The 72089-nt window shown below is 37.0% G+C and overlaps 2 protein-coding genes and 2 pseudogenes across 2 annotated transcripts; 3 read left to right on the top strand and 1 right to left on the bottom strand.

The window, feature by feature from the left end:
- The first annotated feature begins 32171 nt into the window (after nt 1–32171).
- On the top strand, nt 32172–32794 carry LOC121807601 (annotated as a pseudogene).
- Nucleotides 32775–40223, top strand: LOC121808989 (annotated as a pseudogene).
- Nucleotides 40224–41358: 1135 nt separating this feature from the next.
- Nucleotides 41359–42706, top strand: LOC121806341. Its single transcript, XM_042206341.1, has one exon. The coding sequence runs from the start codon at nt 41740–41742 to the stop codon at nt 42694–42696; it is 957 nt and encodes a 318-aa protein (XP_042062275.1). The 5' UTR covers nt 41359–41739; the 3' UTR covers nt 42697–42706.
- Nucleotides 42707–48486: 5780 nt separating this feature from the next.
- On the bottom strand, nt 48487–48885 carry LOC121808988. Its single transcript, XM_042209542.1, has one exon. It carries the CDS (start codon nt 48883–48885, stop codon nt 48487–48489), a length of 399 nt encoding a protein of 132 aa, XP_042065476.1.
- Nucleotides 48886–72089: the final 23204 nt, after the last annotated feature.

Genomic DNA, 72089 nt, shown 5'->3' with positions numbered 1-72089 from the left:
ATTTCTTGGAATGACGCGAACTGTTGGAGCAAGCTTAATGCGTGAAACATGTATCAATTGATGGTCTATTGGGGTTGAAGTATGAAGTATATCACGAAATTATTGGTGGGAGTGAAATATGACGCTATGAACTTTGTATGTTAACATAGAGTGCCTAAGAAATATGTTAGATTGAATGATATCGAATTTAGTTGTTGACAACTGCAATGTCACTTTTCCGAGTGATAGGACAAATGGAAATATGTGGTGTGAACTCGAACTTTATTGAATGATTACAAATTCAGTATTGTTTTTCCCTGAATGACAAGAACAAGGAGAATGCGAAAAGACGTAGTATATGATAAAGAGTTTAAGAAAAGAAGAAGTGCAAATTGAAGAGATGTTCCAAACGAGAAAATGTTCGAGGCAAGAAGAGATGCGAAATGAGGTAACCCTACAACGGAGGTAGAGATCATAATGTTCGAGGCAATAAGATAAATCCAATCATATGTCAAAAGTGGCGATGCGACGAAAACGACCGTTATAGCATGTTGAGAGCGCGAGTATAACCACAACGTTTTAAGAGAATGACTGTTATCACGTGCAAAGAATATTATGAAGATATGGCTTTCGACTACTGTTATTAGTTGTAACGACCCGATGAATTTCAACTTGGAGTCCAAGGTTTCTTAGAACAATGTTACCATGTTCAGGCTCGCGAAAAATGGACTAAGGAGTGCGACCTTCGTAGCTAGAATGAATGATTTTAAATCAACAGTACTTACTTGGATTCTAAACTCTTTTCGATATATACTGAATAACCTGAGCCCTTGTCTATTTAAACACCTTGGTTGACTCATGCTTTGCGAGTAATGCCCGTTATTTTTTTTTCCTATATCGAGTCATGACTCCCTTGCAGTTCTTGAAAATTAGTGCTTGCCTTTGTAACTTTGGACATCTTGATTAGTAGTCTTCCTTGATTCATCTTTCGTAACGATAATATTTTGACCTTATGAGCTTCCGTCATTGAACTTCATTCCTAAGTTGTTTGCAGTTATAACCTTCAGTATGATCACATCTCCCATATATGTATCTTCAAAGGGTGGAACATTCTTCTTGTAACTTTTGTACACCTTTTTATTTCGTAACTATGCATGCGGCAAGTTCTTTCCTGCAGAAGTGGAATTCTTTTTAGCTCAGTTTCACTACATATATTGTTTCATGCTCAATGATTTTTCTTTCTGCAACACCAAGTTAAGGCTATCGTGTTCTCTTTTTCCTTAACGTGTTTGATCTATCTGAGTTTCCTAAAAGTTCACTTCACGTTGGTTGCAAACCTGTGAATCCATTGATGTGATATCATTATTCCATATTTTGATCTTCGTTGAACCATGATTAGTGTTGCTTCGTGGAAACTGCCTACATTTCAAAATCCTCATGCAACTGATCATTTCTGCCCATGACATGTTTGGGACATTATCCATTGCTGTATGGACCTTTCAAAATTGATCGGACAACTGAATTATCTCTTTTTGGTAGCCTACTACGGGAATTGAGATCTATTTCAATCTCATCCTATTTTCATGACCTATCTTATGTTCTTTCAAGCTTTGTTGGGATAATCCAAACCAATTGTTGCGAGTTAGTATGGAGATTCAAAGCAAAAGAGCTGAAATTGTAATTCTTGATTCCTTGAGTGATTTCTAAACTCTTCCAATTGAAAGACGTTTTAGCAGTCTTGTTATAATTTGAAATCAGTCCATATCCAAGTTAAGACTGTTTGATTGAATTTTGAGTTCTTGATGCATATTCAGAGTTCTTGATGCAACATTGTTGGGAAAGGCAAAAGCTTGATCTTTTAAGATACACATGGGAAATAAGTTTTATAGACAGACACGCGCTGAAATGATATACCAACCAGAAGTGTAGACATGACCAATAGAACGAGACGAGGAATATTTCGCATTTACGAACCGCTTGTAACGAGCTGGAAATTGAATGTCGTGTTATGTACATAGATATTGAGTAAAAAAAACTAGTTATGAAAATTATAGGCACTTGGGCCTGATCGTCTTGTACGATGTAAAGATATAGGTGAAAATAGTTGATCGATCGATACGAGGATGATAATAAAACTAAATGAGCAACGAGGAATGGAGTATTTAAAGATCACTGCTACAATACGACAATTGCCGAGAAAATAAGAGTATGTTAACAAAATGACACCATCAACAAAGAGTGAAACGCCATAGTCAAGATATGTCGAGTAGGGAAGGAATCGAAAAAAAGAACGCGTGGTATCCCCACCAGCTCCTCAACCAAAGTAGAGAATTAGGAACATTATAATAAGAATTTTCACATAGGAAGAAAATGGAGGGAATGTTGGAAGAGGTTTCGGTGATATGTTCACATCCTGATGAAGTAGACCGAAAGTAAAAATGACGAAATAAGTTTGTCCTTATTATAGACATGAGATTAAGATTGTTAAGAAAAGTCATGTTGGATTACCTTTCCTGACAAATTGACAGTCGTAGTTTACAATTGACTTGGAGCCATGATCAACCCTATATATCTAGGACAATATACAAAATGATGACTAAGGAGTTGAAAGAACTCAAGATGCAACTGCAGGAACTGTAAAACCTGGGTTTCATCAAATTCAGTGTGTCACCTCTGGGTGCACCAATACTATTTTTGAAGGATGACGGAACGCTAAGAATGTGCATAAATTATCGAGAGCAGAACTAGATGACACTTTAGAACATGTTTCCACTAACAAGAATAGAAGATTGGTTTGATCAGCTTCGAGGAGTTGGTGTCTTTGTGAAAATGGATTTGACATTTAAATACCATCAACTGGAGTCCGACAAAATGTACCCAAGACGGCTTTCCGAACTAGATATGGTCATTATGAGTTTATAGTGATGCCCTTCGGATTGACAAATTCCCCGGATGTATTTATGGACCTTATGAATCGTGTGTTTCATCCATACTTGGACAAGTTCGTCTTAGTCTGCATAGACGATGTCCTTATCTACACAAAGATCGAGGAGGAACATGAAGAACATTTGAGGACTACCTTGGAGACGTTAAGGGCCGAGAAACTCTACGCCAAGTTCAGTAAGTGTGAGTTTTGACTCAAAGAAGTGAATTTCCTTGGGCACATAGCGAGCGCAGATGGAATTCGAGTAGACCCCGCAAAGATGGAAGTTGTACAGAAATGGAAAACACCAACCACACCTAACGAAATTCGGAGTTTCCTAGGGCTGGCAGGATATTATCGGAGATTCATCGAGGGATTTTTTAAGATAGCAAGGCCAATGACTCAACAACTCAAGAAGGGGGTAAAAGTCAATTGGACTCTAGAATGTGAGGCATGTTTTCGACTGTTGAAGGAAAAGCTAACTATTGCAACGATTCTAGCTGTGCCAGAACCTGGAGTGAACTACGTGGTATACACTGACGTTTCGAAGGTGGGACTTGGATGTGTGTTGATGCAGAACAACAAAGTGATTGCTTATGCATCATGACAATTGAGGCCACACGAGTTGAACTATCCAACCCTCGACTTGGAGTTCGCAGCGATAGTACACGCCTTAAAGATTTGGAGACATCACCTCTACGGAGTTCGATGTGAGATCTTTATGGATCACAAAAGCCTGAAGTATTTCTTCGAGCATAAAGATTTGAGCATGTGGCAACGAATATGGCTCGAGTTGGTGAAAGACTACGCTTGTGGCATCAACTACCACTCCGGAAAGGATAAAAGAAGCTCAATACAAACAGAAATCATACGCGGATGTCCGACGAACCGACTTACAATTCCAAATTGGCGACAAAGTTTTTCCTGAAAGTATCCCCGTCGAAAGGGATAACACGATTTGGCGTCAAGGGCAAATTGAAGCCGCGATTTATTGGGCTTTATGAAATTCTTGAAGGAATGGGCCCCGTTGCATATCGACTGGCGCTACCACCAAGCCTTGAAAATATGCACAACGTTTTCCATGTGTCGCGGTTACGAAAATACGTGTTCGACCCGAAGCACGTGATCCATTACGAAGAAGTCGCCTTGAATCCAGACTTGAGCTACGAGGAGAAACCCCAATCCATTCTGGAACGAAAGATCCAGAATGTGAGAAATAAACGCGTTGCTTGTGTGAAAGTACTATGGGAAAATCATGGGCATGAAGAAGCCACGTGGGAGAATGAGGACAAGATGATGGAATTGTACCCAGAACTCTTTACTTGAGGGTAACAAATTTCGGAACGAAATTTCTGTTAAGGTTGGTGGGATGTAACGCCCCGTTTTTCTAAACCTAATTTGTGAACCCTAAAGTACTTGTATTTAATGCAATTGATATTGCGAGGTCCGTGAATTAATTGTTGAGTGGAGGGGTTGCTGGACTAGAGGTTTGTGAAATAAATTACTACGCGAATTTAAAATAATTCCTTTCCGCGAGGAATAAATATATTGGACTCAATCCACGAGTTGGATCGGATTAATTGAATAAATGATATAAAAATCCAGTCCGTGATAAATAAATTATGGAATGCACAATTTAAAATAAAATACAAAAGGAATGTGAATTAAACTAAACTAATTTAATAGTTTCCCTATTGACTTGGTCAGCAATCGGCATTAATTAAATTTTTTAATTAAAGATTCTGTAGAGATTATCCTCCTCCGTGATGAGATATTCCTCATCCGTGATCTGCAAATAAATACCAAACAAATCCAAATTTATCCAAAATATATAAAAAAAAGGAGGAATTCGAATTTCCACCCCTCAACCCATGATTAAAACTGTTCCTCTCTCCCCACTCCCTAAATCTCTCCCACACCCAAACCTAATCATCTCCCCCTATAATATACCTCTCACAAACAATTTTTCTCATATAAATCACGGTTTTCTACCCAAATCTCCCACCGCCGCTCCCACAATCCCTTCACAAATCTTAAGCACTTCTTTGTTTATTTTGAGTGGAAAACGGCAGAGAAGTGACGGATAAGAAGGAAGTAGGAAGATTTTTCACCAGCCTTTCGTACTCAAGTTGTTCTCTCTTTCATCGAGGTAAATCCCAAATTTCTTTCTGCCTCAACACACTCCATTTTGTTTTTTTTATCATCACACTTCAGAAATCTTAATGACAGAAATATAGTGATAGAACTGGAGCCACACCAACTGTTTGATAAAACAACTACAAATCGCCCCAATCACAAAGGTATCAATTCTTCCAACACCCAACTTCTTTCCTTCACCAATTGCATATCACACATGAACCGTAACTCAAAGTGCATAATAAATCGAACACCTCCAAATTTTAAGATTGGAACTTTAGAACAAAAAGGATTAACTTTGGGGAATGGGGAAAAACGAAGACGAGACTGCCGAGCCTTGGAGCATCGGGCAACGACTGCCCGAACGGGACCGGACACCAGCACCAGCGGCTGCGTTATGGTTGCGACAGCAGCTGCGACGGACAACAGCGGCAACGGTACAACGGTGTGCGATGAAGGGACGAACTGACGGTGGCGCGGGAGTGAGCACGGATAGTGCCTCTGGTCGGAGACGCCAGAACCACGACGAAATCGAAACTGACGGAGGCGACGAGGATCGGAGAAGTCCTTCAATTGTGTCGAGAGAGAGATAGAAAGATAGAGAGAGAGAGTTGTCGACCAAGATGGAGGAAGTAAGGGGTATTTTTGTTGACTATTTCTTCTTGGACCTTAGTTGAGCTTTACTTAATTTGCTTTGGGCTTAAAACTTTGATTTTAGATATAAAGTGGAGAATTTGAGATTTGTGAATAAATCTTTAGGGTTGATAATTAAACAAATTGTGTGGAATTGCTTAATTAAATTTCAGGATGTTGCCAAGGCCGAGATGAATATAATTACGGTGGGAAATTATTACGATAAGTTAATTATGGGATTAAATAATTTTGAGGAGTTACTTAATTAGTTTTGAAACTTTTCAAAAAAGAAACGAAGAATTTTATCCGAAGTCCGAAATAAATATACTTTCAAGGGGAAATAATTTCGATGAATGATTTATGCGCTTAATTAAATCTTAGGTTTTAATTCGATATCATTAAGAAAAATACGAGGAGCCAACGGAGGAATTATGGGCGAAAGCGGCCGACCGGCGTCTCAGGCGACGCCTTGGGCGGCCGACGAATAACCGAAAATCAAGAAAAACGAGATAAATAACTTTAACTAGGATGCATGCATTTTTTTTTAATTTAAAAAGTGTGTTGATTTATGTACTATCTACATGTTAAAGGTGAATCATCGCAAGTGAACCGTGATACCAAGGGGAAGAAAGTATTTGAGAATTAAGCAGTCGAGGTGGGCTTTCTTTTACTAAACTCTTTTACGCTTTCAAAAGTATATTATGGTGGAATAAGGGTGGTTTAAATTGTTATGTCATGCCATGTTTGTTTTGATGATGAGATTGTCGCCAGATGCCTAGTTTGTGAGTTCGCTCCATTAGGCTATAGGGCTATGTTGAGATTGTTGCATGATGCCTAGTTTGTGAGTTCGTTCCATTAGGCTATAGGGCTATGATAAATGAATTCGGGTCTGAGTAGGGCCGCAAACCCTATCAGGCTAGTGTACACAGGTGGGATCGTGAGCCGTCCTTGCTAGTCGGCCGGTCACGTGGGCGAATAGTGTGGCCACACTTTCGTCGCACTATGGAAAGAGGATGTGATTGATTGATTGTTGAGAAAGTGGGGAGATTGTTTTGACTGGCCAGTCTATGAAATTGTTTTGTGATACTCGATGATATATCATTTCTAAATGTAAAACTCGAGTTCACTATGGTATGGATGATATAACACATCTTTCATCAAATATTTTCGGCATAAGCCACTGAGTATATTAAGTACTCAGCCCTGCATGTGTTTTCTCTATGTGCAGGTTGAGCGGCGACGAGCAATTGGTGGTGTTAAGCAATTTAAAATTGAAGCATGATTTGGTTAGTTGTGTACTACGGGTGTCGTTGTGTCTCCACACATGACGTCACTCTTTCTCTTGAACGCTTCCGCTGAGACATTGTTTTTGCTCATCAATCTTTTAGCTTTGAACCTAATTATTTGGATAATGTCAATCTCTTGGCCCCTTTTTATTAAATATTAATTATTGTTCAAACTCTTTATTGAAACCCTAGTTTCCTTCGTCTGTTTATTAAGTTCTTTTAATCACAATCGTCCGTATTTATTAACCCTAAAGGGCGGTCGTGACACTCTGCCTCTGCCTCCACTCTTTAGCAGCTCCACTTCCACTTTTCGCCACTCTTCACTGTAGTTCGTTTCATCAAATCAGTGCGGAGGTACGAAATTCTAATGAGAAGGATTTGAATTTGAATTTATTGCTTTAAACTTGCATAGTTATGTTCTTGGAGATGTGAAAACACATTTCATTAATAATCATCATTAAATTATTACAAAAAATGGAGTAATGTATTATTGTTAAAGCAATTGCTCATTGGAATTAAAGAAGTAATCAATACTACGTATGAGTGGAAATTTTGTACAGTATCAGATAAAATGTGTATCTGTATAATTGATATCTCATATCTTAGTAGAAATTTTATCAGCATATACATATATGCATACGGTGGGAGAAACAATTGATGTTTGTATTGGGAGCAGATATATAATTGATGTTTGCAGTGGGCTAAGGTGAAAATAATAAAGTGGGAGCACATTTAAATTGGGTTAAAGGATAGTTTGGTCAATTTGTAATTATTGGAAGAGAAAGAGTAAATGCCAAAATTGGTCCTGAACATATACACATTTTACGATTTTGGTCTTATACTTTATCTTTTGAATTTTTGCATCGTGAACATTTCAATTCGGATCACAATTGGTCATACATTAACTGTTCCGTTAGTTTTTAACGGTCAACGGGTTTAATCCCGATTTTGACCAAATTAAACTGTTAATTATGATTTTTATTCCCTAATTATATCCTTAATCATTTATCATAAATATATAAAATGAATTTTAAGATTAGGGTTCCTTAATTATGATTAGGGTTACAAAACGATTTAATTTGGAAAAAATAGAAGAAAGGAAAAACAGGCCGACGGCACCAATGTGCAATTTATCGACCTCATAGACAGTGGCGTGAAGATCTCCGTGGAGTAGCATCTATGCTATCTTCGATCGATCTTTTCAGATTATTGATCTTTGCTTCTTCTTAATTTCTATTTCTTCTCAAGCTTGGAGATTTCGCATGTGATTTATATTCAAGATAAGGGTGCGAGAGGGAGAGAGATAAAAGGGTGGGAGAGAGATAGGAAAGAGGAATTAAGTTCAACAAGTTGATCTCGTTTGTGGGGTCATCTTCTAATGCTTATAGCATCATAATCCAAAATCAAGACCAAATCTCCACCATTAGATTTCAAAATGAGTGAATGAGATTAAATCTTACGAATTTCAATAAATAGTACACAAAATATCAACAAAAGGGTAAAATCATCATTCTATTATCATATCATAATTTTCGTGTTTTTTTATATCAACATAGTGTATTACAAATATCAACACAATGACATGAGTATTTGAACACAAGTACACGAAAATATCAACACAATTTTATTGAGATTTTACATGCATTAATGTTGAGATTTTTCATGCATTATATTGAGATTTTACATGCATTATGTTGTGATTTTTTGATATATTTGTTGATAAAAATCTGCTTATCAGCATGTACGAAAACTGAAATAAAAATCATCAAATTTCATCACCCGAACGTCATCAGAACATATGCAATTGAGATCTCGTTTTGATATATTTTTAAATATTATTAGTGGAGAATGGCTCCCATTAATTAGAGAAGGGAGTTTTCAAAATTAGAATGTTCATACATTTTGAGAACGAACAGAAAAGGAAATAGTGTATATTCTTTAGGGAATGATAGAATAAATTCTTTTTTATTTTACTTTGTGCCTTAAAAGGATTAGTATTCAATTAGATATTGGGCCAATTTTTGTGTTTGGAATGACGTTGGCATAAAGAGTAAAATAACTCAGCTAGTAAATATAATAGTTTTGGGCTGGAGTCATATTTATTTCTTCTAGGGCTACTTCTTTTAAATCTTTGGCATTGGGCTGAACTTATTTTATTCTTTGGGCCAAGGAGTGGATTAAATGAGTGTACTACTTATTATTTTTTATTATTGTTGGGCGAGAGTTAAATTAATTTGTCTTATGAATCCATTCCGAAGAAGAATGAAGAATTCCAAGAACTATGGCACGAGTTCTTTGGAGACGCCTTTGTCGGCCGCAATTGATCGAAAGAATTAAATTATTATATATGTTCGCTCAATTGGATTTGATGATTTATTTGAGTTTCAAATCCGATAATTCCTACGATCGATAAAATTAATCAAAGCCTTAGGATGCATGCATCTTTAACTCCTTGGGTTGATCTATGTATTATTTAAATTATAAAGGTATTTCATCACAAGCGAGTCGTGATCGCCGAATTGGATTTGATGATTTATTTGAGTTTCAAATCCGACAATTCCTATGATCGATAAAATTAATCAAAGCCTTAGGATGCATGCATCTTTAATTCTTTGGGTTGATCTATGTATTATTTAAATTATAAAGGTATTTCATCGCAAGCGAGTCGTGATCGTAAAGGAAAGAAAGTTATAGAAGAATAAGCACTCGAGGTGGGCTTTCTTTTTAAATAAGGACTATCTCCTAAATATATTTTGATGTTGAAGATGAGGTGGAGTTTATTTATCATGTTGTATTTGTTAGGTTTAGTATACTGAAAAACTTGTTTCGAGCGAGTTCGCACGAATAGAATCTTTCTTGTGTACGGAAAAACTCTACAATCCAATTTTGACCCGATTCAGTATTATTCGAGCATTTTGCACAAATAGAATCAGTATATTATCACATTGTGTTTGCTTGTGCGTTTATAAGATGTTTTATAAACATTTAAATGCATAAGAAGTAAACAAAGCCTAAGTCTTTTGCTTAGTAGACTGGTTGTGGGCGTCGTCCACTTTAAGGTAACTACAGTCGGTTCTATGCAATGCTTTACAAAACAAAAAGAAGAATTTCACAACCTAGATAGGCTTTGGCTACCTATCGTGAAAGGTTGCAATGTCAGTCCGATTATTTCTAAGCCTTATTGAAATAAGATGACGTTGGTGTGGTTTAGCACTGAATGGATCTAACAACAAGACGAGTCTTTATGCTATCTACTGAAAGACGAGGTCTTGATAATTAATTTCTTAATCTACATACGTTAACATTGAGCATACGATATTGAGTATCTACTACTTTGACTTACCAAAGGTGTGAGTTTTTCGTCACCCAACGATCCAGGTATATTGGGTAGTGGTGATCATTATCTAGTGGTGCTAGGATTGCTATTATGTTGAATCGTGCACGAGGTGAGTCTCGTTTGATAATGTCCTCAAGAGGAGCTTGAACAAGGTTTTATTATTCGGAAACTGGCCAGTTGAAGTTTTATTACTCTATGAATAATAAATAAGTGTTTCTTGCTAAGTCTACTCTTGGAATTAATAAGATATTAATTAATTAAGTCCATAGCAGACTTTAATTAATTAATGGGCATTTATATCTTAAGCGCGGGAAATAAATAATAAACAAAATGGAAACCCGGAATACTTATAATTTCGGATTTGGATGGGGAGTTCAATATTACTTCTGTAGTGGCTGCTCGTAATATTCCAATATAAGCTTGTATTAAATTGTGAGTTCAATTTAATTAGGAAAAAGCTAATTGGGTGAGCCCATATCCAAAGCCTTCCATAGATCCCTAACTGGGCCCAATATGAACTATTATAAATAGGAGAATAAATGAGACAGAAATGATTGTTAATTTCATTGTGAAATTTCGCCCACCCTCATATTTTGAGGGAGGAACGATTTTCTTGAAGAATTCTCCTCCGTGAGTTCTTCAGCTCCTTCTCCGTGAGAAAGTTCTGTCTTCTTTATTCGAGTCCTAGTGTTTCGATAAGATCAGCCCACCCTGATGTCGAGATACAGTTCGGGACACCAGTCAGAAGATCCATGGTCTAGTATTGAAGATCATCGTGGAGAAGGCGCAAGCAATCGACGATTCTTTGGAGAATCAACGAGGTAAATTGGCTAACTTCGTAGTATGCATGTTTTAGGATTTATTTGTTCTAAAGCATGTATTTAATTCAAGTTATGAGCATGATACATGTGATAATTACGCGAATAGATTTTGTCTAAATAATCTACTAAATAGATTCCGTATTATGTGATCCGTTAGAACGCACGCTTCCGCTACCAACCCCTTCAATTGGTATCAGAGCCAGTCTTTGGCTCTGATTATTTGGATTTAAATTTCGCGATATTCATGTATGCATGCGTTAATTGATTGCGAAGCATGTTCTTGGTGTTTTGTTTAATTTTTATGCATGATGAACTCAAGAACTATCGAATCAAGGAACTTGAATTTTTCAATCGTACGAGACGTGCGATCTGTCAGCTTTCGCGCCGAGGCGGATCGCACCACGCGCTATCGAAGTAGGGATGTCGAGACAGTGGGAGCAGGGGAGCTATGATCACGGGGCGACGCGCAGACGAGTGAGGGCTCGTGCGCGCCGCCGGTCGAGACCGCACCCCAGATGAACCCGCATCGAGATCGAAACGGATGCTGGCACGGTGCGGCGGTTCGACCGAGAACTGGCCGAGACACCGAGGCGCCGAGAGCCCAAACCCTAGGCGGAAGGACCGAGACGAAGCTCCGAGCCACTGGTCGAGACGTGCGCGCCGACTGGCGCGACGTTTGCCGCATGAGTGGGAGCATCGAGGCTCGGGAGAGCCGAGACTGCGACAAGCTGCTGGCCGAGAGGAGCTGCGCCACCGCGCAAGCTCCTGGCCGAGAGCACGCGTCGCCCGACGAGCCAGATAGGCCGAGACGGGTAGCGAGGCGCTGGCCGAGAGCCAGCGCCATCCGTTGAGACGCCTGGCTAGATACGTCGGCACCCGATGGTCGAGACGGCCGAGTGCATGCGCCCCCTACGCACAGCAGACTGCGACGCCGTGTGCGTCGTGATCCAACGACGAACTCGTCGGATTTTCGTCGTTCATCGTTCGTGAGAACCTCGTGCGATGAGATAACGATGAAGAATTATTTTAATGATTATTTAATTATTTTATTAAAAGATATCATTAAAATATTATTATTTAAGGGAAATAAAATCTTTATGGAAGATTTGCCTAGATTTTAGGAATATTTTTGTTATTATCTATATCTATGGAAATAAATAATATTATTTTATTCCTAGATGATATGGATGAGAATAATTTAATAATTTCCTAATATTCATCTAGATTCAAGATAAATATGGAAATAAGATTGGAATATATCTTTTGTGGATTTTATGTATTATATAACATTTGATTTTGTATCAAATCATGAATTAATTAGATTCTTTCCTTATTAAATGGATTTATATGGATTTTATTCCTAGATGAATCCTAGTAATATTTGGAAAATAATAATCTAATTTTATCTATGTCTTATGGATTTAAATGGATTTATTCCTAGATGAATCATAGTTGGATTTAGATAATGATAATATTATTTTATTCTTATCCTATGAATTTATATGAATTTATTCATAGATAAATTCTAGATGGATTTGGATAGGAATAATATAATATTTTATTCTTATCTTATAGATTTATATGGATTTGTTCCTAGATAAATCTCAGATAGATTTGAATAATTATAATATAATGTTATCTTATTCTATGGATTTATATGGATTTACTCCAAGATAAATCCTAGATGAATTATGATAAAGATTTATATTAATTTATTTTATCCTATGGATTTGAATAGATTTAATTCTATTAAGACAAATCTTAGATGGATTAAAATAAGTATTAATCCAAGATTATCCTTATCTGTTGGATTTATATCCTAGATAGATTAGGATAAAGATAATATATAAGAAAATCCTTATTTAATTGGATTTAGATAAACATATTTATCTAAGAAATCCTAAGTAATGTATGATATATTCTAGATATCTATTCTAAATAGAATTAAGATTTGTATAAATCTTGGTTGGTTGGATTTTATTTATCGTATGGATTATGATGGAATCGTTTATGTCTAGTAATATCCTAGAACGATTTAAATAATGATAATCCTATATCAACGTTATCTTGAATTGAAGGATTTGATTTTATCGAAATAAAATCTAGAATGATCCTAAAAGGATTTAGATAGTTAACACTATCTTGATAAATCCTAAATGATTAAGGATAATAATTATCCAAGATAAAACATAATTATTTAATTGATTCTCCCTTGACCAGATTAAATAATTTTCGTTAATTATCCAGCGTGTTTAAATGCCATGCATTAAATGGAATTATCTGTTTATTTGGTGTTTATCTATTTTAAGTGGATTATATGTCTTATCTGCTTATGTGATAATTATGCAAAAACCATATAAAATATCTAAGCGATAATTACAACAAGTGCGTTGTATATTGTCTCCATCAATTGGTCTGCAATTTATGAAGCTTTTTTCTAATATTATCGCCACCTGCTCTGTGGGGACAATAATCCTAAGAAATAGTGAGTTCATGAGGGCGGACTTCTCAAAAATAAATAGTATGAACTAGAATGTGGTTTCTAATATTATCGCCACCTGCTCTGTGGGGACAATAATCCTAAGAAACTGCGAGATTCAGAAGTTCACACGGGATTTATGAGATAGCTTGATCTTGTTAGCAGCACATGAGCATTGTTATGGGAGTGTGTTGTAGAAATGAGACTCTATAATGCTAAATTCGGTGGTCTTGCTTAGGCAACATTAGGCGGCCATGCCACTCTGTGGTCTCTGGACTATTCGTCGGTGTTGTGACCAGTAAAATTGTAAGATTTTAATGCGTATTGACTTCCTCTGGAGGGTACAAAATTTTAATTTTACAGTTGCAAGATACATAATTGTTTTGTGGTTATTTGCGATTATGTATTGAGCATAAGTATGTGATAATAAGTTTATATGCCAAATCTTCATTATGTCATTCATATTTTGTCTGCGATCTTAATGGAATAAACTCGAATGCCAAAATTATGTGGACTGGAAATGTAAATGGATAAGATTCTATTCGCTAAAACTGGGAGTTTATACTCAATAATTCATGTCCTCCATTTCCTCGACATAATTATACGAAGATTGTTCGAGAATGGTTTTTGCATGTACTTGACAAGTTCTTTGAGGAATAAGGTCAGGCTATTTTCTTTTAAGTAGCACGACAAGTCTTGGTTAGTGACGATGAAAGTTGGATATCAATAGAATCTGTCAAGATGATTCTATTGGAATATCCTAGAGGGACAGAATGTTTTGAGGAATCTTTTGATCACTCAAATAGTTTTCTGACTCAAGTCATCGCCTAAAGTAATAAGAAATGACTACAAGAATGTTTAACTGAAAAGTAGAAAACCTTCAGAATATTAGTCGTTATATTACTGTTAGAGGAAAGTAACATGATAGATGACGAATTCATGAAGGCTGTATTTTTTTTCTAAGTCCTAGTTCATTTGAACAAAAGACTAGATGTGGAAATGGAAGAGTCTGATTAGTCATCATGTTTGTTTAAAGCGAGTGAAGATGCTTTGTAAGTTGGATTGACCGCTTTTAAAGAAGGACAATGACTTACATGACAATGCAACTTCTAAGTAAGAGATCTTGATCCAGTTAGGCTTTTGTTGCAGTGGGAGCTTATAATGCTCAATTATTATTTTATGGTTGATGATTAAGGCATCATAGTATTGAAACAATATAAGTGCAACAAGATTGAGTATGAAATAACACATCAACTTCTTAAACAATGACTGATAAAGTATTTATGGCTCTTAGTCTTAAGGCCAAGAAAATACTTAGCTATTGTTCAAACTGATCTAGACTATCAAGATTTTAACAATTTGTTTGTTAAATAGCTTGAAAGTCGAGAATGTCTATTCGATGCACTATGAGTTAGAATCATTTGATTCAGAATAATTATAGAAGTGCAACGTAGAAAGACTAGCAAGTCTCAATGGTTTACACCAATAAGAAGACGAGCAAAGCTTTATGATCAGTAGTGGGAGTCTAATCTCCAGTAACGAATCCAAGCATTCTTTCAAAGAATGGGATAGTTATGTAAGAAGGAATCGAAGTCTTTCTAAGACAAGTTTGATCAAGCGATGAGTTGTACTCTTGAAAATCTTATCATTGATGGGATAAGAGTTAGATATAACGAGATACACCTTAAAGAAACTACCATCATCAGTACCTTCTACACAACACGAGTTGTGGACTAGAGTGACTCTATTCTAGCACATCTCAAGGTGTAATGTTGTTCCAACGCATGTTGGAAAGGTATCCAAGTAATTGGAGTTGAGTACTGAGGTATGTTTTAAGGTTGTCCCAAATGATGTAAGATTAAAAGTTCTGTAATCTTCAAAGATATAATTCCTGTATGAACATCAAGAATGGAACTAAAAGCCTAACAACGTGATAACTCTCAGGACATAGAGAGATATCAGATTTTCCATATTACCAAAGAGTCATACCATTAGAAACTTTTGCACTAATAAAATCAACTTCAACACCTAAGATTGTTAGAACCATATCGTAGTGGGAGCGTTCCCAGGAACATGACAAGTTCATTGGTCTAAGAGTGTCGAAAGACTCGGTCTTAGATTAACTTGAACATAATCCCTTTAACTACAATGTATAATTGATTTATTTGGATATTCATCCTTGGAAAGGTGATAGATTCCAAACTATAATCTTAGATAGACAACATGTTTTACAAGACTTGCAATACTGCCTACAGGTTGTGTCAGTCAGTGGGAGCTAGTACATTTGCAAGTGTAAATATGGATCTCAAATGGCTAGACAATGACAATGGGCTATGCCCAAAGAGAAATATCATCTTCTCGCTGTCGTTGTGCCAAGATTTGTTCGATCCTATTGTCTATCAGCACTTACATAATTAGAATGTATGTATCATGATTGTGAATACAGCTTTCTATTAATAGAAGTCTTGAAGAAATCATCTACATGGAACATCCTAATAGGTATGTAATAGAGGGCAAGAAACACATGATTAGAAGCTTATGAAGACCGTTGTGGTCTTAGGCAAGCATCTATATCAGAAATAAGTGTTTTGTCGAGATTGTCAAATGTTTGGAATTTGACATGTGTTCTTTAAGTGTGTAGTAAGGCACAAGGAAGTTGAAAGTGCATTAAATATGGTATTATTGGTACTCTACGATGATGAAATCTACAAAAGTTGCAAACAACTAAGATTGGCATCTAGCGTAGGAAACTGGTTGTCTACCCAGTTTAAGATAAAGGATTATAGAGAAACTAATTACATTCTAAGCATCTAAAGTCTTTAAGATTGCTAGAAAGAATGTTGAGATTCTCTTAGGAATCTTATATCTACACATAGCTTGGAACATTTTAGCATTAGAATTTCCATGCAAAGGTTTCTACCTTTCAAGATGGAATTGTCTTGTCTCTAATCAAGTGTCGTTTGACGCTTTGTGAGAACAAGAATTATGAGACTAGTTCTGCAGATAGATGTCTCATGTATGCTATGTTGTGTACTAAGTTTGATATTAGTTGTGCTTTTGCATAACAAGTATATATCATATTAACCATGACAAAGGACTTTGATTAATGAATATATCATAGTACTTGAGAAAGACTAATCGCTATATTCTAGTTTACCAGTCATTCATGTAATGTCCTTAGGGTTACACTGACTAAGTCTTATGACTAATCAGTGATCGAGTAAGTCATCCTCAGTTTATGTGTTTACTTAGGAGTATACTCCTAGTAGCTTTGATCGTAAGTTTGAGTATACCTATGAGTATTTTTACTCTAGCAAAGGCTAACTCAAGAGGAACACGAAATCATAAGCTAAACAATCACATAGAGAGATGAAATTAATTAAAGATCAAGTACGCAGCAAAGACATAGTGACGCAAAAGATATTATCAGAGAACAACCAAGCAGATTTTTCACAGAAAAATGCCTTTGTGGCAACATGTTTCAAACATGATGTGAAATGAATGGTAGTTTGATATATCTAGCTCCAATACCTGCTTTGTATATAAGTGGGAGAGTTTTTGGCAGTGGGTATACTCGAAAGCATGTTTTGAGTATAAGTGGGAGATTGTTAGGTTTACTTTACTGAAAAGCATGTTTCGAGCGAGTTCGCACGAATAGAATCTTGCTTGTGTACGGAAAAACTCTACAATCCACTTTTAACCCGATTCAGTATTATTCGAGCATTTCGCACGAATAGAATCAGTATATTATCACATTGTGTTTGCTTGTGCGTTTATAAGATGTTTTATAAACATTTAAGTGCATAAGAAGTAAACAAAGCCTAAGTCTTTTGCTTAGTAGACTGGTTGTGGGCGTCGTCCACTTTAAGGTAACTACAGTCGATTCTATGCAATGCTTTGCAAAAGAAAAAGAAGAATTTCACAACCTAGATAGGCTTTGGCTACCTATCGTGAAAGGTTGCAATGTCAGTCCGATTATTTCTAAGCCTTATTGAAATAAGATGACGTTGGTGTGGTATAACACTGAATGGATCTAACAACAAGACGAGTCTTTATGCTATCTACTGAAAGACGAGGTCTTGATAATTAATTTCTTAATCTACATACGTTAGCATTGAGCATACGACATTGAGTATCTACTACTTTGACTTACCAAAGGTGCGGATTTTTCGTCACCCAACGATCCAGGTATATTGGGTAGTGGTGATCATTATCTAGTGGTGCTAGGATTGCTATTATGTTGAATCGTGCACGAAGTGAGTCTCGTTTGATAATGTCCTCAAGAGGAGCTTGAACAAGGTTTTATTATTCGGAAACTGGCCAGTTGGAGTTTTATTACTCTATGAATAATAAATAAGTGTTTCTTGCTAAGTCTACTCTTGGAATTAATAAGATGTTAATTAATTAAGTCCATAACAGACTTTAATTAATTAATGGGCATTTATATCTTAAGCGCGGGAAATAAATAATAAACAAAATGGAAACCCGGAATACTTATAATTTCGAATTTGGATGGGGAGTTCAATATTACTTCTGTAGTGGCTGCTCGTAATATTCCATTATAAGCTTGTATTAAATTGTGGGTTCAATTTAATTAGGAAAAAGCTAATTGGGTGAGCCCATATCCAAAGCCTTCCATAGATCCCTGACTGGGCTCAATATGAACTATTATAAATATGAGAATAAATGAGACAGAAATTATTGTTAATTTCATTGTGAAATTTCGTCCACCCTCATATTTTGAGGGAGGAACGATTTTCTTGAAGAATTCTCCTCCGTGAGTTCTTCAGCTCCTTCTTCGTGAGAAAGTTTTGTCTTCTTTATTCGAGTCCTAGTGTTTCGATAAGATCAGCCCATCCTGATATCGAGATACAGTTCGGGACACCAGTCAGAAGATCCGTGGTCTAGTATTGAAGATCATCGTGGAGAAGGCGCAAGCAATCGACGATTCTTTGGAGAATCAACGAGGTAAATTGGCTAACTCCGTAGTATGCATGTTTTAGGATTTATTTGTTCTAAAGCATGTATTTAATTCAAGTTATGAGCATGATACATGTGATAATTACGCGAATAGATTTTGTCTAAATAATCTGCTAAATAGATCCGTATTATGTGATCCGTTAGAACGCACGCTTCCGCTACCAACCCCTTCTGTATTTTTGTTTTATTGAACCTATCTGAAGTGGCTTTGCCATTTATGTTTAATCGAATTCGGGTCTCAGTAGGGCCTGCAAACCCTATATGGAATAGAGATCAACTCCCCGGTTTTGTGTGTTAATCAGGAGGGGAAAAGTGTTGAAGATTTCGATTTCATCGGAAGACCAGATGTAGTAGTTCAGCCACCAAAAGTGGAGAGGACGAAAGGTTGGTGCAGTGACGTTGGAAGTCGTCTCGTGTCGGCAAAAGAGAAGGCTATCATGTTGCAAAGTTAACATAAGCGTAGGTGTGGGAAATGTCGTGAATTGTGTCACCACGAATCTAGGAATTGTGGGAAACAAAAAGAAAAAATTAGTCAGTCATTCCCGGGAACCACTTATATCAGTTTGCTTCATTACATTTTTTATTATTGCTGGCCACTGAATCTCAGTTGCATATTATTGCGCTAGATTGCTTTCTTAATTTAGTTTTTTGCTATCTTATTTGGATTCGGATGTTGAATATCAGCTTGCTTGCTTACATTGCTTGACTGGTCGTTCAAAATTGCTTATTATTGGAGTGTATTCTGAATTCTTCATTAATATTCTAAACAAAATGATTGATCGCATATTGCATGTCATTTTATACTGTATTTCTTTTAACTAATGTTCTTTCTCATACTATCAATACACATCAACTAGCCATCAATCTGGTTTAATATGAGTTTCCTTCATCTTGCTTTTACGATTAACACTGAAAATTTGTGCGACGGAATACTTGGATTAGAAGAAGGTTTTAGATATTTCTTATATCTTATTGCTCGGTTACATTTATTTACTGCTTGCTTCTTCTTTTCGAATTGCATAACATATATAACGTGTCAATTTGTAATTAATTCTATTCGACTAGTGCTTGGTTTAATAAGTTTATTTTGATTGTCTATGTTTTGGATTTGCTTGGCTTGCAAATCGTTAGTTTATTAAAGTGTTCTAACATATTTTTCTAACATATATATTAAAGTGTTCTAACATAATTTCTATGTAGGTCATTATGCAGAAAGCACAACGAACAAATAAATTCTAAAACCACCAATGAGTACACCAAAATAGACCAATATTCTTAACAAATTCAAATCAAAACAAAGTTATTGTCATTTTTCAAAAACAATGTCATTCACTAGTCAAGGTTTGGGGAAGTTTGTCGCCATCTTTTCAACATCAACGGGTCCCTTCTTTCATGCCTCTTCAAGGTGGCTTGTTGTTGTTCTCATCATGTAATCCATGACCTTGTTTCCATTACTATAAACCACAGCTATAACGAATTTCGCATGGAACAACTGGAATGACTTGGATGGCTTGTTGGTAAGGTCGCACTCCCAATCATTATCCTCAGTCCCCATATACGTCTCCATATGTTGCATAGCAAACACTACACAATCTTGGGTAATGCCTTTTGTTTTCCACTTGAATTCAAGGAGTTCAGTTTTAGCTTTTCTCAACATCCATCCATAGCTCACATAGTTGTTGTGCTCCAACAACTGTATAAAAAAGGAAATTTGCAGGCAAGAACAAAAAAGGTTACCTAAACATGCAAATTGCAATATGCATTTTTTGTCTTAAACTTTATGCAGGGCGCTTACAAGTTTTACAACCACACTGCCATATCTAGTTGCAAGAGGCTGTCCACTCTATCAAGTATGTACACTCTAGAATTCAAAAGGTCAAAACATTCAATGTAGTATAATTATCCCGCTGAAATAGGGAAGAAAACCTGACAACAGAAATGAGGTGTCATATTTGGCTTTACAGTGACACTATCATTGCATTTCAGACTGTACGACATTGCATAATTATTACACGGCGGAAGTTATGCATACACAAATAAATCAGATCTAAAGATCTATTTGACCGATTATGGGATTAATTGATTCACATGTTAAACACAAAATTGCATGCTAGAACACATATAATTCACAAATAAGGAATCAAAACCCTAGTTTATGAATTCCTATGGTTTAGAATTACCGATCTGATTCTCTAAAGAATCGACGATTGCTTGCGCCTTCTCCACATGAAGATCTTCGTACTCAACCAGTAATCTTCTAATATGTATCCCAAACTCAGAATCTGACCTTTGGTGGGCATAGCTTGTCAGACTCGAAAAGAGCTTGATTAGAAAGGAGACAAAACTCTAGTTTGTGAAGAACTGATTTTTCCGTCCACTCCCAGAGGGGAGCACGAAATTATGAGTAAAAACTAACGCTAAATCTCCTTTCTAATCTCCTTTTATATAGAGTTATATGATGGGCCAGATTAGGGATCCATGGAGGTTGGACTTGGGCCAAACCTGTTGGACTTTTATTAATTAAATTAAGCCCCAAATTAATATAAATCCAAACAGAATATTATTATCATCCACTATAGTATAATAATATTGACTACCTGTCCAATCCCAAATTACGAGTAATTCGGGCTTTACCTCCTTAATTTATTATTTCCCGTATTTAAGATATAAATATCCATTAATTAATTTAAGTATGCTATTTGACTTTATTTAATTAATATATTTTATTCCAAGAGTTGTCTAGTTGAAAATATTTATTCATTATTTTGGAATAAATTCCAACCGGCCGGGTTTCATTGCAATAACAATACTATCACCTCTAGACATTGATCACCACCACTACCCAAGATATCAGGATTCTAGGATTGTGAAAAATCTGCACCATTTGATAAATCAAAGTAGTGCATAATCAATATCGTATGCTCAATGCTATGTCAACAATGATTAAGAAATAACAATCACCGAGACCTCGTCTTTCAGTAAATAGCAAGAAAGACTTATTTCAACTGTTAGATCCTTCAGTGCTATACCACACCAGTATCGTTTATTTCCTACGGTAAGGAAACATGCGGACTGACACTGCAACCTTTCACGATAGGTAGCCAAAGCCTATCTAGGGTGTCAAATTCTATTTTTGTTCTACAAAGGACCGACTGCGTCACCTTCTATGAACCTCGTTCACGACCATTCTACTATGTAGAAGAATTAGACTTATTTGTTTCTTATACATTTAAATGTTCGAGAAACATCTTATAAATTCATAAGCAAACACCAATGCGACAAAATTTCTTCTTCTCGCTTTGGGTTAAAAGTAGATTGTAGAGTTTACTGTATACAAGCAATTTTATCTGTGCAACTTGCTCGAAATATGCTTTTCAGTATAACAATCCTAACAGTTCTCATCATGTAATCTACGACGTTGTTGTCATTACTATAAACCATAGCTACAACGAATTTCGCACGGAACAACTGGAATGACTTGGACGGCTTGTTGGTAAGGTCGCACTTTGAAGAGAGGGGTTTTGCACTTGTGTCGTATACACGTGTCCCTACTTCAAAAAAGATTTATAGTTTCCCACTTTTGCAACAAATATTACTAAGTATAAGCGGCAAGAGACGGGTCGAACCACAGACACTAGGGACCTACTCGAGATCGATTCTATGACACAGGGTTGGTGTTAGCCACAATGCCTTAAGCGCTTGAACATGGACCTAAACACTACAGTGGGAAACTTGAACTTTAAAGCATGAGAACAGAGATTGGGAGCTTGAGCTAAACTAAGGGGAGCATGGAAGAGAGTTTTGAAAGCTTCAAGAGAAAATAATGAGATGGAGACAGAGACTTGATATGAAAATTCCTAACTGAGGGCAACTTGAAACAAACATTTGCTTGAAATCATTTCAGAAACAAGAGTAATGGATTTGCAGCTTAAAACAAGATCGAGATTGAAAAGTTGCATGGAGAAAATAGGCAAGCTTCCGAAACAAATTACTTCTAAACTAGAGCAAAACAAGAGAGCAAATCATACACAACAACTAGATCTCAACATCTAAGCCCCCAATTGCGAAAAGCATCCACGAAACATGTGTAAATAATATCATCAACATGAAAATAAACTAAAGCTTCATAAAACTGGAAATAAGTGTAGATTCAACGTCAGAGTCGTCAATTCCTCTGCCGAAACCATTAAATCTAACTAGAAAGCGAGATGTGAAGGAGCTTCTAAGATGGAGGCATTAATTCCAACGTTGAAACGGCCAACACATTGTAAATCCACACTAAATCCTTGCAAACATGAAATGAAATGTAATCCCGACATCGGAGTTGTCAATTCCTCCGTCAAAACTACAGAGCTAAGCTAAGAATGTAGTAACTAAACTAAACTAAACTAAGCTAAGAGAAGGTGGCGTTAAGCGCCTATTAGAGCTTCCTACCTAAACCACGATAACGTTAAGCGCTCCTCTTCATTGTGGAAAGCTTCTATTTAAAGGGCGGCTTCAACTTCAACCCTAACACAACTTCTCATCTGATTTGACCATTTTACCCTTACAATAGTAATTAAGGATGATCCAGCATATACGTCTTCATGTGGTGAGCTCATCTTGATCAACTCAGTCATCTCATGTGGTGAACTTCATTTCATCAACTCAGTTATCTCATGTTTTCGTGTGGTGAGATCCTCTTGATCAACTCAGTCATATCATATGGTTAACTCCGCTTGATCCACTCAGTCATGTGGTGAACTCCACTTGATCAACTCAGTCATCTCATGTGGTAAACTCCACTTGATCAACTCAGTCATCTCATGTGATCAACTCAGTCATCTCATGTGGTGAACTCCACTTGATCAACTTGCTGGTTGGGCAGGCTCCATTGCTTGTCTCCAACTGATCAATTTGTCTTCAGATTTGACCATTTTCGCTCCTTTTCTGAGTTGATCAAGTTGTTCCTGCATTCTGCCGCTTCAACACATTTTAGCATTTGCACACTTAAATTCACCACTTTTTCACAAATTATCAACCCAGTTAGTGTAATAAACCCCTATAAAACCATGCTTGCAACGAGCCTTATCAAACTGCTCACACTTAAACCATGCTCGTCCTCAAGTATGAAAAAACAACAAGAAAAAGGTCAAGTTACATGCATGGGTCCTTGAACAACTCCTAAAACTAAACAGACTCAACAGATATTAATACAGACTGACACAAAGGCAACACTTAAGCACATATTCACATCTCTATGTTTGAAACTGGCTCAACTTCTGCCAATATTCCCCACAAGCTTAAGGTCATTCCAAATATTTTGCAGTCTCAAATTCCTCCCTCCACTTTTGTTCAGTCTGATCAGCCTATCAGTTCGTCAAGATAGCCCCTGCTTTAACCAACTGTTGGATTCACTCATTTCTCACTAGAGTTGTTAGGACCATTCACTCATTTAATTTGTCATACCACTGATGCTTGAGTTCCACCGGCACAGACTAATTCCTTAAGGTCTTTCTTAGGGTTGTAATGGGGCCAGGGGTTATGATGTGAATAGGTGAGGATCTTATGAGTTTTAGGTTCATAAAATTCTTCACTGCAACGAAGGACATGTGAACTTAGGAACAAAACTAGAGCGGCCTTCCCATTACATCTTCAAAAATCCCCCAAAATCAAGAGTATCCCTTGGCCATTTTGGCCTTATTCATCCAACCTTTTTCCCACATGGCCAAGTTACATTATTCCTTGCCATGTCTAAACTGATATACATTTTTTTAGAGACAGGTTACATTTTCTCATGCCCTTTGTTTCACTATTTTTTCAGGGTCAGGTTACAACTTTTCCTGCCCTTTATTTCACTATTTTTTTTAGGGTCAGGTCACAACTTTTCCTGCCCTTTTCTCTTTATTTGCTTTACTGTAACTATTTCTTCTCTATCCCGTCTATCCCCTGTTGGTTAACTGTTCCATTATATCCCCTAACTCACATGGCATGGAGGCTCATGGTTTTAAAAAAGGATGAATTCGAAATGTAGGCTCATAATGGGTAACTAAGGGGTGCCCATACAATGAGGCGGGTTCATCTGGTTCTAAAGGAATAATGGCCCAACTGGTTATTCATATTGCCTTTAGTCCTTACTAGCCTGTCTCATTTCCCTTTCAGCATCAAGTGGCAACCTCTCAATTTTTTGTATCAGTATAAAGTGTTCTACTTTGGTTTATAACTCACATTTGGAGGGCTTCACAGTTGGCTAAAAGTTTAGGCTATTCTATCGTTCTTACTTCATCTAGCCTGACTTCAACTTACTTTTAGAAAGAGGGGTCTCACAATTCAACATGCACTTTCTTCTTCATTCGCTCTCAATGATGGTTTTATGCCTTCTGTTATTGCCAGTTCATACATATTTTCTTAATCACAACTGACCACACATACTTAACACATTCAACTGACTTAACTATCTTGCCAACTGACCTATCAACTGATCAATTCAAGATTTGACATGCTTCGTTCAATTTGATCAAGATAAATGAGGCACAACAGACAACACACATAGTCAAGTCGAGCATATACTCCACACTACTCCCCCCCTCACTTTATCTTCGCTTGCCCTCAAGCTAACACGATAAAGTGAAAAAGAGTAGTAAGTGCTGCACTTTTAAAACATAAAAAACCATATCAACAAACACAAACTTCTCACACTTACACCGAACATCAGGCTGAGTGGGAGAAGACATCAATACTTACCAAAGAAAACACATAAACATAGACAAACTTCTCATACTTAGACTGGACACCAGGCTAAGTGTGGTGAAGATAAGCAAGAAAAACAGACACGCATATGTACAGAAAATTGAAAACATAAACTTAAAATACTTGGTCGTGGGGGTGGTCATTTCCTTGGCTGATCCCTCCTGGAGTCAGCAGTTCTGGGGTTCGATTAATCTCTTCCAAGCGGTCTTCAGCTGCCTGCGCCTTGTGCTGTGGATGGAGAAGCATCTTTCCGCTGCAGGCTTCTTACAAAAACAAACAAACAACATAAAACACAAAGGCCATCCTCACACTAAGGTCTTACTGCTCGTCAGCAAGTTGGGGCTTAGTGTGGAAGCAAACTCAAAACACAACACAGACCAATAAACAAAAAATAAAATAAAAGAAAAAGAAGGGGGTCACCAGGTGTGCTGGGAAGGGCAGCTTCTACAATTCATGGGATCTTGCACATGTCATTGTTTGGAATGTTCAGCCTCTTTTCCTTGAGTGGGCAGCCTGTTGTGTTGTTGCAGCTATTTTCATCACTCCATCGTCTGCAAGTGTGGAGGCATTTTCTTCATCAAGCCCTTGGGTGGACAGCCTTTCTTCTCCCTTTGCATCCTCATTTTCTCTTATCCAAGACAATCCTCTCATTTGATGTCCTTCTTCCACTCTTTTGACATTTTCACTCCACAACATTGTAGCATAGAGAAGAGAAGATAAGAGGGATTAGTGCAAACCAAATAACTCCTAATGTTAGTGGGTAAAATTCTGAAATTGCAAAGGGGAACAAAATTTTCGTAAAAGAATTTTAAGCTTAAATGAAGATTAAATTTTACCAAAATTATTTCGTGTGATGCAAGCACATTTTCCTCAAAATCCCCAAAACTAACTAAGGCATAAAAGGAGTATTTACAAGATACTTAAATGCTTTGTGTAGCCTATTTTTTTCACACATCTTATTTAATAAACTCAACTCATTTTGTATAGGCTAGCAAAACAATCAAGAAATACACTTATTCTATTTTTTTTATTTTTCTCTTTTCAAGAAAATTTGCTAAAACAAACTAAACTAATTCAAAATATATACCAACATACTTTGCTGTTTTTTCATTTTCAAATTTTTTTTCTCTTTTTTTAAAGAAATAAACCTAACTTACAAAGGGTATTTACAAAAAACACCAAAATCTTTTTGTTGTTTTTCATGTATGTTAAATATTTTTTTGGATTTTGTAAGAGATTCTAAAATCAAGGAAATATTTACAAACTAAGCTTTTAACACTTTATATCTAAGGATCAATGTAAAACCTAGCCATAACCACTAAATGAAAAGGATTAAGAGAAATTCCCTGGACTTGTGCACTCCATAGGCTTCTAATTGCCACTTATGATTTCCACATCTCTCTTCCTCCCCTCGGTCATGGCTCTTTCCATTTTATAAGCACACATTTCCCTAGATACAACAATGCCAAAAATAAAAGAAAAAGATCGAAGAACAGAAAAATAAATAAAGTAAATACTTATTTACAGTGTCACCAAAACCAAGTAGATAACAACACCATAGACCCCGGCAACAGCACCATTTGAAGAGAGGGGTTTTGCACATGTGTCGTAGGCACGTGTCCCTACTTCAAAAAGATTTATAGTTTCCCACTTTTGTAACAAATATTACTAAGTATAAGCGGCAAGAGAGGGGTAGAACCATAGATACCAGGACCTACTTGAGATCGATTCTATGACACGGGGATGGTGTTAGCCATCACGCCTTAAGCACTTGAACATGGACCTAAACACTAGAGTGGGAAACTTGAACTTTAAAGCATGAGAACAAAGATTTGGAGCTTAAGCTAAACTAAGGGAGCATGGAAGAGAGTTTTGAAAGCTTCAAGAGAAAATAATGAGATGAAGATAGAGACTTGACATGAAAATTCCTAAACTGAGGGCAACTTGAAACAAACATTTGCTTGAAATCATTTCAGAAACAATAGTAATGGATTTGCAACTTAAAACAAGATCGAGATTGAAAGGTTGCAGGGAGAAAATAAGCAAGCTTCGGAAACAAATTACTTCTAAACTAGAGCAAAACAAGAGAGCAAATCATACGCAGCACTAGATCTCAACATCTATGCCACCAATTGCAAAAATCATCCAAGAAATATGTGTAAATAACATCATCAATATGAAAATAAACCAAAGCTTCATAAAACTGGAAATAAGTGTAGATCCAACGTCGGAGTTGTCAATTCCTCTGCCGAAACCATTAAATCCAACTAGAAAGCGAGATGTGAAGGAGCTTCTAAGATGGAGGTGTCAATTCCACCGTTAAAACGGCCAACGCACTATAAATCTACACTACAGCCTTGAAAACATGAAATGAAATGTAATCCCGACGTCGGAGTTGTCAATTCCTCCGTCGAAACTAAGAGAAGGTGGCGTTATGCGCCTATTAGAGCTTCCTATCTAAACTACGATAGCGTTAAGCGCTCCTCTTCATTGTGGAAAGATTCTATTTAAAGGGCAGCTTCATTTTCAACCCTAAGGCAACTTCTCATCCGATTTGACCATTTTACCCTTGCAGTAATTGGGGATGATCCAGCAGATACGTCTTCATGTGGTGAGCTCCTCTTGATCAACTCAGTCATCTCATGTGGTGAACTCCACTTGATCAACTCAGTCATCTCATGTCTTCGTGTGGTGAGATCATCTTGATCAACTCAGTCATCTCACATGGTGAACTCCGCTTGATCAACTCAGTCATGTGGTGAACTCCACTTGATCAACTCAGTCATCTCATGTGGTGAACTCCACTTGATCAACTCAGTCATCTCATGTCTTCGTGTGGTGAGATCATCTTGATCAACTCAGTCATCTCACGTGGTGAACTCCGCTTGATCAACTCAGTCATGTGGTGAACTCCACTTGATCAACTCAGTCATCTCATGTGGTGAACTCCACTAGTTCAACTTGCTGGTTGGGCAGGCTCCATTGCTTGTCTCCAACTGATAAATTTGTCTTCAGATTTGGCCATTTTTCGCTCCTTTTCCGAGTTGATCAAGTTGTTCCTGCATTCTGCCGCTTTAACACTTTTTAGCATCTACACACTTAAATTCACCACTTTTTCGTACATTATCAACCCGGTTAGTGTAATAAACCCTTATAAAACCATGCTTGTAACGAGTCTTATCACACTTCCAATCATTAACCTTAGTCCACATATACGTCTCCATACGTCGCATAGCAAACACTCCACAATCTTGGGTAATGCCTTTTGTTTTCCACTTGAATTCAAGGAGTTCAGTTTTAGCTTTTCTCAACATCCATCCATAGCTCACATAGTTGTTGTGCTCCAACAACTGTATAAAAAAGGCAATATGCAGGCAAGAACAAAAATGGTTACCTAAACATGCAAATTGCAATATGCATTTTTTGCTTTAAACTTTGTGTTGGGCGCTTACAAGTTTTACAACCACACTGCCTTATCTAGTTGCAAGAGGTTATCCATTCTGTCAAGTATGTACACTCTAGACTTCAAAAGGTCAAAACATACAATGTAGTATAATTATCTCGATGAAATAGTGAAGAAAACCTGACAACAGAAATGAGGTGTCATTTTTGGCTTTACAGTGACACTACCTTTGCATTTCAGACTGTACGACATTGCATAATTATGATTACCAAGCATTTACCAGATTATATCTATCCCATCTGAAGTTGTCGATGTACTTTATCTTAGTGTCCACACTTTCCTGGAAAAATTTAGATGCTTGCGACTCATTCCAATTCGAATAGTGGCCTACAACGATATTGAACTGCACAATCGGAAGAAACATATATACCAAAGGAATTCACAGACCAAAATGTATAAAATAATAGATACGTACGCATGGGAAGGTGCTCATGAGCAATCGAGATTGTGACTCTGTCGACTTGTACTTTTCATTATGATTTAAGAAAGCACTCCATCCATTAATAACTGCTACATGGACTCGAGCATAGGGTAGCACAGAGAGCAGTTGTGAATGCGTCACTTGCATGCCGTTAACATTGTAAATAAGTCTTAACCTGTTGAAAAATGTGAACAACCATAAACCTTATATGCAAGTATGAGTAGCCAAAATGTTTCATTTTGATACTTTGGAAATATATTATTTAAGATATAGACTTACTTATCATTTTCCTTTGCAGTCATCAGCCAATAGTATACTTCTCTCTCATCGCTTGTAAGCTTATACGACATCGTAACAGCACGCACGTCGTATGGTGAGCACATTGCTGCACTTGCCTTTTGCTTCCCTCGTCTTGACAGTAGGTACTACAATCTATATTGTCATTTACAGAAACAGCTATACATTAGCACTCTTATTGTTGTAAAGACACTATTGACAAACTGCATTACTAATCTTCTTCCCTTTGTCAATCTCTTTCCCCTCCAAGGATGCAAACTTTTTCGATGAGTTAGCAGCAGAGTCATTTGCAAAATCAGAATCATCTATGGTCTACAATATTTTCAACTCATTCGAGCTTGATTCGAATTAATTATATAATATTTAATAAAAAAATATTTTTTTTAAATATATAAATATTTAAGTTAAAATCTCAAAAAAAAATTGAAGTGTTGCAAAATGATTACTATGAAAATTATTTTTAACAAATTAATGTTTATAAATTGATTTTCAATGTATGTTAAAAAAAAGTCGATTCTGTATCATTATGTACATTTATCACTGTCCAATTAAGAATTGATTTGTTCACGTTACAAAGAGAGACATATATATAGATACAACTCAAAATCTATAGCTATAAATAGAAGGATTTTCTAGCTTCTAACCCACTCATTCACTAATCACTGCCTTCTTCTAATAAATATTTGTTGAAGGAAGTTCAATCCATAGAATTTACATTCCTAGGTCTACAATCTATCATAACTCCATCAGTTATTAGAGTAAAATATGTTTGTATTTATAAATTACCTTGCATGGAGACAAATCAAATATTGTCACCTTGAAATATGTTCCATGATCGTATGATATGTCTTTTGTCGTTTAAGATTTTTTTAATTATTCAGCTAAATATAACTCCATCAGTTATTAAAGTACAATATGTTTGTATTTATAAATTACCTTGCATGGAGACAAATAAAATATTGTCACCTTGAAATATGTTCCATGATCGTATGATATGTCTTTTGTCGTTTAAGATTTTTTAAATTATTCAGCTAAAATATTTAATTGCTATTTTTTTCTTGCATGGCGTTAGGTTTCAAGGAACATTTCCTTGAATGTTACTAAAGAAGTTTGCATTGGTATTTTTTAAATATTATTTTCAATTTATTATTATTTTCTTTTCGACGTATATTTTTTCAGATATTATTGGTGCAATTGTTGACTCTGCCAATATTATTACATATGACACAATTCTTGACTAATAAAAATTAATACACTGCATTGCACACGTATCACGCTAACACATAATACGCCATTCATCGTAAGTAAAACACCACTTTCTTTATTAATCAAAAGTCAAATCTATATGCAATGGTTAAATCAAGAGGTCTTTACCAAATCATCACAATTAAAAATTACAGCGTTTCTTTGTGCTCCCCACACCAATAATAAAAAAAGAAAATTATCATAAAAAAGAATTATTGTCCCCAGGTTCACGCAAAGAATGACTAAGAAAAATATTGACTAAGGGTTGAAAGAAAAAAGAAAATTGAAACTAATCATAACGTATATTCTGAGGGAACTCAAAGAGGTTGACTAACCTTTTCATTTGGAAGTGCAACTTAATTGGTGAGATTAGATATGTGAATCAGATCAATCCGTTGGATTAAGGATAATTATTGGGTTTTCAGGTTATTTAGATAGGGGCATTCGAGTTTTAATTTTTTTTGGATTATAAATTTTATATCCCAATTCTAAATTTTTGGTATTTGGGCTAATCCATTGAGCCAATCATAACTTTAAAAACTTTTATAATTTTTTGGTATTTGGGCTAGTCCTATTGAATATGAAAATTTTGCTTTTTAGAATGAAATTTTATAATGAAAATAGAATAAATCAGAAAAAAATAGAGATGATATTGTTTCCATTTAAAAAAATGTTTCATTTTTAATAGGACAACCAAAAAAAAACATTTTATTTTTAATGGAACAAATGAAGTACTTCTATTGCTAACTTAATACTCTCTCTGTCCCTAAAGAATTTGCACTTTGAGGTCGGCACGGGTTTTAATATAAAATTGGTAAAGTAAAGAGAGGTAGAGAGAAAAAGTAAATAAAATATTGTTATTGGAGAATGAGTCACACCTCATTAGAGAGAAAAGACTTTTCAAAATTAGAAAGTGCATATTTTTGTGCGACAGACTAAAAAGGAAATAATACATATTCTTAAGAGACGGAGAAAGTATTGAATGCAAATATGAAAGTATGGTAAATTTCAACTCAAAACTAGCATGTATCATTGATACAGTATCAAAACTAACATAACTACGCCCTTCAACGTAAGTAAAACATCATTTTCTTTAATTAATCAAAACTATATGCATAAATGCAATTATTAAACACAAGAAGTCTTTATCAAGTCATTAGGATTAGTTTATGACAAACTAATTAATATTATAAAAAATATTACAGTATTTCCTTGTGCTCCCCACACCACAAAAAAATAAAATATAAAAATTATCCCGAAAAAGAATTATTTTCCCCAGGTTCACGCAAAGAATGACTTAGCAAAACTTTGACTGTGATAACGACTTTAATAAAAAATACTTGTAATAAATTTCTAATAATGACGTTGCATCGTTACACCATTGCATCTCCTTCAATATATACAAGTTCATCATCATAAATAATTGAGAAGTAAAACAAAAAATGGTGAAACTATCAATGATATTTATGGTTTTTTGCTTAGGAAACACTATTGCAACTCCCACGGCCCAAATTGTTGACAAGCGGCCCGAATCAGTCAAAGCATGGTTCAAAAACCTCCCAAATGCCTAGGAAAAGCTTGCCACACTTCACTTCTATTTCCACGACACCGTCGCCGGCGAGAATCCGTCGGCTGTCACGGTTGCCGAGGCCAACGCGACTAAGTATCCTACAAATTTCGGTTTGATAAGGATGATGGATAATCCGCTAACCGTTGGGCCCGAGCTCGATTCCAAGATTATTGGGTATATGGCGGGGCCTCAATCGAGGATATCGACCTACTCATGACCCTCAACTACGTGTTCACCGAAGGCGAATATAATGGTAGCACGCTCAGCGTGCTCGCCCATAACCCGATTTTGGACGAGTACCGAGAGATGGCAATCGTCGGGGGCACGGGCGTTTTCAGATTGGCACGGGGGATTGCTACCGCGCGAACCACTTGGTTTAATATGACCTCTCAAGATGCTGTTGTTGAGTACCATGTCATGGTTTTGTATTATGTAAATGAATGATGGTTGTATTTTATTTCGTGTTTCACTAATAATGTCTAATTTGATTTTCTCTGTTGTGGTGTAGTCCTTGTTTTATTATTTCATTTTGTATCATTTGTTATGTTCTTCTTATTGCAGCGTCTCCAAACTATATCCAATGCATTGGATTACTTTTACATTCTTAATTAAAAAAAGTTTTTTGTTGTAGCACATCGTTAATTATTAATTCGTCCGTCCTATAAAAATAAGGACACTTTCCTCTTTCGTCCGACATATAAAAATATTCAATTTTCATTTATGAAAAGTTCTCCGAAATTTATTACTCATATACATCAATTTATTTACAACTTATACCAAGAGTTCAATTATCTACTAATATTATTTTAACCACCTTTCTCCTCATTTCTCTTACTTTAACAATTAAGCATTATTTTTTTGCCGTTCCAATGCCTTGTTTTTTTGGGGATGGAGGGAATATATGAATAGAATAAAATATGAAATCAAATTACCATACAAAAATAAAATTACGATACTACTTAAAGGCAAAACAATTTACTCGATTCTTATAATTCTTTTGCCGGGAAAAATAATCTTATTTTTTTCATGTTAGTCTTTCCACCTGAATTATCTTCAGTTCAATTTGTAAATAATTTTAACAATTTTATTTTATTCATTTTTTTTCTCTAATATTTTATTAATCATGTATTAAAATTCATAGTATTTTTAAAATGAGACTAATTTTTTTATATTTGGAGAGAATATTTTTCATAATTCATTTGAAAACCAACTTCTCCAACGGCCTACTGCTACTTTATAAGAAGCCCATATCATGATAATTTATGAAAATTTATTTAGTAAAAGCCCATAAAGTCTAAAAATAAAGTATTGAATTATTACCCTTTTTTACTACCGGTCTCACGGCGGCAATGCTCGCCGGAGCTCACATGTTGCTGCCTCTGCTGTGACCCCCAAAAAATTCTGAAACAATCTCTGCATTGTACAGAATTTCCTCAAACTCGTATCGCACGGACAGCTCCGCGAAGCAGTTGAAGCATTGCCCCATTTATCTAAATGAGGCGTTTTGCTCAACTCCAAAATCATCGCTTCTCTCCTTCGCCAAATAGCTGATGTGAAATTGTGAAAGATGACTAAGATCAACGCTGGTTTTCACCCATGCATCCATGCATGTGCAACCTCCATCATCAACATGAAGTCCTCCGGCAGTCCATGTCATCATGAGATATTTTGATGATAAGTTAGTTAGAGAATAAGTTTGTTATAAGAGTTAGTTATAGAGTTAGAAGATATTTTTATTTGGTATCTTAGCTCAAACTCTTGTATAAATAGAGTAGTATCCTCACTTTGTATCACTTGAATTTCCAATCAATAAGATTGAATTTCCTTTCCTCTCGGATCATATGAATCCGGATTATACATTTTCCACACGGTATCAGATCTAATTTGATCTACTTCCGCTACATTCAATCACTTTATCTCATTCTTCATCTTCAATCCCTTCATTTTTCACCATGGCGCGTGGTAGTACTTCAAACTCCAACGCTAATCTGATTCAATCTTCGCCTATGGAGGATTCTTCAAGTCCATACTATCTTCATCCCAGCGATAATCCTAGCTTGCAGCTAGTTCCTCATGTGCTCACTGGATCCAACTACATTCATTGGAGCCGATCAGTTAGCACTGCACTTGTAGCAAAGAATAAGATCGCCTTCATCAATGGAACTCTTCGTCGGCCACATGATGATGATCTGCTATTTCCAGCATGGTTGCGGTGCAATAGCATGGTTGTATCATGGCTCAGAAACTCCATTTCTCCTCTGATATGCTCCAGCATTATGTACCTTGATGATGCTCATGAGATCTAGTCAGATCTTCGTCTTCGCTTTTCTCAGCTTGACTCTGCTCGAGCCTATCAATTGAAGCAACAGATCATGTCTCTGCAGCAAGGAAAAGATAATGTTAATGCCTACTTCACCAATCTACGCATTGTTTGGGATGAATATAAGCACTCTCAACCTGTTGCTTGGTGTATTTGTGCTACTTGCAGATGCAATAGTGCCTTGAAATGGCATGAGTATCAAGAACAAGAGTGCACAATGCAATTTCTGATAGGATTAAATCATATCTTCTCTCAGATTTGATCTAATATCTTCTCTATGGTTCCAATTCCTCCGCTATCAAAAGTGTTTTCACTTGTTTTGCAGGAGGAAAGGCAACGAACTATAGATGGCTATTCTTCAACCATATCCTCTTCCATGAGTGAGCAGCCTTATCTAGCTAATGCTGCAACATCTCAGTCTTATAACAAAGGAAGAATCTGCTCACATTGTGGCAAAACCAATCACACCGTGGATAAATGCTTTGTTCTCCATGGTTTTCCTCCTGGTTTTAGCAAAGGAAAGAGCAAATTTGGTGCTGGTAGCAAGGAGATCAAATCTGTAAATTTTATGGAGGATTGCATTGAAGATTAATGTGATAGATCTGCTATTTCTTCATCCATGAATATGCCTTCTCAGGAGCAGTTTCAGCAACTCATAAGCTTGCTTCAGTCTCAACTTGCTACCACTGCCACTCTCACTCCATCCACTCCAGTTCACTCTACCTTTGTTGCACCAAATATGACTCAATCCCCTCAAAACACTCCTTTCTCAAGTACTACTCTTTTCACCAATCCATTCATCAATTCTTTCTCTAAATCCCCATCAGTTTAGCTCCTAGACACTGGAGCCACACATCATGTTTGTTGTGACCTTTCCATGTTTAAATCTTCATCTCTCATTCACAATGCCTCTGTGAATTTACCTAATGGTGCTACATATTCTGTTACACATATTGAAATTGTACACTTAACTCCTTCAATCACTCTTTACTCTGTCATATATGTGCCTACTTTTCTTTCAAGCTCATTTCTGTTAGTTTATTAACCTCATCCTTATCACGTACTGTGACGACATTCACCCATGAATCAATTGAAATTCAGGCAGTTTCTCAGGGAATTGTGATTGGGAAGGGTAGCAGACTGGGAAACTTATACAAACTTGATGTTCCCTCTGATATGAAAACTATGGAAAGTTCTGTCATTCCCTGTACTTTTTCTTCATCCATTGATGTTCCTTATGCAAATTCAGTTGCTAGCATAAACATTTGGCATAAGAGGCTAGGACATGTATCCTTTGGCAAATTGAAATCCATGTCTAATATTTTCAATTTTCCAAATAAAACTCATTCATTGTGTGATATTTGCCCTCTTGCCAAACCAAAACACCTTCTTTTCTCCGAATCTGACTCTAATGCTATCAACTGTTTTGACCTCATCCATTGTGATGTCTGGGACCTTTCAATCCCTCCACTACACAGGGATACAAATATTTCCTCACTATAGTAGATGATTGCTCCAGATTTGTCTGGACCTTTCTGATGCATTCCAAGTCTGATGTTGGAGCTATACTTCCCCAGTTCTTCAACACAGTTCTTACCTAGTCCTCCAAAAAGATAAAAGCCATTCATGTGATAATGCCCAAGAACTAAACATCCCTTCATTATTCTCATCTTTTGGAACCATTATCCAATACTCTTGTGTTGAAACTCCCCAGCAAAATGCCCGAGTTGAAAGAAAACACTAACATCTATTAAATGTTGCTAGAAGTATGCTGTTTCAATCCTTCCTTCCCATCCATTTCTGGGGTGACTGTATTCTCACAGTTTTTTACCAAATAAATAGAGCCCCATCATCTGTTTTACCAGATAATATGACACCTTTTCAAGCTCTATTTCAAAAACCACCCTCCTATTCCCATTTGAAAGTGATTGGTTGTCTCTGCTATGCCTCAACTCTAGAGCGAGGCAGAGACAAATTTTCACCCAGAGCTACAAAATGTGTCTTACTAGGTTATCCCTTTGATTATAAGGGATACAAACTCATTGACTTAGACTCTATGCAAGAGATAATCACCAGAAATGTCACATTCCATGAAGATGTTTTCCCATTCTCGCATCTTTCCCCTTCTGTTTTTCCATCCTCCTCTCAAACTCCACTCAATTCCCATACCACAAATACTGATCTCATCAACCCTACTCCACATCAAATCACCACATCTAGTCATGGTAGAACATTAAAACCACCTTCTCATCTCACTGACTTTATCTGCAACTCAGTTGCATCAGTCACTCCATATCCCATCTCTTCTTACTTCAGCCTCTCCAAACTCTCTCCTGAGTATCTAAAGTATGTGATACTCATGTCTGCCATTTTTTAGCCCACTACATATAACCAAGCCTCACAATACAAAGAGTGGCAGCAGGCTATGCAAGATGAACTGGCAGCTTTCTCCAGAACTGATACATAGTTTGTTACCATTCTACCTCCTGGAAAAGTCCCCATCAATTGCAAATGGGTGTATAAAGTGAAGTTCAATCCAGATGCTACAGTAGAAAGATAAAAAAGCAAGGCTAGTTGCAAAAGGATTCACTCAACTTGAAGGAGTAGACTTTCTGGACACTTTCTCTCCAGTGGCAAAACTCACCACTGTGAAAATGCTTCTTGCTCTAGCTGCTATAAAAGGATGGTCTTTATTTCATCTTGATGTTAACAATGCCTTCCTATATGGTGATTTAGAAGAGGATATTTATATGACATTGCCTCCGGGGTATGATGTTGATTGGCGTCTGTTGAGGGGGCAAACTCAGAATTCACTCTTGTATGCAAATTGAAGAAATCCCTTTATGGCTTAAAACAAGCTTCAAGACAATGGTACTTGAAATTATTTGAAGTGCTAAAGGGCTTTCGCTTGCAACAGTCTGCCTCTGATCATTCCTTCTTCTTTAAAAATGACAACAAAAGCTTCTTTGGGATTGCGGTATATGTTGATGATATCCTAGTGGCTACTACACACCCAGAGATTACTGATGATTTCAAGAAGTTCTTATCACAACACTTCAAGTTCAAAGATCTTGGTGATCTCAAATACGTTCTTGGATTAGAAATTGCAAGAAACAAGAAAGGCATACTGATATCACAGAGAAAGTATGCAATGAATTTATTAAGGGATGCAGGAATGCTTGGTTGTAAGCCATCTGCTGTGCCTATGGATCCCCTAAAAAAGTTGAAGCTAGATTCAGGCACACCCTTAAAAGATGCATCCAAATATAGAAGACTCATTGGAAGATTGCTATATCTCTGCATCACCAGACCAGATGTGACTTTTGCAGTACACAAGTTGAGTCAATACGTTTCAAATCCAAGTGATGAACATTGGGAAACAGCTGAAAGAATTCTCAGATATCTGAAGAGTTCACCTGGACATGGATTGTTCTATCCAAGCAACAACAAAACAAGTTTGAGTATATTTTCTAATGCAAATTGGGCAGCCTGCCCAGATACAAGGAAGTCTATGACTGGATATTGTCTATTCCTTGGCTATTCAATGATCTCATGGAAAGCAAAGAAACAAACTACTATTTCTCGTTCATCAGCAGAAGCTGAGTATAGAGCAATGGCTCAAGCAACATGCGAAGTAGTATGGGCAGTAGCTCTTCTCAAAGACTTTGGAGTGAAGGTTGATAAGGTTATCCCATTGTATTGTGATAATCAATCAACCATTCTTATTTGCTCAAATCCAGTCATCCATGAAAGAACTAAACACATCGAGATTGATTGTCATACAGTGAGGGAAAAGTTTCTGGAAAATGTGATAAAGCTGTTGCATATAAGGAACAATCTTCAATTGGCAGACATCTTCACAAAACCCTTAGGAGCTTTGGCATTTCGTGCTATACTGAGCAAAATGAATTTTGAAAGCTTGTACAATCCATCTTGAGGGGGCATGTGAAAGATGACGAAGATCAACGCTGGTTTTCTCCCATGCATCCATGCATGTGCAACCTCCATCATCAACATGAAGTCCTCCGGCAGTCCATGTCATCATGAGATATTTTGATGATAAGTTAGTTAGAGAATAAGTTTGTTATAAGAGTAGTTATAGAGTTAGTTAGAAGATATTTTTGTTTGGCATCTTAGCTCAAACTCTTGTATAAATAGAGTAGTATCCTCACTTTGTATCACTTGAATTTCCAATCAATAAGATTGAATTTCCTTTCCTCTCGGATCATATGAATCCGGATTATACATTTTCTACAGAAATCGATCAAGGTGGGGAAATTGGTGCACCTCCATTTGAAGAAGACAGGATCGAAGCGTCCCAACACTTTCTCGCCAATCATTTGATAGAAATGTACGCGAAATGCGGCGATCATTCTGGGGCACCCGAGGTGTTCGCCCAAATGCGCGTGAGAAATGTGTATTCTTGGAACAATATGCTGTCTGGTACGCGAAGCTGGGGATGGCGATGGCGTATGTGCAGAGTGAGAGGTTAATGAGGCTGTGAGATTTTATTTGGATCTCAGAAGCTCGGATTGTGGGGGTAATGCATATTGCTTTGCTGGGGTTTTGATTGTTTGTGTGAAGCTGAGGGCTTTGGGGCTGTTAAAGCAGCTGCATTGCCAAGCTTTTGTTCTTGGATTTTTGTTGAATGCTGTGATTTCGAGTTCTATTATGGATGCAAATGCGAAATGTGGTGAGATGGGAGATAGAAGGAGCTTGTTTGATGAGATGAAATGGAGGGATGTTCTTGCTTGGACCATTTTGCTCTCTGGCAATGCTAAAAATGGTGATATGAAATCAGCCGGTGAGATATTTTATTCAATCCCGAAGAAGAACTCTATTTCTTGGACAACATTGATATCGGGCTATGCCCAAAATGGAATGCTGTTTAAAGAGATGATCAAGTCTAGTATTGAGCCGGATCAATACACGTACAGCAGTTGCTTGTATGCTTGTGGTTGCACCATTTTACCTCACTACGGTATGCAGATTCACTCATTTGATAATTGCTGGTATTAGGCCTAATGCGGTAGTTGTGAGCTCTCTAATTGACATGTATTCAAAATGTGGAAGTTTAGATATTGCGAAAACAGTTTTTGATGGTACACACAACGAGAATCATGTTGTGTTGTGGAATACCTTGATGTCTGCATTAGCACATCATGGCTGTGGTAGGCAAGCTTTAAACATTTTTGCAGATATGGTAAGATTAGGTTTGTGGCCTCCTAAATGGATGTAGTAAATCAGGGCTCATGCAGGAGGGGCTGGCTTTATTTGGCTCGATGAAGGCGGATTATGAGATTGTTCCTGATCAAGAGCATTATGCTTGCTTGATTGATCTACTTGGCCAGTCTGGCTGCTTTGATGACATGATGAATCAACTCAAGAATATGCCATTCAAACCCGAGGACTGAGTTTGGAATGCCTTGGTTTGTATCTCGTTGAGGTAGATCCTCATTCCTCTGCAGCGTATCTTATGCTAGCTTTCGTATACGCCGCCCATGGGAGGTAGGAATGCGCGAACGAAGTGAGAGACCTTATGAGTTCAAGTCAATTGAAAAGGTGAAGGCTGTTAGTTGGGTAGAAGTTGATAGAAAACTGTAGTCAGATATGAGTTCAAGTCAATTGAAAAGGTCCCGGCTGTTAGATGGGTAGAAGTTGATAGAAAACTGCAGTCAGATACGAAGGGATACAACCTCTGTGTTGGAATTATCAGCTGATGGGAGCACATTGCTATAAGCTAGATCATTGTGCCGATTGCCCTTGTGTTAGCTATAGAGATGGGATCGTTGTTGTGCAGAATGAAGAGCTTGATGTAACATTGAATCTCTTATTCATATGCAGATATGCAAAAATGCAGAAATATGATGGCTGCTCCGTTCAACTCATGGTACTATGGTAGATTGATCACTAAAATTTGCATGTACTACCTCTGTCCCACTCGATGCCCACATTCTTGAATGGCACGAGATTTTAAGAAGAGTTGTTAGATAGAGCAAGGAAAGAGAAAAAATGTAGTAGAATGTTTTAACGAGAGAGGAGAGAGGGATTCATTTCTAAATATAGAAAGTGGAGCTTGCTTGAGTGTTACAAACTAAAAAGGAATAGGAGTACATATTTAAAGTAGCGTATGTTAGTATCAATTTGTTGAACTCAACAATAGCGGAGCAGAATTAGGAATACCCTCAGTTTAGAGGGCAGCCGCATCTCGCAACCCCTAAGCGCTACGATCTCACACTCAACCCCGATCTCAGCGCTTGCAAATTCACCGGCGCTGTCCAAATCTCAGTTGACGTTGTTCCAGAAACTAAACTCCTCGTCCTCATTGCTGCCGAGCTCTCCATCAGCTTTAACTCTGTCAAATTCGCCTATGCGAATAAGTTAGCCTGCATTGATTGGATAGAAAGTTCTATTATTTGTTATTGTTTTTTGGCTATTGCAGTTTATATTGTGAATAAATTTATCGTAAAATCAAACTCAATTGCATTGATGAAATGATGATATTGATTGCAGAGCTTTTTTCGGCTCGTCCATTAGTACTCCCTCTATTTCTATATAGCTGAGTCGTATTCTTTAATGTTTTATCCCACTAATCTTTTTGAGTAAAAAACAACCTATTTCTTCTCTCTTATTCTTTTTATTGTATTCTCTCTTAATCTTTTTACATTTTTCCTTTGCTACTTTATTTTTCCTTCACTTAACTAACTTTAAAAACTTAACTTTAAACACTATTTTTTAAATCTCGTGCCAAAAATAAATGCATCTATATAGAGGACGGAGGGAGTATATTTTTACAACGGCCGATCATAACTAGGATCACTTCACTTGTCATATAAAATAATGACGGAAAAACCAACCTTAATAAAAAAAATGTAGATTTGCTAGTTTGACAACGAAATGAATCTACTTCTCATGATCAAGGTTCAAGAGAGAGATTTTTCAGTTAACTCCACACTACTGTTAAATTCATGATCAAGAGAGCAGCAGTCTCATTTAGATACTGAATTTCCCCAACATTCTCACTCTCAGAATTCATAAACAAGATAGAGAAAGCAATCAATCAAATAGAATTCCGGATAAAGCTCTGCTCCCATCCTCATCCTCATCCTCATCCTCATCCATGGGAGCCCTAATATCCAAACAAATCCAACGCTACAAAGACGTCAAAACGGAGAAGAAAGCCCTCGCCGACCTCAAACAGAGCTGCGGCTGCGATTTCCCCGGCTGCGACTACCGCCCTCCCGACCGGAAAAACTGGATGTCTGCCCTCAATCCAGATAAGCTCCGCATCAACCAGATCGTCTGGCCAGGCACGCACGACTCAGCCACCAACAAAATCGGCATCCCTCTCATCACCCGCCCCTTCGCCCAGTGCCAAACCCTCTCCATCTACGACCAGCTCTCCGCCGGCGCCCGCGCACTCGACATCCGCGTCCAGGAGGACCGCCGCATCTGCCACGGCATCCTCCTCACCTACTCCATCGACGTCGTCATCGCCGACGTCAGAAAATTCCTCCACGAAACACAATCGGAAATCCTAATTTTAGAAATCCGCACCGAATTCGGCCACGCCGATCCGCCGGATTTCGATCAGTATCTCAGGGATCAGCTCGGCGATTACCTGATCCGCCACGACGATCGCGTTTTCGAGAGGACGATCGCGGATCTACTGCCACGGCGGGTGATCTGCGTGTGGAATCCGCGGGAGGCAGCGGCCCCGGCGGCGGGGGATCCGCTGTGGAACGGCGGTTACTTGAAGGACAACTGGATCAACACGGACAAGCCGTGGACGAAATTCGAGAGCAATTTGAAAAAATTGGGGGAACAGCCGGCGGCGGCGGGGAGGAGGTATTTCTACCGAGTGGAGAATACGGTGACGCCGCAAGCGGATAACCCGATCGTGTGGGTGAAGGTGGTGACGAGCCGGATCCGACCCTACGCGAGGACGTTTATTGCGCAGTGTTTTGCGCGGGGAATTTCGGATCGTTTGCAGATATTTTCCACGGATTTTATTGATTGGGATTTTGTGGATGCATGTGTTGGTTTGACATCCGCCCGGTTTGAGGGCAAGGCTTGACGGATCGCCTTTTTTTAAATCTGTAATTGTGTTTTGTGATTAATGGATTTTTTAAAATGTTTGTATTATATACTCCTTTTTCCATTTAAATGAAACGTTTTTTCATTTTGGATTATCTAATTAAATATTTTATAAACTACAAACAATATAATATTTATTTTTCATCTCTCTTACTTTACCCCTTCCTAAATAATTTAAAAAATAACGCTACATAAAATTTAGTGCCGAAAAATAAATACTTTCATTCATGGTAATATGGTTGCATGGCTGGGTTTATTGGAATAAAAGCATAGTCTGGCGCTCCTATTATAATTTTTCTTTCCTAACTTTATTAAAAATTCGAATAGCATATTCTGCTGCTTGTATTATAATTTTTCTTTCTTAATTTTATTAAAAATTCAAATAGCATATTCTGGTGCTCAAATTGTAATTTTTCTTTCCCAGTTTTACTAAATATTCGAACTGTTTGAGAAAATCAAGTTTATCAACCGTAATTTCATTAAAAAAATTTCAAGAACCAATACTCTCATTTTTTCCTGTGTTATTTCACAAGAAAAAGAGTGTTTCTTCTGTCCCACTATAAACTACATGTTCTTGTGAGTTTGGGTGCAAGGAAGTAGAGTACATAGGTCACATCAATTCTAAACTAGGGTAGCCACTAAATGAAGAAGCTAGAGGCAGTGAGCAATCGGCCTAACTCCATAATCAGCTAAGATTCATGCTTATTAGGGCTCACTATACACTACTCCCTCCGTCCATGATTTAAAGTCTTATTTGGATTCGGTGCAGGTTTTAAGAAATATAAAGGAAAATACGTTGAAAAAGTTAGTGGAATGTATGTTTCACTTTATATATTTGTTTTATAATAGAATGCGAGTGTAATAAGTTAGTGGATGGTGGATCCATTTACCAAAAATGAAAAAAGTAAATATTGACATTATTTTGTGGACGGACTAAAACGGCAAATATGGACATTATTTTGTGGAAGGAGGGAGTATTGAAGATATGTTAATAGCTATGGAATGAAAGAGTGTAGTAATAGTAATGATCAAGAACGATCAATGAAGCATGAACTATATGAAACAAGATTTGAAACCGAGAAGAAGAAGATTTTTGAGTGTGAAACTTTCTGGAATCTTATATTGGAATCAAATTAATGATTCACATAAATCACACATGTCGAATACGATTGATAAACATTAAGCGGAAGCATACATGGATTTGGATTCATGATGTTGTTGATGATTCTGAAGTATGGAAATTAGTCTTCCAAGTGACAACGCTCTCTCACAGATTCTCTGTAATCTGTGAAGTCTTGAAATTGTACGTCTGATCAATAGGAATGGGAATCTATTGACCTATTTATAGGTTGCACTTGGGGACCATAACCATGTATTTAGAGAAAAGGTCCCTAACTTTATTATAACTTTAATTTCACCCATAACAAAATTAAAGTTATCCAAAGTAGTATCTGCACAATAGTCCTAATACTTTTATAGATAATCGTTTGACTCTATAAATTATATAACCTTAGTAGATCACGTAATCGAGTCAATCAATAAATAGCCATAATATTATACAATCTTTAGACTATTATGTTGGACCATAATAATATGTTCCAACAATCTCCCACTTGGACCAATATAAAAGTCACCAAATGATTGTTCATTACTAAATTTGCGCGCTTACTATTTATATTAATCATCTTTACTGATCCGGTCTACTAAACATGTTAATATAGAACCAAAGAAGTTTAAGTCACAACACGTATACATGACTAAACTCATCAGTGATCACAAATATCAACACATCCAGCAACACAAATCAAAATATGAGTGTGCAGCATGAAAATTACATGCTATGTGATCTTTTGCATGTCTATTTTCAACTGATCCTCTGAAACTATAGTGAGATCAGAAATACCAAAGTATAATTCAATGTAACTAAAACCAAAGTAATTAAAGTGTGCTGTTAATATAATTGAAATTCAATATTATTACATAGATGAACATAAACTCCCACTAAACCAAAGTATCACAAGGTCGAACACCCAAGTGAAATACATGCTCATGAAAAATCGAAGGCGGTAAAACTTTAGTAAAAGGATCCGCAAGCATGGAAGTCGAACCTAAGTGTTCAATTTGCAATTGTCTACTCTGAATTCTATCCTTAACAGCAAGGAACTTAATGTCAATGTGTTTAGACTTCGACGAACTCCTGTTGTTGTTGGAGTACATGACTGCGGTCTTATTGTTACAATATAACTTGAGTGGTCTTTCAATACTCTCCACAATTTGCAGTCCTTGAATAAAGTTTCGCAGCCATACTCCATGTTGTGATGCCTCAAAACAAGCTATGAATTCTGCTTCCATTGTAGAGGTTGCTATCAATGTTTGTTTAACACTTTTCCAGAATATAGCCCCTCCGGCTAGCATGAAAACATAACCTGGCGTGGATCTACGACTGTCTTGGCATCCCGCGAAATCCGAATCAGAATACCCAATGATCTCAAGCTGATCCGATTTCCTATAAGTGAGCATATAATCCTTTGTTCTTTGCAGACACCGCAAAACATGTTTGGCTGCTTTCCAACGCAATATCCGGACGCGTACATACTTGTGCATACATACGACTTCCCACAGCCGATGCATAGGGATGTAATTCCATTTCCTTTCTTGCAAGCTCATTTTCAGGGCATTGATTTAAACTAAATTTATCACCTTTAGCCACAGGGGTATCTCCTGGTCTACAATCCTTCATACGAAATCTTGCCAATACTTTATCGATGTAGCTCTTTTGTGATAATCCAAGTACACCTAAGAAACGATCTCGATGTATTTGGATTCCTAATACAAAAGACGCATCACCAAGGTCTTTCATTTCGAATTTTCTTGAAAGAAATTTCTTGATGTCACGTAATAAATCTACATCATTGCAAGCAAGTAGAATATTGTCGACATATAGAACCAGGAAAATGAATTTGCTCCCACTGAACTTATAGTATATGCATTCATCAACTGGATTTGTCTCAAATCCAAATGAGACGACAATTTGATAAAATTTAACATACCACCGACGAGACGCTTGTTTAAGACCATAGATGAATTTCTTAAGTTTGCATACCATCTTCTTTGGGTCACCAGACACAAAGTTTTCAGGTTGCACCATATAAATCGTTTCTGTAATGTCGCCAAATTAAAATGAGCCACTAGTGTCATGATTATTCTGAATGAGTCTTTCGTTGAAACTGGAGAGAAAGTCTCGGTAAAATCGATGCCTTCTTTTTGAGTAAAGCCTTTTGCTACAAGACGAGCCTTATATCTTTCCACATTGCCTTGCGAATCCCGTTTGGTCTTAAAAATCCACTTGCAACCAATGAGTTTTGCACCTTTAGGCAATGGGACAAGATCCCAAACATCATTGCTTTGCATAGACTTAATCTCTTCAATCATAGCATCGATCCACTTTTGAGCATTAGAGCTTTCAATGGCTTGACGGAAAGTGACTGGGTCATCTTCCATCACTCCAATGTCTACCTCATGCTCTTGGAGATATACAATATATTCATCTGTACATATTGCTGGTCTCCTTACTCTAGTGGATCTTCTTAGTGGCACCACTTCGTCATGTTCTTGAGGAGGTTGAGGTTGTTCTTCATGTTGTTGTTCGGGAGGCGGAACAGAAATTACAAGAGTGTCGTCTTGTTCTGGAATGAAGGGAAGTGAAATTACTTCCTCTTCAAAGACAACATTCTTCATACCATCTTCCCCCCCCCAAACTCAACTTCCTCAAAGAACCTTGCATTATTCGTCTCGAAAAAAGATCTAGTTGTGCGATCATAGAACTTGAAACCCCTTGACCGCTCAGGATAACCTACAACAACTTACCGTTTTAGAGTCCAATTTATGCTCGTGTGGCCTATAAGGCCGAGCTTTTGCTGGACAACCCCAAACATGTAAATGACCTAAGCTGGGCTTTTTGCCCGTCCATAATTCATAAGGGGTTACGGTAGTTGCTTTAGTAGGTACACGATTTAGGATGCATGTTGCGGTCTTAAGTGCCTCTTCCCAAAGGGATTCTGGCAAAGTAGAATGGCTAATCATGCTTCTAACCATATCCTTGAGGGTTCTATTTCGTCTTTCAGCAACACCATTAATGGTAGGACTACCGGGCATTGTGTACTGGGGAACGATTCCATATTCCTCAAGAAATCTGGCAAAGGGTCCTGGACGTTGTTCACCTGAGCCATCATATCTACCATAGTATTCTCCACCATGGTCAGCTCTGACATTCTTAATTCTTTTGCCAAGTTGATTTTCAACCTCCCCTTATAACTCTTGAACGTATCTAGTGCTTGAGATTTTTCACTTATTAGATATAAATAACCATATCTGGAATAATCGTCTATGAACGTAATAAAATATCGTTGACCATTCCAAGAAGCAGTAGGGAACGGTCCACAGATATTTGTATGGATAAGTTCTAAGACGTCTGTAGTCCGATTGGCTTCAAATCTCCTAATGTTTGTTTGTTTCCCCTTAATGCACTCAACACAGACTTGAAAGTCTGCCATATTGGGAATGGTAAGAATTCCATCTGATACAAGTATTTCTATTCTCCGTTTGGAGATATGACCCAAACGTTTGTGCCAAATTGTAGCAGAATTCTCACTCATTAATTTACGCTTTGTACCTTGTGAGTTCACATGCAGGGCTTCATTAAATGAAGTAATAGTATTAATCAAATAAAGATTATCACCATAAGAAAGAGAACCGGTTCCAACCAAAGTTGAATTTAGATAAAGACTAAATTTACTATTTCTGAATGAACAAGTATAACCGAATTTGTCCAATACAAAAATAAAAATTAAATTCTGTCTAAATGACGGTACAACAAATGTCTGTTCTAAATCCAAATAACAACCAGTTTTTAGTAATAATCTAAATGTGCCTATTGCCTCCACTTCAACTTGTTTGCCATCGCCCACATAGATGAATCTTTCATCATCAATTGACTTTCGGCACTGGAGGCAACCCTGCATGGACACACTTATGTGAGTAGTAGCACCAGAATCTAACCACCAAGTATGTCCAGGTACAGAAGCTAAATTAACTTCTGAACAAACATAAGTAAAAAATGTAGCCTTCTTCACGCGTCAAGCGTGATATTCTTCACAATCATTTCTTGTGTCCATCTTTCTTGCAAAAGAAGTAAACTGAACCCGATCTTTCTTTCTTAAACTGTTTTGCAGATGGACCCGCAACATTTTTGGAGGAATCGGGAAGAATCCTCTTCCCCTTAGCAAACTCAGAAAGAATCCTCTTTCCCTTGTCCCTTCCTCGTTTACCCCTATAGCTTGTTGCTAAGTGAGAACTTTCCGTCTTACTTTTTTTTTATCAATGAAGCATCAATTGATTAAATAGTAGATCCAAAATCATGTAGTTCATAACCAACTAGTATGATATAACAAAATTCAAGAAACAAAATACGAAAACAAAAACGCTAGGAATTGGGGAGACTACTTGGATCTCTGCCTCATCTTTCGGCGATTCCTCTTCAATCTCCTCATACGCTTCTTCTTCCACTTAGCTCTCATGGTTGAAGGAGGAAGTCTACTCTAGTGATGGAATCGTCTCTTTGAAGAAAACGGGATATGGCAATTCCACTTTCCGTCTTACTTTGCTTCAACATCTCTTCCTCTTGAACACAACGAGAAATCAATTCATTCAATATTGTAACTAACTTTGAAGTGATCAAATTGATGAGGAAGAGATATCATAACCAAATGCACTAGTTGATCATCATTGATCGTAAATTAAGTGTCGTAAGCTTTGAAGCAGTGTTTGACATTTCCATAATGTGCTCCCGAATTTCCCCTCGTCCATTATACCTCATGGTCACAAGTTTATGCATCAATGAAGTCGGTTCGGCCTTTTCATTGCTTGCGAAATTCATATCAATTGCCTCGAGGAATTTCTTAGCAGTTGCTTCTTTCAGGACAGTACCGCGAGAGTTTTTAGGGATGGTATGTTGCATAATCATAAGACTCATGCGATTGGAGTGTTCCCACCTCTCAAAATTCCGTTTATCCTCATCGGAACTTTCATCAGTAAGAGGGGCGGGTTGCTCCGTCCGAAGTGCATAGTCTAAATTTGCAATCCTCAAACAATCAATACCTTGCTTCTCCATGATGCATAAGTATTGCCTTTTAGCACATGAATGGAATTTAGAAAACCAATAGCAGATTTTTGAGCTAGCAAAGAACAAATATAACAAATAGGACAATAATTAGCTCACATAAATAATAAGTAAATAAATTAAATAATGACAATTCCCATTTCAAGATGTCAGCACAACATTAAAATTTCATCTTTGGACAAAATAATAACTTGCAAGTGACATCTTAATATGTAGTAATCAAATATAGATAATCATTTCCTGTCAAACAATAAGTCTTCCTTTGGGCCGACTTAGTGTCCACAATGACTTAAGGATAATCTCATATTATTACCACAAAGTATACACGAAACACGGGCAACTAACAATCTTCCTTTGGGCAGATTAACTATTCGCATGTATTTCATGTATACAAATAACATCTACACTCCAAATAAAATTAATCTACACATCAGAGCCACTTTGGCGAGTTAATGCTTTAATTAATTCATTTAGAATAATAGACAACAAAAGAAGTCATTATTTAATTAAGTACTTAATAACCAAAACAATTAAAAAAACATTAATTGTTTTATACTTTCAATTTTGGGCTATTCTGCAAATGTAATTAATAATTTAAACAAAACAAAGATGAAAATAAACTAGCCCACAAGAAATCATAAGTTGCGGCTCATGGAAGGTGACCAACAATTTAAATCAATTAATTAAATAGTTGAGTCATAACAGTTTATCGACAAAAAATTTATCTTATTTTATTTTATTTTGGAAAGCATTTTGAAAAACTGAATCACAAAACAAACAGACGCACCGTTTTATGAAAAGAGGCGTCGTTTTGGCGCCGCAACTGATGCCATGAATATCGGTGACTCAGCGCCTACACCGTTTGCCGAATTTGGCCACAACCACGAAAAGAAAAAAGCGAATAGAAATACATGGTGCTTAAGAACACCAAAATTTTGCCAAAAATTCTGACACGTGATTTCAAAATTGATGGCTCAACCGCATCAAATCATATTATAAAGATTGATGAAAGCCTTTTTGAAAAGAATCCAATTATAAAAATTACAAACCCAATTGAAAGAATTTTTGGCAAAAATTAACGTATTTCACTAAAGCTTTTCTTCAAACAAAATTGTGGAACCAATCCTAAATTAATCCAAAGAGAAGAATTCCACCGACTAAAGATTGAATTCAATGAAAAGTACTCTGTATAGTTAATCACACACAAGTAACCAGGCCATATAAAATAGAATTCTCAATTCCATACTCAATTCCATAGAACAAACACATATAATTCATGCGTGCATTAACAATTACCATAACTGAATACTTTAAGCAGAATATGAATTCAAAACCGGATATACCAACAGAAATCAAATTATCAATTCGATCCAACATGGATTGGCTCTGATACCAATTGTTGGAATCAAATTAATGATTCACATAAATCACGCATGTCGAATACGATTGATAAACATAAATCGGAAGCGTACATGGATTAGGATTCATGACGTTGTTGATGATTCTGAAGTATGGAACTTAGTCTTCCAAGTGACAACGCTCTCTCACAAATTCTCTGTAATCTGTGAAGTCTTGAAATTATACGTCTGATCAATAGGAATGGGAATCTATTGACCTATTTATAGGTTGCACTTGGGGACCATAACCATGTATTTAGAGAATAAGTCCATAACTTTATTATAACTTTAATTTCACCCATAACAAAATTAAAGTTATCCAAAGTAGTACTGCACGATAGTCCTCATACTTTTATAGATAATCGTTTGACCCTATAAATTATATAACCTCAGTAGATCACGTAATCGAGTCAATCAATAAATAGCCATAAATATTATACAATCTTTAGACTATTATGTTGGACCATAATAAAATGTTCCAACATCTTATTCAATGGAGGAAATCAATTGTTTACACTCTATGAAACTGAAGCTCAACTTGCTTCAACAAACTAACCAACCTCTCTACTTATACACAAACAAGAAACAAGTAAAGAAGCAAGTGAACTAGACTTCACTTCCAAAAAACGGTTATAACTACCTACTCTAACGGCTAGTGTTCAATCACTTCTTGAACTCTTGCTCTGATGTTGTGTTCCACACCTTAAGCTCCATGCACTTGCATTGATCATGCTCAGCCACATCTTCAACAATCTCCACCTTGGTTAGCACATCAATGCTCAAGACTCCACTGCACACAAGTTCACCAATCTGCAACAGTAATCGTACTTGTCCTTACTCAGAGCTTTTGTCAGCATATCTGCTGGATTATGAGCAGTGTCTATCTTCACCACTCTCACCCTTCCACTTTCTACTTCATCCCTGATAAAGTGAAGCCTCACATCTATGTGTTTGCTGCGTTCATGGAACATCTGATGTCTGGACAAGCAGATGGCTCCATTGTTGTCACAATGTATTGTAACCATATCTTGCCTTATTCCAAAATCAGATATCAATCCCATCAACCATTTGCTCTCCTTTACAGCTGAAGTAAGAGCCATATACTCAGCTTCTGTGGTTGACAAGCCACCACATTTTGTAGGCTTGACTCCAACAAACTGCCGAACCATACAAAGTGAATATGTAGCCTGTCTCCATATTAGATGCATAATCTGAATAATTTGAATAATCTGAATCACAATATCCCATCAAAGGCTCTTTCTCATCTCCCTTGCCTCCTATGAACATAATTCCCAGCTTATCTGCTGATTTTAGATATCTCATTGTCCACTTTAAGGCATTCCAGTGTTGCTTCCCATAATCTGTCATGTATCTGCTAGTAGTGCTTATGGCATAGGCTATATCTGGCCTTGTGCAGATCATCATGTACATGAGGCTTCCAACTATGTTAGAGTAAGGGATCAGATCCATCTCCCTCTTCTCTTCATCATTCTTTGGTTTCTGCTTCTTTGAAAGCTTGAAATGGACTGCCAAAGTAGTTGCAGCATGCTTCATACTATCTGCTTTGAATTTGCTCAATGTCTTTTGAATGTAATCAGTCTGAAACAACCACATCTTCTTATTGCCTATGTCTCTGATTATATCCATTCTTAGAATCCTTCTAGCAATCCCCAGATCCTTCACTTCAAAGTCCTTTCTAAGCTGAGCCTTCACCTTGTTGATCTCATGGATGTCTGCACCAGATATCAACATATCATCTACATAGAGTAGAAGATATATGAGGTCCTTTCCTTGCTGCCTCTTTACAAACACACAACTATCATATAGTGACCTTGTGAATCCCAGGTTTGAGAGGCTTTCACCAAACTTCAAATACCATTGTCTACTACTTTGCTTTAGCCCATATAGGCTCTTTTCAGCAAGCAAACTTTCCCCTCTGAGCCTGGGACTTCAAAGCCTTGAGGCTGTGACATGTATATTGTTTCTTCCAAGTCCCCATTCAAGAATGCAGTCTTTACATCCAACTGCTCAAGCTCCTAATCCATCCTAGCAGCCATTGACAGCAACACCCTTATAGAATTGTGTTTGACTACTGGAGAAAAGACCTCATTGAAGTATACCCCCTCTTCTTGATTGAAGCCCTTAGCCACGAGTCTAGCTTTGAATCTGACTTTATCTGATCCAGATGACTCAAATTTCTTCTTGAAAACCCCCATTTACAACCAATGACCTTTCTTAATTCTGCTATATCAACAAGAATCCATGTTTTGTTGCTGATTAGGGAATCAATTTCTTCTTCCATTGCTTGTATCCATTGCTTGCTTTCTGGTCCTCTAGCAGCCTCAGCGTAGGATGCAGGCCCTTCAACTCTAATTGCTCAGCAATATGCAATGCAAAGAATAGCATTTCTGAATCCCTAAATCTTGCAGGAGCTCGCACATTAGTTCTCCTTTGTCTGTCTCTAGCCAGCTGATAATCTGCTAGATCAGACTGATGCTATTGAGGTTGATTCAATCCAGATCCTTGAGCTTCATGATCTTCTTCTGGCCTCATCCTCAGACTCAGGACATACTGGAGCTGTCTCCAGCCCATTCAGCTCCACCTCAAACTGATCATCATTTGGATTGATGGAATTTTCTGTATGTTTCTCAGCTTTGTGCTCTAGGTATGGCATCATGTCCTCTATAAAAACTACATCTCTACTCACAATCACCTTTTGGTTGCCTGGCTCAATGCACCATAGCCTATACCCCTTCACACATTTCTGATATCCAAGCATGATGCACTAGATTGCTCTGGGATTCAGCTTCCCTTGCTTCTGGTGTGCAAATGCCTTTGTCACGACCGCCCTTTAGGGTTAATAAATACGGGCGATCGTGATTAAAAAGGATTTAATAAACAAACAAAGAGAACTAGGGTTTCAATAACGAGTTTGACCAATAATCAATATTCAAAGAAAACGACAAAGAGTTTGACCTTATCCAACAAAATCTCAAATATCCAATATCCAAACAATTCAAGTTGCAGGCCCAATAAATGATAAGTAAAAGGAATGTCACAGCGGAAACGGCCAAGAGAAAGAGCAACGTCATGTGTGAAGACACAACGACACTCATAATTCAAGATAACCAATTAGTTCTCCAATTAACTTGCTCAACACCACCATGTTCTCGTCGCCGCTCAACCTGCACATAGGGAAAACACATGCAAGGCTGAGTACTTGATGCACTCAGTGAACTCATGCCGAAATAATTTCATAGACTGGCCAGTCCAACAATCTCCCCACTTTCTCAACAATCCATCAATCACAACATTTTCGTAGTGCGACGAAAGTGTGGCCACACTATTCGCCCACGAGACCGGCTGACTAGCAAGGACGGCTCCCGATCCCAACTATGTACACTAGCCTGATAGGGTTTGCGGCCCTACTCAGACCCAAATTCGTTTATATAGTCCTATAGCCTAATGGAGCGAACTCACAATCTAGGCATCAGACAACATAGCCCTATAGCCTAATGGAGCGAACTCACAAACTAGGCATCAGGCACACAACATCATCAAAACAATCACAGGCATGGCATAACATTTTAAACCACCCTTATAACGCCGTAATCATAAATTTCAAATATATAAGAGTTTAGGAAATAAAGCTCACCTCGACCGCTTAATTCTCAAGTACTTTCTTTCCCTTGATATCACGTTTCACTTGCGATAATTCACCTTTAACATTTAGATAATACATAAATTAAACACTTTTTAAATAAATAAATAAATGCATGCTTCCTAATTAAAGTAGTTTATCTCATTTTCTCGGTTTTCAATTATTCGGCGGCTGCCCAAGGATTAATTAATTTAACCCAAGATAATTGTTATCTTAGCCCAATATAATCCCCACCTAAAGTAACTTCACGTACACTCATCCTTCCATTTTTTTTGTTCAACACAGATAGCCCCTTTATTTAAAACTATCATTAACAAATGAAATAAAACAAGTGGAAATTTATTCCTATTAACTATTATGCCTACACGTAAATACCACTTGTTCCATTTTAAAAACCATACATTAGATTAAAATAATATTAAAAGGATGGTACATATATTTTTCTTAAGAAAGAAACAAGAGAGCACAGATCTCCTTCCAAAACCCGTCGCCTCTCTCTTACGCAATTCTCAACCAAGAACATCCCAATTTTTTTTCAAATTTGTAACACTTATTACAGAAGCACCCACCAATTAACTCTCTCTATCTCTCCCTCGATTTCTCTTACAAGAAGACAAAACAAGATCCCCAAATTTGTCAAGAAGGATCGCGTCGTGGTTCGCCCGCTTCATCACCGTTCAGGTGTAGTCCATATCGAGCAGCTGCTGGTCGGCTCCAATTCGCCGCTCCGCGCACACCACCGTCGTCGCTCGGTGTCGCCGTTCCGGCAGCCCCGATTCACCCCGAAACAGCCCCGTTTTCACCCCGCGAGTTAAGTTCTTAAATTTCTTTTACTAAAGGTTGGTTCTTTTTTTTGGTTTCCTCAATTGGAGTTATAATTACCGAATTCATGAGATGCAAATTGTTGAGGTAATTGAAGAAGTGAGTTGGTGTTGAGTATGGGATATACCTTCTAAGAATGTGAACAAATTGGTTTGAGCAAAAGAGATTGTGGTTTCTGTTACCTCTTTTCTGAACTTGATTCCAGGTTTTTGCCAGAAGGAGTTTAATGAGTTGGTTTCAAAGCATGTAGAATAGAGAGGAATTTCTGCAGAATTTACCTTGAATTTGATTGAGTAGAAGAAATCTTGCTTTCTTGTTGCAGAGATAGGAGAAAAACGGATTGGTGAGAGGTGTGTTATAGAGGGGAGGTGGTTGATATGGGAGAGATTTATGGAGTGAGGGGGAGGAACGGTTTTAATCGTGGGAATAGTTCCTTTCTTTTTTTTGAACGTTAGTTATTTAATTAGATTTGTTTAATATTTTATTTGCAGATCACTGAGGAGGAAAATCTCATCACGGAGGAGGAAAAAATCTCTACAGAATCTTTAAATAAAATTTGAATTAATGCAGCCCACAATTTATTTATCACTGACTGGATTTCTATTATTTATTCAATTTATCCGATCCAACTCGCGTATTGAGTCCAATATATTTATTCCTCATGGAAAGGAATTATTTTAAATTCGCGTAGTAATTTATTTCACAATTTCTAGTCCAACGACAATTTCCACTCAACAATTAATTCACGGACCCTCGCAATATTAATTGAATTAAATGCAAGTACTTTATGGTTAAAAGATTAGGTTTAGAAAATCGGGACGTTACAGCCTTACATCCAAAAGGTCTCAACCTAGAGTAGTTACTCTTTCCACCATACCACCTCTCATTTGGAACTTCACCCTTGAATCCCAGAAGTTGGACATTTATTTATCAGATATGCAGCAGTTGAAACAGCCTCTGCCCATAAACTCTTGGAAACTCCAGAAGAAGACATCATGCATCTCACTATCTTAACAAGAGTCCTATTCATCCTCTCAGCTACTCCATTCTGTTGGGGGTTTGCTGAGACTATTTTGTGTCTCTTTATCCCCCTCTCAAGACAGAACTCATCAAACTCCTTTGAAAGATACTCTAGCCCATTATCTGTCCTCGACACTTTAGGCATTGACCCTTTCTCTATTTCAACCTCTTTTCACCTTGAAGAATCTAAAAGCATTAGACTTCTCCTTAAGCACATAGACCCAGACTTTTCTGGACGAATCATCAATTATGGACATATATTACCTGCCTCCACCTTGACTCTTTACTGGAGCAGGCCCCACAAATCTGAGTGAACATAATCAAGAGGTGAGATTGAGGTGTGTTTACCTGTAGGGAATGAGAGCTTCTTGGCCTTTCCTAGCAGACAATCCTCACACACACCAAGCTTTTCTGATCCATCACCATCAATTAACCCTTTCTGGATCAGTGCTTTGAGACTGCCCTCTGTTGGGTGGCCAAGTCTGAGATGCCAACTCCTCAGATCAGTTCTAATAATAGAGTTTGCCTCACCATTCACCACAGTAGCTTGCAGGTAATAGAAACTCCCCATTCTCTGAGCAATCATCATAATTCTTGAATTTTGGCAGATTCTCATTTCACCATTTTCTGAAGTGAATGAGAAGCCTTTTTTCTCAAGAGTGCCTAGAGATATCAAATTCCTTTTTCATGGCATTCATCACCTCATGTGTCTCATCAGCTTCACCACTGACCACATTGGAATGAGATAGACCCTCTGCTGCCTGCTTCTTCTTCCATGCATAGCAATCACGTTTCAAACGCCCAGGTTTCTTACACCGATGGCAGCTCCTAGTCTCTTTCATCCCAGAACTCTCAGCCTTTGGCTCCTCACTTCTCTTCTTAAACTTCTTCTTGTTAAATTACTTGATATTCAAAGATTCTGGCTGTGAATCTTGCTTTCTTGGTGCACCCTTCTGCAACTCCTTTGCCATGAGTGTAGCATGCACCTCAACCATGGAAATCACCTTATCTCTCCCATACAAAATTGCATCACGCATCTGATCATAGGAATTAGGCAGGGCATTCAGAACAAGGATGACTTTGTCTTCATCACTGATCTTGACATCAATGGCTTTAAAATCATCAACAGCCTTGGAAAAATCCTCCAACTGCTCCATTATGGACCTATCTTTAGAGAAACTATATGAATAAAGCCTCCTCTTCATGTAGAGCCTATTAGTCAGAGATTTATCCATGTACACCTTGTTCAGTTTGGCCAAGATTCCAGCCGCTGTAGTCTCACTTTGAACTTCCCTCAAGACTTTGTTAGCAAGGCACAAAACGATCGCGCTATGAGCTTTCAATTGCATATCATCAAGCTTTGCCTGAGCCATCTCATCAAGGGCAGGCTCTTTCCCTATATTCGTGGGATCTACAGGAGCAATCACAGCTAGGGATGGGTCGATACGAGATATCGTATCGAAAACGTTGTATCGTATATCGTATCGAAAATATCGATATGAAAAAATTCATATCGTTATTATATCGTTATCGTATCGATATTTCGATATATCGTACCGAAATTCGATATATCAGTATATCAAATTTCGGTACGATATATCGAAATATCGATATCGTATCGAATACCTGTATATCGAAAATTATAATTTCAAAACTTAAAATTCACACAAAAATTAATAAAACTTAAACACAATAAAATTAATAGTGTTCTTATCTCCATAATCAAAATACAACACAACCAAGTACAATTAAATGGATTTATATATATTTATAATTTTAAATTTTAATATGTATTGAATTTCAATATGTTTCAATATATACGATATATATCGTATATTCGAAATAAAACGATATATTGAAAATATCGATATATATCGTATATTCGATATAAAACGATATATCGCGATATAAGGAAATTCATATCGTTATCGTATCGAAAACTTACGATACGGTATCGTATCGAAAATTACGATATATCAAAACTTTGATAATTTTTCGATATTTTTCAATACGATACGAGCGATATATCATTTTTTCTATATTTTTCCCCAGCCCTAATCATAGCCGCAAGCCCTTGTTGGATCAGCACTGCTCTCATCTTCATTTTCCATAAGCCGTAGTCGTTTTTGCCAGTAAACTTCTCAGCCTCCATGCGCGCAGCCATCTTTCACAGCCTCTAGATCGATTCCCGCTGATGGCGCTAATTGTAGTAATAGTAATGATCAAGAACTGTTACGACCGCCCATACTAGGGGTACTACAAATGCGGCGATCGTGATACAACATGCAAGGATAGCCTTTTATGAAAACTTAATTAACTTAAAGGATGAAAAACTTTTTTTTTGTTTTAAAGAAGCTTAAAGTTATAATTTTACTATTAAATAAAAACGACTTATGATAAACACTTTTAAAAGAAGCAGCGGAGAAACAATAAATATTAAAACTCAATCAACTCCTAAGAAAAAAATTTAGTTTAAAGAGCGGGAGACATCATTTTCAAGTAACATTGTAAATACTCGTTTCAAGCCTGACACAACCAAAACATACTCAAACATAGTACGGAAAAGATTAAAGTAGTGAAACATAGTTCAAAAAAAACATAGTAGTGGAAATAAGGTTTAAAGAGAGTCAATGATAACGCCTATGTATGAAGACACAATGCATCCTAAGGCCAACTCAACATCTTCCGCAACATCCCGCTCAACCTACACATAAGAAAAATAATATGCAGGGCTGAGTACTTGTTGTACTCAATTGGCTCATGCCGAAAATATTTTATATTAGTTATGTCATCCATACCAGTGATCTCGAGTTTTATATGTAGTAAGAAATATCACGATAACACAAAAACATTTCAAGTCTGGCCAGCCAATTTATCTCCCCACTTTTCACATCATTCCATCAATCACAATCATCATATCACAGTGCGACACTATTTATACTCTGTATACTTACAGGTTTATTTAGTGCTAATAAAAAGTACATCGATTGTCTAGGTTGAGTGAATGTGAGAATGCTGAATTGTCAATGTATACTCTAATTTCTTACAAGATGCCTTGGGAGCTTAGAAGAAAAATCAAGGCATCTTTGATGATGATCCTCAACTGCAGAAAGTCATGTTTGAGAAGCAAGTGCAGGTTGACTCTCATCCAAAATTCAGTGGCACAAGGGATAACTGTGATATAGATTGGGATACGACGAAGGACCCGTTGGATATATTGATCCAAGAACCCCACGTATAAGGTTTGGCAGCGGACTCCCTTGATTGATAATCTGGTTTGATCCACTTCCAGAGCTTGGAAAACCTCGACCCGTTGGCTATATGATCAGCCAAGAACCTCGGTATGATTGAACGCCACAAGAACTTGCTCAAAGTATCTTGATAAGTTCCAAACAGGTGAAAAACTCTACAAAGAGAATTCAACTCACAAGACAAAGTCTATTTTCGTATTTGATCAATGGTTTCTTCAAATGACATGCTTACAAGCCTATTTGTAGGCTAGAATGGACTCTTGAAAGTCTCACATCATTAGTACAACTTAAGACACTTAAAATGACTCATAATAAAAGAAAAGTAACTCCTAAACCTTTGGTGTAACTCTAGGACATCTAAAGTCACTTATTTAACATAAAAAGTAACTAAAAAAGACCATTCATTTTGACTACTCCAACTTGGACGAAAATGCATCATGTATCATCAATTTGGGCCTCCAAAATGTGATATGTAGTGCCTCCAAACTTCATGCCTTGGGCTGCCCACTAACTTGAATAATATTCACCACTTGGCCCAATGTAGAATGGTCTTGGAATTGGGTTTTTATTTCAACAACTAAAAGAAACATGGACTCCTTTATCTTCTTAGCTCTAGCTCTTGTAATTGGCCCACTTTGAATGATAATGGATCCATCTTCTTGTCCTTGTAGATTAGCTCGGGTGTGTCTCCATCAAACTGAGAAGAAAAAGAAGATTGATTGTAGGAATTAACTTGCAAATGAAAGCCCAAATAAAGAAGATTGATTGTAGGAATTAACTTGCAAATGAAAGCCCAAATAATAGCTATTTTCCTCGAAGCAGCAACAACTGAACATTCTGGAGTATTAGCCATCTATAAAAAGATAGCTACTATGATTTATTGGTAAAAAATACAGAAATATATCAAGGAATTCATTCGAGTGTGTGCGATAAACTTAGAAAATTTTACTCCAGCGGGGCTTCTACAAACCCATACCAATGCCAGAAGCTATATTGAACCTTTACTAGTCTATTAAACGGAATAATTAAACTTTTTTTTGCTTCTTACACATTTAAATATTTAAAGAAATATTTTATAAATGCATAAGCAAACACACAATATGATAAAGTTAACATTGAAAACGTAAATGCTAAACAATCCAACTATCTAAAACTCAAAAACTTGAATCAAAACAATAAAAATCCTAAAAAAATAAAAAAAATCAGTTGCAACTTCTCTTCAATTTAATCTTCCAAACGAGCTCCGCTGCATGCACCTCTCTCTTTCTCCTCAATTAATCTTTTATTTAGGATCCAGTGATGGTAACAACTCTGTTTATTGATCTTCGACATGTTCCATCCATTGATCAAATTGCCGACATCTTCACAAAACCTTTATCGTTCCAATTCTTCTCCCGGCTTCGTAACAGACTTGGGCTCTGTTCTACATCCGCGATCGAATTGCGGGGGAGTGTTAGCAGTCAAGCTGTCGCCAAAGAGTAGCAAGCTGTCATGACTATGCAATATTGATATTGGAAAATATGATGAGCACCAATCTCGCTGAGATTATTTGTTACCATGTTGAGTTATTTTGTTACCATATTCCCTTTCCATAGGAGGATCATAATTGATTTTGACGGCTAGGTTTTGGTCCCTTTAACCTAGCAATTCTAGCTATAAATATGAGACTTGTAATACTCCTTCATCATCGAAAATCAAAATAAATTTCAGATCATATTTTGCCTTCTTCCTTTCAATGTATGTTTACAGCTTGTCTTTCAAAAAACAAGATGTCCATGAGGTGTCATTATAAGACACGAACCTCGTCTAACTAGTCGAGTAAGTTGTGCATATTTGAGATTCCATCTTTCTTCCTTAAAAAGAAAAAAAGGATAAAATTCTTCATCTTTTAATTTAGATGTCAACACTGTTATGAAATTATGCATTTTTCTTCTTCAATTTTATTTTATTGTATTTTTGTTTAACTTTGTAAATATTAAATAGGATTGAATTAGGATATATAAACCTTTCTTAGCCTTTGATTCAAATATTTTAGTTTAAAATTGATTTAATCTTTTATAAGCTTTAATTTTTAGGGTTCTCAATATATAATAATTTTTTTTGTTATAAGTAATGTTGCTTTGATTAATTTTTCGGATCTTCACTATGTTTATACAATGTCGTTTATGTATTTCATTTCTCGCTGTTTTACATAAGATGAAATGAAATATCGTTGCATTGCATACAAGGTGTTCACAGAACATAAAGAATGGATAGAGTTCATTGTAATGTACTCCAACTACGTTTAGAAGGAATTGATGTATATGGACAAGAAGAAATACTTTGAGTAAAAAGAAGTTGTAAAGAATGGATAAATATCAACAAGAAGAAATGCTTCCAATAAAAAGGAGTTATAGAATATGGAAGCTAAGATTGGATTTGCCCCATCAACATGATTTATTTAGGATAAGTGTAGTAAATGTACCAAAATATCAAACTACTGGTGAGAGGTGAACAAAGAGTTACCAAACAAGCAAAAGAAAATAAAAAACAGTCTTGGAACACCAAGACCACCAAACAAAAAAAATGTGAAGGCAAAAAAGAAGCCGTTGGCTTAAACTTACATAGTAAAAACACCACAACCTCAAGAAGCATAAAAAGAGAAAGAACCAAAGTACTCACACAGTAAAACATATTTTGCAAACAATGATTATGAAGAGAGGTGTCAAGTGGGCCGGACTGGGCCTGGGTTTTGGTTGACATGAATGGGCCCAGCCCAGCCCGAGCTCAGTTAGTAAGTGGGCCGGGCTGAGCTGGGCTAAATTTACATTTTTCATGATGAATGAAAAGAAAATGATATCTTCACAATTTAATAGTATTGGAAACGGCTAAAATAATGAAAGGTTAATTGGAATTATGGAATATTGGGAAGAGTAACAAGGGAAGTATAAATGTGATTTATTGCCAAATCATAATGAAAATATACACACATAAATATTACACAAAATCAGGAGTCAAAATAATGCTGTGTTATATATTCCTATAATACATGCATATATAGTTTTATATATACACATACGTGACCATAGGGAAGTGATCAATTGTTAACTCACTCTCTAGTTACTAACTACAACTAATTTAAGACCATAAGATTTTAGAAATCTAGTGGTCTAAAATTTGCCACGTGTAATTTTTTTATTAATTAAATCAAAATAGATAAAAAAACACACTACCAAATTAGGGTTTGGGATGAAAATGTCAATGCAGTGTTTTGAAAATATCAGCACAATGCTTTGAGAATATCAACACATTGCTTATGACAATACATTGCTTTAATAATGACATTCTACGTGTATTATATTGACATATTTTATATACTATGTTGACATTTATTGTTGTACGAATAAATTGAAAATTTTTGAAATCTTTTTCAAATTTTGACATCGGAACTTATGCAAGTGAGATCTCGTTAGAATTCTTATGAAATTATCTTTAGTTTGATATATGTTGTGCGAAAAAATAATTTAAATCGACAAAGTTATATGCATTTTAAAGTTATGTGATATTTTTCAAAAGTTAGTTACAACTAATTTATTGTAAATTGACCTTAATACCCTTATTGACATTTCAGGGCTCATGATCTAGGCCCTTGATTTAAATATCGGGGTAATTCTTTTATTGTAGTTAGCAATTAATATTGAGTTAGCAATATAACACTCCCCAATCTACTATATACATATACATACACATAAAAAATTTAACTAATTCATCACTATAATTATGGAAGAATTAATCTCAATTATGCAAAGCAATTTTAGTACCCGAATCCACTATTATGTGAAGAAAGAAATTAGTTAAAAATGAATCTCCTATAATTATGGAAATCATGAATTGTAATTTCAGAATGTTATATTTAAATCTTTAAATATCTCCATGCGTGCAAGTGCAACATCAAATTCTTTAATTCTCACTATAATTATGGATATATTTTTACTATGTTATGTCTTCTAAAATGGTTTGTATAGGCTTATATAGTTTAAAAGATAGTATAAAAACATAGGAATAAGGCAAATACATAAGCTGGCCTGGGCCAGGGCCGGTCCTGGTCCTGGGCTGGGCTTCAGATGGTCATGGACTCGGGCCGATCCTCGGCTTATAAAACAGCCCAATTGGAGCCCGATTACACTCTCTAGCCCAGCCTAGGCCCTCTCTATTTCGCTAGTGGGTCGGGCTGGGTCGGCCCACTTAACATCTCTAATTATGAAGAAAGCTAACTCTATAGTCCAGAGCCTTTGTCCTAGCGGCAAGGAGCTTAGACATTATTGCATGAGGTGCCGAGTTCGAGCCCTCTTGAGATCAATTGTAATTTCCTCCTATGTATAGTATAGGAATTTATTTGTAATTTCCTCCAGTTGTAATTTCCTCCTATCTATAGTATAGGAATTTATTTGTAATTTCCTCCCTTATATAGGAGTTAATTTTTGAAAAAATAAAAAATAAAAAAATAAGAAGCTAACTCTATACGGTCATCGTAGTCTAGCATTCTGTGAGCGATCTACTCCATGGCACTTTCTTTGAAATTAAATGTGTCACGCCCGCATTTTCTAAGGATAGAAAACACGGTTGATCGCGACTAGGGGAGGATTAAAGAAGCGGGGAAGAAAGGGGAAAATCAACACAAATCGACAATAGCTTGAAACAAATGGGAATAGCTCGAATAAAATCAGAGTATCATTTCAACAATCAACAACTCCAAATGAAAAAAAAATCTCAACAATACACGAACTCAAAAGAACAACATTTAGCGGAAGCATTTCGAGAGTAGAATAATGCTATGTATGAAGACACAATATATTCTAGACATTTGATAGACATTCTTCACTTTTATGCTCAACACCCACCGCGCTCGTCACCGCTCAACCTGCATATAGGGAAAACACATGCAGGGCTGAGTACTTGATGCACTCAGTGGACTAATGCCGAAAACATTTTCAATAAAAATATTTATCATGCCATTAACGAGTGACCTCGGGGTTTTAACTTTGAAAGGGCCCGAGTCACCAAAACATTTCACCAACATCATCATCAACATCAACCTCAACATCATCAACATCACTATACCATATCTGAACATACATGACAAGGAATGTGGCCACATTCCAAGCCACTAGACCGGCCAACTCAGAGAGATAGCGCACGATCTACGGGGTGTACACTAGCCTGAGTAGGGACTCACTCCCTAGTCAGACCCGAATTCGATTAACCATACATGGCAAAAGCCACTTCAGATAGGTCCCATAGCAACACAAAAATATGGCATGAGAAACATATTTCACAAAAATAAATATACTTAGGACATAGTCCTTATTTAAAAAGAAAGCCCACCTCGTTCTCTTAAATCCTCAACTCGTCTTTCTGCCGTTTTGTTTTCAAATAGCTTGCCAAAGAATTCACCATTTTTATGGAAGAACATAATATGCAAAAATTAGACTTTAGAGAACCAAACATTTAATTAAAAATAATGCATGTATCCTTGTGATATTAATTCTTACCCTTCGACATTACTTAGAAATTTCTGAAATCCTCGTACGTTAATTCATAAGGTCAGTCGACTCGATCACCACAATGTGATTCTTTAATTCAATCTGTGAAGCTCCTAGCTACTGGCCCAAATTCCATACTCTATCCCATTTATTTCTTTGGCCCAATTCCTAATATTTTAAAGTTGGTCCAACAAGAAATAAAAGGAGCTAAAATTCCCAAATGCTTTCTTCTCCAAATCTCACGCTCATCTCTCTCCCCTCAATTTCTGCCCATTTGAAATTTCCAATTCAGAGTCCAATCCCCATCTTCTCTCAATTCACAAGCACAACAACAAGTCGTCTCCCTCTATACTCCCAGAAGCTGAAAATCTTCAAAATCATTAGAGAACTCCAATTCCCCCTCGTTTCTCTCACGCGATTTGCCTCGCCATCTAATTCTCTCCCAATTTTGGCAACAAACTCCCTCTCTGCTCTTCCTCAGTTCGCATCTCTCCCATCGGTTCATGCTCGTAGCTATCCAGCCCGGCCCTCGCTCTCCGTCCCTGTTCGATCCGTCAACCCCAGGTTGCTCGCCAGTGAGCTCGTCGTCGAGCAGCTACTTCAAATAACTAAACTCATTGAAAAATGAGAGTAACTCATTTTAAAAGATCAAAACAGCAAAAGGCATTCTTCTTTTCTCATCCACCAACGCTCTCGTCCCTTTCTGAATCTGCCATCTTCATGTCTCTTTCTTCTCAAGTTATGGAACAACAATGTCTCCCTCTCATCTCAGAATCAGAAAAAAAATCCAAATTGCGAATTCCAAATTTCTTTCTCTCTATCCCTCTATCTTTCCAAAAATCAGCACGATGCCTCTGCATCTCCGTCGCTGCTCTGATCCGCTCGAAACCACGCCGCCATCGCCATCCACCGAAGTCGCTGATCATCCAGCGCTGCCGCGGCTGTCCGGTAGATGCATCGCCGTCTCTGTATCTTTTTTTTTCATTGTTGTTCGGTGTTCACCGCCGCAGAGAAGCCGCAGTTCTAAACCGCCGTTAATCTCCATCTTTTCCGTTTGAGAGCTCAGCAACCTGCTGAGGAGTAAGCTTGGCTGAAAAACCACTCGCAACATGCTCACTTCCAAGAACAGAAGCGAGGGTTCTGATGTGATACTGCTCCGGCTCCACGACTTCGGGTCTCTCGGTGTAAATTATGTGGACTTTCGCATCGGAAGATGATGAATCGGCCGCCATTGATGAAATTAAGAAGAGTGAAAGGAGTAGAGTATGTGATAGCAAGATTGTTGGGAGTGATGAACGTGGGATCATGGGAACCGATTTCATGGATTGGGGGAGTAAGACCGATTTGTTCTCTTCTTCCGGATTTTGTGGAACAGATTTGTGAAACAAACACACAAAAAAATAGGGAATTAATGCAGGAAATAATGAAGTTGAATTAGGGCTCAAAAGAATAAATGGGCTTCCTCAAGAAAATCAATTGGACTTGTAAAAGAATAAATTTAATAGGTCCAAATATGTATTTTTTTTCAATAAGGAAACAAAGACGAAAAATTCCTAAATGCTTTCTTTGGCCCAAATACTGGCCCAAATTCCATACTCTATCCCATTTATTTCTTTGGCCCAATTCCTAATATTTTAAAGTTGGCCCAACAAGAAATAAAAGGAGCTAAAATTCCCAAATGCTTTCTTCTCCAAAACTCACGCTCATCTCTCTCCCCTCAATTTCTGCCCATTTGAAATTTCCAATTTAGAGTCCAATCCCCATCTTCTCTCAATTCACAAGCACAACAACAAGTCGTCTCCCTCTATACTCCCAGAAGCTGAAAATCCTCAAAATCATTAGAGAACTCCAATTCCCCCTCGTTTCTCTCACGCGATTTGGCTCGCCATCTAATTCCCTCCCGATTTTGGCAACAAACTCCCTCTCTGCTCTTCCTCAGTTCGCATCTCTCCCATCGGTTCATGCTCGTAGCTATCCAGCCCGGCCCTCGCTCTCCGTCCCTATTCGATCCGTCAACCCCAGGTTGCTCGCCAGTGAGCTCGTCGTCGAGCAGCTCCTTCAAATAACTAAACTCATTGAAAAATGAGAGTAACTCATTTTAAAAGATCAAAACAGCAAAAGGCATTCTTCTTTTCTCCTCCACCAACGCTCTCGTCCCTTTCTGAATCTGCCATCTTCATGTCTCTTTCTTCTCAAGTTATGGAACAACAATGTCTCCCTCTCATCTCAGAATCAGAAAAAAAATCCAAATTGCGAATTCCAAATTTCTTTCTCTCTATCCCTCTATCTTTCCTAAAATCAGCACAATGCCTCTGCATCTCCGTCGCTGCTCTGATCCGCTCGAAACCACGCCGCCATCGCCATCCACCGAAGTCGCTGATCATCCAGCGTTGCCGCGGCTGTCCGGTAGATGCATCGCCGTCTCTGTATTTTTTTTTTCATTGTTGTTCGGTGTTCACCTCCGCAGAGAAGCCGCAGTTCTAAACCGCCGTTAATCTCCATCTTTTCCGTTTGAGAGCTCAGCAACCTGCTGAGGAGTAAGCTTGGCTAAAAAACCACTCGCAACATGCTCACTTCCAAGAACAGAAGCGAGGGTTTTGATGTGATACTGCTCCGGCTCCACGCCTTCAGGTCTCTCGGTGTAAATTATGTGGACTTTGGCATCGGAAGATGATGAATCGGCCGCCATTGATGAAATTAAGAAGAGTGAAAGGAGTAGAGTATGTGATAGCAAGATTGTTGGGAGTGATGAACGTGGGATCATGGGAACCGATTTCATGGATTGGGGGAGTAAGACCGATTTGTTCTCTTCTTCCGGATTTTGTGGAACAGATTTGTGAAACAAACACACAAAAAAAATAGGGAATTAATTGGGTTTATTTGCAGGAAATAATGAAGTTGAATTAGGGCTCAAAAGAATAAATGGGCTTCCTCAAGAAAATCAATTGGACTTGTAAAAGAATAAATTTAATAGGTCCAAATATGTATTTTTTTTTTCAATAAGGAAACAAAGACGAAAAATTTTTAGGTGTACAAACGACGTCCTTTCAAGAATAAATAAAACGGTAGAAAAAGTCGGGGTATTACAAAATGGGGTTCTGTTTCTGGGAATTCTTTGGTTCAGACTATCCTCTAATGATGTTGACATTATCAATCACTTGGTTCTCGAAAGAATGTGTAGCACCCCGAAAATTTGCGACTTTCGTTCTCATTAATGTGGTTGTTGAATTTGGAATATCATTTATGGAATTAAATTTATATGTGGTTGAGTTAGCAATGCGAGTTTTAATTGTTGTGAGTTATATGGAATAATGTACTATATTTTTCCAACGTGGGAAATTAATTAAATGGGATCATGCATGTTGTCCTAGCCATTTTAGTTGGAATTTTCGGTCCCTTCAAATTGTTGGAATTAATATTTTCTTTCTTGGATTTAATTAATTATTTTGGGATATTTATCCAAATTAAATCCAAACCAAATTATCCCTAATTTATTCTACATGATTTTCGACCCTTAGCTTATTCCTTGGAGATTTTCGAAAATCCCCTATTAATTAGGAGGATGAATTATTTTTGTAGATTTAATTGGTGCCTTGCTTAATTTCCCTTCTTGAACTTAAAATCCAATTAAGTCTAACCGTATGTTGTCAAATCCCTTCATATCCTATTTAAATTAGGATTTGACTATTTCCGTCTTTAAGGCCAATGAATTTTCGCTCATGTACCTATGATTTTCCTTGGGGAATTAATTTATTTGTTACCTATTTTGTGGGAGTCTTTTCCCCAAAAAAAAAAATGTACCAAATATAAATCATATTCCAATTTTATTAGAATATTTAAATATTTTTCTCTTCACTACTTCCATACCACACGCCCACCCCCTATTCCATACTTGGAGATATTCTTTTTAATTATTTAAATTGAGTATGGGATTAAACCTTAGCCATAAAATAAAATAAACCCTAACCATAGTCACAAAAAAAAAACCGCCTCCACCTCTCAAATCTCTCTACCACACGCCTCTTCTCCCACTCTCCCATCTCCAAAAATCCTCCATCCAACCCTTGTTCTTGCAATCCGTTGAAGTTATCTTCAAGAGTCTTCGAAGAATCGTTTCGTTCTTTGCTTCTACCGATTTAGTTTTGTGAAAGAAGGTATATTTGCTCACTTTTCCTCATCCTTTTCCGTTTGAACCATGTTCTTGAGTCCTACATGCATGTAGTGGTTGTAGGATTGATAGATCGCAAGATTTAACGGGGGGAAAGTGTGTTTTCGTAAGAACTTGGATGATATTGTGTTTTGATTAAAATCATGTGTTGTTGGTTTGGAATATTTGGTGAATAATATGAGTTTATGTGCAAATATATGTATGAGGAACTTGTAAGCATGATTATGTGTTTTCGAGCATGAGAAATCGGTGTTTGCGTGATGGAAGATGGAAACCCTATTTTCGAACTTGAACCAGAAATCTGTGATGCACGACCAGTGGCTTACGATCTGTGATTGACCCATCAAACGAACGAATCTTGCTATGAAATTTTACTGAGTAAACTTCAAGGTGTTTTCTGTGTCCCGTGGGAATTTCAGCCCTTTTTATAGAAAAATGAATTTTTAATAAATTTTTGAAGTTGACTGCGCAAATCTGCCAGAAACTTGAGTTCTCGCCATGAACGTTTCGTTTTCTGTCTGACTGACCAAATTACCTCCGATTGATATGATTCTTGAACTCTATGAAAATATGAAGTGTCTTCTGAGTCGTGGTAAATTTTCAGCCTTTCTGGGCGTTGGATGAATTTATGGTGAATTTTTCAAATGAACTGCGCAATACTGTCAGAAATTGTATGTTCCGACCAGGGAGTATGTGATATGACTGACTAAATGACGTGATTTCGGTGTGAAAATTTTCATGGATGAGCTTGAATGTGTCCTCTGTATTGTGACCAAAATTTAGCATCTTTTGAGGTCGGGTGAATTTATAGTGATTTTTACAATACGGTCGCGCAGTTCTGCCAGTTTTCTGCCCTGTTAAAATGACACTTATTTTCATGTTTAAAAGTATTATATGATACATGTATGTCCAAGGAACGTGTTTAAATGATGTGATCACGTGTGATAAATTGAAATGTGTTACGATGTGTTCTCCCATCTTTGTGACGTATGTTGGGTCGGGAATTTGAGAAAAACGACGAGAGAATCGATAGGACATGCATAGTAATATGTTGTTGTGGGAAGCTAACTGTGTTGTCATTGACAAGGGTGTTGTGTATTCGTGAACTCGAAGATCGAGAGTTGCTAAGTTGGGTTGTGAATTGCTAAGAGAACGAGGTGGGCTTTCTTTTCAAACCTCTTTACTTTTCCGAAAAATATTATGTGGAGATATAAGGGTGGTTTAACTGTTATGTCATGCCATGTTGTTTTTGTATGAGATTGTGTGCCTGATGCCTAGTTCGTATGAGTTTACTCCGTTAGGCTATATGGCTGTGTTGTGAAACGAATTCGGGTCCGAGTAGGGCCGTAAACCCTATCGGGCTGTGTACACTGGTGGGATCGTGAGCCGTCCTTGCAAGTCGGCCGGTCTCGTGGGCGAATAGTGTGGCCACATTTTCGTCGCACTGTGGTTGCGATTGTTGGATTGATGTGAAAAGTGGGGAGATAAATTGTCTGGCCAGACTTGAATATTTTGTGTTTCTTGTGACATTTTTCTTACTACATAAAACTCGAGATCACTGGTATGGATGACATAACTTATTAAATGTTTTCGGCATGAGCCCATTGAGTACAACAAGTACTCAGCCCTGCATATTATTTTCTTATGTGCAGGTTGAGCGGGATGTTGCGGTGGATGTTGAGCTGGCTTAAGTACTTAGGATGCGTTGTGTCTTCATACATAGGCGTTATCCTTGACTCTCTTTAAACCTTTTCTTTTCCGCTGCTATAATTTGAACTATGACTCAAGACTTAAATCTTTTTCGTACTGTGTTTGAGTATGTTTGGTCGTGTTAGGTTTTAAACGAGTGTTTACTTTGTTATCTGAAAATGGTATTCCCGTGAATTAAACTAAATGTTTTTCTTAGAAGATGATTGGGTTTTTAATAATTATTTCTCTTCGCTGCTTTCTTTTAAAGGTATTTATTATGAGTCGTTTTTATTTAATAGAACAGCTATAACTTTAAACTTCTTTAAACCAAAATGTTTCTCTTCCTTTAAGCTAATTTAGTTTTCATAAATGGTTATACTTGGTTAATGTTGTCCCTTGGTCGCGATCGTCGCGCTTGTTGTACCCCTAGTATGGGCGGTCGTGACGGAGTGGTATCAGAGCTTCGTTCTTTCGCTCTGGTCCGAGAGTCTTCTTTCACTTTAAGTCTAGAATAGTAGACCATAAACTAAAAGTATCACGAAGGCTCAACATCCAAAGCATCACGCTCAACCAAGGAAAGTGAGGTATGTTTTAAGTTGTTGATGAAATATGAGAACGATGTATAAGATTGATGATATGATGAGGATGGTTTGGGCAAAAGAATGCATGAGCAAGTAATTACGTGATGATGTGATTTTCATGATTGAAATTCGTGAATAAATGATGTGATGACATAAAGAAGTTGAATGTGAGCATGATTGGCATGATGATCTAAACACGTGTATTATGTGAAAACAATATCGTGATAGTATGAATATGTGGAATATGACAATATAATTTAAGCACGTGTTGTATGTACGAACATGATATTGGTATGGTATGAGTATGTGAGATATGAGCAAGATTGGCATAATGACCTAAGTATATGTTACGTGTGTGTAAGTGATATGACAAAAGCATGTGAGCATAGGATGATGGAGTGTTTTACATGAAGGATGAAGGTTGATGAGTTGTTTTGAGCATGTTGAAATTTTTGAGAAAAAAAAACAATTTAAAAAAAATGTTGTTTCAACTGTATATGTGAAGTGCATGAGTGTTTTGTTTGGAATACAAATGTGTTATGAGTTTTGAAAGATTTGCATGGTTTGATATGTAAAAGAGAAAAATGGAAAAATGATTTTGTGGTTGATGTTTTGTAATATTAATGACTAATTGTTCTAGTGGAGTTTGATTGAGGAAAAATGTTTATGTTGTGAAAAGTTCTTTCTTTTGGGAAAATTAATTGATCAATGGAAAATGTTGTGTTTATGAATTGTTTAAAAAAAATTAAAATTACCTTTTCATTTGAAAAATTGAGCCATGGAAGTGTGATGTTATGTATGTTATGAGGTGCGAAGTATGATGCGTCATTCTATGGAGTGTTTTATAAGAGTGATGAAAGTTGATGCGAAAGTACGTTTCAGTTTGAGTCAAAACTTTTACCTTAAAATTGAGATGTGGAAAAAAAATTTGGAAAGTGTGAAAGTGTAATGAAATTTTGTTTCAAAAATTTTGAATATAATGTGAAGTTCGAAAGTGTTTTGCTAGGTGATGTGAAAATGTGGTGTGTTTATCTTGAGGTATGAATGACGTAAATTGAAGTAGATGATGATCTATGAGATGATG

The sequence above is a fragment of the Salvia splendens genome, chromosome 6, assembly GCF_004379255.2.
Source record: "Salvia splendens isolate huo1 chromosome 6, SspV2, whole genome shotgun sequence".
NCBI lineage: Eukaryota > Viridiplantae > Streptophyta > Magnoliopsida > Lamiales > Lamiaceae > Salvia > Salvia splendens.
The sequence above is the reverse complement of the archived record's forward strand: the minus strand, read 5'-3'. Positions and strand labels throughout refer to the sequence as shown.

Coding starts and splice junctions, on each gene's coding strand:
- LOC121806341 (XM_042206341.1), top strand. CDS start 41,740: ATGGGAGCCCTAATATCCAAACAAATCCAACGCTACAAAGACGTCAAA.
- LOC121808988 (XM_042209542.1), bottom strand. CDS start 48,885: ATGGAGAAGCAAGGTATTGATTGTTTGAGGATTGCAAATTTAGACTAT.